This window comes from Pongo abelii, chromosome 3, assembly GCF_028885655.2.
Source record: "Pongo abelii isolate AG06213 chromosome 3, NHGRI_mPonAbe1-v2.0_pri, whole genome shotgun sequence".
NCBI lineage: Eukaryota > Metazoa > Chordata > Mammalia > Primates > Hominidae > Pongo > Pongo abelii.
The window spans coordinates 192,227,541-192,299,629 of NC_071988.2; the positions used below are offsets into that span (position 1 = coordinate 192,227,541).

At 39.8% G+C, this 72,089-nt stretch overlaps 1 protein-coding gene across 4 annotated transcripts; it reads right to left on the reverse strand.

The window, feature by feature from the left end:
- Positions 1 to 9,870: 9,870 nt before the first annotated feature.
- AADAT (aminoadipate aminotransferase) lies at positions 9,871 to 40,055 on the reverse strand. Of its 4 annotated transcripts, XM_024246494.2 has the most exons (14): positions 39,904 to 40,055; positions 39,386 to 39,497; positions 38,159 to 38,327; positions 36,865 to 36,997; positions 28,165 to 28,239; positions 22,786 to 22,995; positions 20,211 to 20,276; positions 18,775 to 18,857; positions 18,222 to 18,318; positions 16,972 to 17,033; positions 16,056 to 16,120; positions 14,351 to 14,457; positions 11,522 to 11,623; positions 9,871 to 10,599 (listed from the first exon to the last, which is right to left on the reverse strand). In XM_024246494.2, exons 2-14 carry the CDS (start codon positions 39,450 to 39,452, stop codon positions 10,558 to 10,560), a joined length of 1,278 nt encoding a protein of 425 aa, XP_024102262.1. In that variant the 5' UTR covers positions 39,453 to 39,497; positions 39,904 to 40,055; the 3' UTR covers positions 9,871 to 10,557. The 4 variants fall into 4 exon arrangements, with proteins under 4 accessions (XP_024102262.1, XP_002815336.1, XP_054410694.1 ...); XM_002815290.6 differs by lacking the exon at positions 39,904 to 40,055 and having other exon boundaries at positions 39,386 to 39,784; XM_054554719.2 differs by lacking the exon at positions 39,904 to 40,055 and having other exon boundaries at positions 14,390 to 14,457; positions 39,386 to 39,757.
- Positions 40,056 to 72,089: the final 32,034 nt, after the last annotated feature.

The window sequence follows — 72,089 nt, forward strand, 5'->3', positions numbered from 1 at the left end:
GGCCCGGCTAATTTTTTGTATTTTTAGTAGAGACAAGAGTTCACCATGTTGGTTAGGCTGGTCTTGAACTCCTGACCTCAAGTGATCCACCTGCCTTGGCCTCTTAAACTGCTAGGTTTACAAGTGTGAGCCACTGTGCCCAGCCTATTATGCTTATTACTTATGGGCTTTCCCCATACTCGAATGTAAGCTCCACGATAACAAGGACCTATTCACTGATAGTTCACAAACACTCAGAATGATTCCTGGCAATGTGGGCATCCATACATACAGTTTGAATAAACATATCCTTTTGTTAGCAAATAAAAATGGGATTGTATTGTAGAAACTGCTTTATAAAGACTCTTTGGCCTCATATTTTTTGAATGTGTTCTCATGTCAATAGACATATGATTCAAATATTTTTTCTATCCGCATCATGGGCTACTACTGTATATCAGTTTTCATCAGTTAATGTTTAATCAATCAAGCAATTAATTTGCTTTCATGGTAACCTTTTTTAAAAACAGCTTTATTGAGATGTAATTCACATACCATAAAATCCACCCATTTAAAATGTACAATTCACCTGTAATCCCAGCACTTTGGGAGGCCGAGGCTGGTGGATCACCTGGGGTGAGGAGTTCAAGACCAGCCTGGCCAACATGGTGAAACCCCTTCTCTACTAAAAATACAAAAAAAATTATCTGGGTGTGCTGGTGAGTGCCTCTAATCCCAGCCATTCGGGAGCCTGAGGAAGGAGAATTGCTTGAACCTGGGAGGTGGAGGTTGCGGTTAGCTGAGATCGTGCCGTTGCACTCCAGCCTGGGCAACAAGAACGAAACTCCATCTCAAAGAAATTAAAAAAAAAAAAACAAATAATAAAGTGTACAATTCCATGGCAACACATATCTATTGAGAGCAAGACATCTGCACTGCAATCAGCTCTGAGGTTACAGCTGTGAAGATACACAGTTCTTGCCCTCACAGAGATTATGGTCTGTGGGGAGAAGGGGACAGGCAGAAATTAACAAATACTTGCACAAATAATTACTTCTTATTGTGGTAAGTGCTACATAGGAAAAGAGACAGCATGTCCTATGTGTAATTAACAGAAGACCCTAACTAGTCTTAGGGCCCAGGGCAGGGTCCTGCCAGGAAGTGGAATTTACGCTGAGCCCTGTAGGATGAGTAGGAGTCAGGCAGGCAAAGGTAGAACGGCTGGTGGGGAGACTGGAAGGTTGTTGTGGATGGGTATGTAGGTTGTTTAATTATTTCACTAATAAATGCAGTAATAAAGGGCCTTAAATTATTTCCTTAAGGCAAATCCCTAGAACTGATATTGCTAGGTTGAGATGTATGCAGATCCATCCTCCCTTCCTCTCTTTTTTTTTTCTTTTTTCTTAAACCTTTCCTATGTATTACATTGCTGGAAGGGTGGTGGTTTAGGTGTCTAGGGAATTCCAAGTCTCCTACTATTTTGCTGCTTCCTTCTCAAGATGATTCAGACAGGATTCCAGGAGCCTTGGAAAATGAGACCCTATGGGAAATCTTTGCAAACTGAGGCTGGCAGGTAGCTGCAATGCCTCAAGTATAAACAGCATCGAAAATGCTGAACATTCAAATCAGGTTCCATTAGATCTGAAGTGTAGCGAGAAATCTTCTCCTCCTCCTCCCTCTCCCCCCACTTCCAGTCTCGCTTTGGAGTGCAGTGCTGCGATCTTGGCTCACTGCAACTTCTGCTTCCTGTGTTCAAGCAATCCTCCCACCTCAGCCTCCTGTGTGTGCACCGCCACACCCAGCTAAATTTTTTTTTTTTTTTTTTTGGTACAAAAGGGTTTTCCCATGCTGGCCAGAGAGCTCAAGCGATCGCCTGCTTTGGCCTCCCAAAGTGCTGGGATTACAGGCATGAGACACCATGCCTTGACTATTTTCTCTTTACCTAGTTTCTTTCTTAAATGGAAAGTCATTGAAGAACTCTATTAGGTTCTAATTTTGATTGCTTTTTCAGTGACTCTGATGAACACATTATTGTAGTATTGAGAGGTGACAGCGTGCTGGCAGTCGTGACAGCGTGCTGGCAGTCCTCACAGCCCTCGCTCCCTCTCCGCGCCTCCTCTGCCTGGGCTCCCACTTTGGCGGCACTTGAGGAGCCTTCAGCCCACCGCTGCACTGTGGGAGCCCCTTTCTGGGCTGGCCAAGGCCGGAGCCGGCTCCCTCAGCTTGCAGGGAGGTGTGGAGGGAGAGGTGCCAGCGGGAACCGGGGCTGCGCGCGGCGCTTGCGGGCCAGCTGGAGTTCCGGGTGGGCGTGGGCTTGGCGGGCCCTGCACTCGGAGCAGCCGGCCGGCCCTGCCGGCCCCGGGCAATGAGGGGCTTAGCACCCGGGCCAGCGGCTGCGGAGGGTGTACTGGGTCCCCCAGCAGTGCCAGCCCACCGGCGCTGCGCTGGATTTCTCGCCGGGCCTTAGCTGCCTTCCCGCGGGGCAGGGCTCGGGGACCTGCAGCCCGCCAAGCCTGAGCCTCCCACCCACTCCGTGGGCTCCTGTGCGGCCCAAGCCTCCCCGATGAGCGCCGCCCCCTGCTCCAGGGCGCCCAGTCCCATCGACCACCCAAAGGCTGAGGAGTGCGGGCGCACGGCAGGGGACTGGCAGGCAGCTCCACCTGCAGCCCCTGTGCGGGATCCACTAGGTGAAGCCAGCTGGGCTCCTGAGTCTGGTGGGGACGTGGAGAACCTTTATGTCTAGCTGAGGGATTGTAAATACACCAAGCGGCACTCTGTATCTAGCTCAAGGTTTGTAAACACACCAATCAGCACCCTGTGTCTAGCTCAGGGTTTGTGAATGCACCAATGGACACTCTGTATCTAGCTACTCTGGTGGGGACTTGGAGAACCTTTGTGTCCACACTCTGTATCTAGCTAATCTAGTGGGGAGGTGGAGAACCTTTGTGTCTAGCTCAGGGTATGTGAATGCACCAATGGACACTCTGTATCTAGCTACTCTGGTGGGGACTTGGAGAACCTTTGTGTCCACACTCTGTATCTAGCTAATCTAGTGGGGAGGTGGAGAACCTTTGTGTCTAGCTCAGGGATTGTAAACGCACCAATCAGCGCCCTGTCAAAACAGACCACTCGGCTCTACCAGTCAGCAAGACTTGGGTGGGGCCAGATAAGAGAATAAAAGCAGGCTGTCCAAGCCAGCAGTGGCAACCTGCACAGATCGCCTTCCACACTGTGGAAGCTTTGTTCTTTCACTCTTTGCAATAAATCTTGCTATTGCTCACTTTTTGGGTCCACACTGCTTTTATGAGCTGCAACACTCACCGCGAAGGTCTGCAGCTTGACTCCTGAAGCCAGCGAGACCAGAAGCCCACCGGGAGGAATGAACAACTCCAGACACCCCGCCTTAAGAGCTGTAACACTCACCGCGATGGTCTGCAGCTTCACTCCTGAGCCAGTGAGACCACGAACCCACCAGAAGGAAGAAACTCCGAACACATCCGAACATCAGAAGGAACAAACTCCAGACGCGCCACCTTAGGAGCTGTAACACTCACCGCGAGGGTCCATGGCTTCATTCTTGAAGTCAGTGAGACCAAGAACCCACCAATTCCGGACACGGTATCTGGGCAGTCTAGGTATTTAAGTACTAAGTGGTACTGAAATTATGACCATTTTGCAGGTTAGTACTGAAAATTTCAATTTCAGTTTTAAATTCCAAATAAAAAAAGACACGAAGTCGTTTACAAGAAGCACATGAAATACAATGGAAATTGAAAAATCTGAAAGCAGGAATAAGAAAAGGAAAAGCAAATTGGCCAAATCATATTAAAAAGAGAAATAAGATGAGTTACATATTCAAATTATATGAGAGGAGGAGGCATGTAATACTTATTTTACCTTAAATTCATTGAGTGGCCTTTTTATGTTCAGTTTTTCTTGAAAAAATAGTTTTGCTTCTCTCCTCAGACATCTTTGTGAATTGCCCTTCACTTTAGTTAGGTCTTGCCTTAAATGCCAAGACATCAGAGTTCTCTCCTATCACACTAGTTAAAATAGAGAGTCTGTCTCCAGAATCCTACATGGTCTTCCAGCTTCTACCTTTGTTCTTTCTGATCCGTTCTCTATGCTGGAGTTAGAGTGCTCTTTTGAAACCCAAGTCAGCCCATGCTGTTCTGCTGTTTATTTATTTATTTAGAGATATCATTCAGGCTGGAGAGCAGTGGCTTGATCTCTGCTCACTGCAACCTCAGCCTCCTGGGTTCAAGCGATTCTCCTGCCTCAGCCTCCCAAGTAGCTGGGACTACAGGCGTGCACCACCATGCCTGGCTAATTTTTTTTTGTACTTTTAGTAGAGATGGCATTTCACTATGTTGGCCAGGCTGGTCTTGAACTCCTGACCTTGTGATCTGCCCACCTCGCCCTCTCAAAGTGCTGGGATTACAGGTGTAAACCACTGTGTCTGACCTGTTCTGCTGTTTAAAACCCTCCAATGGCTTCCAGTTTCCATTAGAATAATTCGGACACTCACGTGGCCTGTAAGGTTTTACCTAGTCTGGCCACCATCTTGCTCCTATCTCTGACTTTTCTTCTTTTACCACTTTCCTGTTGTTGTGAGCTGAATTATGTCTCCCTACCTCCCAAATTCATGTTTTGAGGTCCTCACCCCCAATACCTCAGAATGTGACCTTATTTGGAAATGATTGTTGCAGATGTAATTAGTTAAGATGAGGTCATACTGGAGTAGAATGGGTCCCCTAATCCATTATGATTGGTATCCTTGTAAAAAGGGGAAATTTGGACACAGACACGCACTCAGGGAGAATGCCTCATGAAGACTGGAGTGATGCTGCCACAAGCCAAGGAAATACCAAGCCTAGGAGATGGCCTGGAACGGATCCTTCCCTACACCTTCAGAGGGAGCATGGCCCTGCAGGCACCTTGATCCTGGACTTCAAGATTCCAGAACAGTGAGACAAGAAATTCCTGTTGAGCCACTCAGTTTGTGGTACTTTGTTACAGCAACCCTAGTGGACTATCACACCTCTATTTGCTCTTTAGCATTCTGGACTGTTATGGTTCCTCAAACAGGTCAGATGTAGTTCCTCCTCAGGGGTTCTGCATTGCAAGTTCAGGCTGCCTGGTATCTTTGCACAAGTATTTGCACGGCCCACTCCCTTGCTGCTCTCTGCTCAAATGCCACTTGTTCTAGGGGTCTTCTCTGGGCCCTCTATTAAAAACAGCACCCAGGCTGGGCGCGGTGGCTCACACCTGTAATCCCAGTACTTTGGGAGGCCGAGGAGGGTGGATCATGAGGTCAAGAGATTGACACCATCCTGGCCAACATGGTGAAACCCTGTCTCTACTAAAAATATAAAAATTAGCTGGACATGGTGGTGGGCGCCTGTAATCCCAGCTACTCGGGAGGCTGAGGCACAAGGATCACTTGAACCTGGGAGGCGGAGGTTGCAGTGAGCCGAGATCACACCACTGCATTCCAGCCTGGCGACAGAGCGAGACTCCATCTCAAAACAAACAAAAAACTAAAACAGCACCCCTGCCCTTTCATGCTCTATCCCTTTACTCTGTATTATTTTTTCTGTGGCACTTCACATATGATGTACTTTAATACATTTTACTGTCATCCCTCACCAATCCCACACCGCAAATATAAGCTCCATGAAGGTAAAGAATTTCTTTAATTTGTTCACTGGTATATGCTGAGTCTAGAGTAATAGGCACTTAATAAATATTTGCTGAATGAATGAGTAAAATATGTAAATAAAGGCTAGGCATGGTGGCTCACACCTGTATCCCAGCACTTTGGGAAGCAGAGGCGGGTGGATCACTTGAGGTCAGGAGTTCAAGACCAGCCTGACCAACATGGTGAAACCCCATCTCTCCTAAAAATACAAAAATTAGCTGGGCATGGTGGTGGGCACCTGTAATCCCAGCTACTTGGGAGGCTGAGGCAGGAGAATCACTTCAACCTGAGAGGTGGAGGTTGCAGTGAGTTGAGATCATGCCATTGCACTCCAGCCTGGGTAACAGAGTGAGTCTGTCTCAAAAAAAAACAAAAACATACACACACACACACACACACACACACACACACACACACACACACATACACACATATATGTGAAAATTTAAATCCTGAAGCTTGGAACTAGGGTTAACTGTGAAGGCATGCTAACCAATACATTCCTTTTTAAAATGAGATATTCCTAGTTACCACAGGGTCCTAGAGAAAGAGTATGGTTCTGGACTTCAGAGAACTTAAAATGTTAATAAACACACATCACTAGTGAAAATTATATGACCGGTTGATATTTCACTTTCATTAAGACTTTAGATTCTGTAAAATAATTAAACCTACTTTTGATAAAGTTAATACTTCCTACCCACTGAGTATTTAATTAGTTGTGTTAGAAAAGAAATTGGAAGATATACTATGCTCTACACGAATTATAAGGGAAAGCATCTCACGTGCAGGGAAGGAAATTCTTAAAGTGGACAAATAGTCAAATTTAAATTAAAAGAAAACTATGCCAAGTGACAACTGCTCCATTATTGGCCACCTTGAAATTGCCATGTTGAATGCCGCCAGGACCAGCTACTCCAGCTGCTTGAAGTCAATGTAGACCACGACCAGGGAGACCATGGCTTCCACACACAAGCTAAGCAGACTAACAGTAGGAAACCCATGTAATTTTTGTGCAGGCCCACACTGATGGTGACTGCACGGATGTGACTTTCAATGTGATTCCTATTGCTTGGTAGTAGCCCCTTTGCCACTGATATTTATATATTTTTACCATTGCCTTTAGGAATCTCTGTCCAACTGAAAAAGGGATCATGTCACCAGTTCACTTAAGGTGTTAAATGTATTTGTAAATGATAAAACAGTCATGTTATAGAATATTTTGAAAATAAGGAAAAAAATTACCCAACTGTTACCATTTTGGTAATGTTTTCTGTGTTCGCATAGTTGTAATTAAACTATGGCTATGCTTCTTCTTTTTTTCTTTCTTTCTTTCTTTTTTTTTTTTTTTTTTTTAAGGTGAGACGGAGATTTACTCTTGTTGCCCAGGCTGGAATGCAATGGCGCGATCTCGGCTCACTGCATCCTCCGCCTCCCAGGTTCAAGCGATTCTCCTGCCTCAGCCTCCCGAGTAGCTGGGATTAAAGGCATGTGTCACCACGCCCGGCTAATTTTGTATTTTTAGTAGAGACGGGGTTTCACCGTGTTGCCCAGGCTGATCTCGAACTCCTGACCTCAGGTAATCCGCCTGCCTCGGCCGCCCAAAGTGCTGGGATTACAGGCGTGAGCCACTGCACCTGGCCAACTATGGCTATGCTTCTTATACCCTGGGTTTTCTTTCCTATTATACTCATTTTTACCTTACCGCCTCATCATAGAATGAATAATACTGCTTCATAATGGTGTTTTAGTGGTTGCCTCAAATTCAGTTAAGTGGATGAACCATAATTGACAACATTTTCCTATTGTGAGACCTTTAGTCACAACACCTCTGCCCCTGTCCCCAGCTTTCTGCTATTTTAAACTGCAATTGCTATCTTCACATTTTTAAAGCATCTTCCATAGTTTGCATAATTCTTTACTACAAATGTCTAAAAGTGGGATCCTTGGCAGGGAGGAAAGGGTTAACCGAGCGAATCTAGGCCACTTAAACCCACACATTACCAAGGAATGGGGATTTTCATGACTGGCCCTTGGCTGGCTCCTTGGAACTGAGCCCTTGCAATATTCTGGCTGATAAGAGCATTTGGCCTGCTGGGAGGTCTTCAGCCATACTGTACTCCATTTAGTTTTTCCATTTAGTTTATCCTAACAATGAGATTTACAGTGAACACCTGCGTTCCCTCTGTGGGTTGCAGCTTCGGTAACTGAGGTCAGCCATGCAGGCACTGTATGCATATGTGATGGCCATTAAGAAAAACTCGGGGCCACCAGTCTCAGGTGAGGTGAGGTGTGGTTGCATGTCTTATCACACATCCTTGCCGGAGGAATTAAGTACATCCTTTGGGACCTCACGGAGACTCTACTGAGACAGGAGACTTGGAAACTTGTGCCTAGAAGTTTCCTCCAGACTTTGCTCCATGCACAATCACAGATGAGTCCATTTAGTAAATCGTCAAGCTTGGAGACCCTTGACACCCCTGGCTATACTGATGGGCATCAGTTGCAGATAATGAAAACTACTCTAGCTGATTAAAGCAAAAAGTGTTTATCATCATGTATTCTATGATTTCCAAAATTGTTGAAAATTGTTTACTAGCATGTATTCTGTGGTTTCCAAAGATGCTGGAATTGCTAAAAATGTAGAGATTCCAGGAACCATTTCTAGCACCAGCATTTCACCGCTTCTGCCAGAATTAGAAAGCCACCAAACTAATAAGCTATTTGCTATAAAAATCATACTGCCTTAGCTAGGATCCATGTCAGCAAAACACGTGCCTTACATCTTACCTTGCTGCCCTCTTAACTCAGCTCTGAATCCAGGCATCTGAATGACAGCCATATCTGACACTGTAGCTGCAGGGGCATCTGCAAATGGAGCATTTTGCATTTACAGTGCTCAAAGATACAAGCAGGAAATTAGAATTTATGCTGAGTGAACTAATCCACAGTATCTAACACATTGCATTCAAGTGTATGAACATTTTAACGTTTCTTGGTAGACACTGCCAAACTGCTTTTCCAGAAGGTTGGAGAAATTCACAATGGCAACAGCAATGAATAACGCTGCATTTTTCCAACACTTTATAGTTTCCTAATGAGGGAAAGATAATCTCAGCAGACAAAAACAAACACTAAGGCATAAGGCACTGTGTGTGCCCACTCTTTTTCTTGCTGTTTCCTTTGAAGAAACAGATTTCTTAAGATTGTGGTGAGGAATAATCCCTTGCTTGAAAGCTGCAACTATAAGTCAATTTACAAATCAACTATTCCATGATGCTGACTTAAAAACAAACAAAACCAAAGCAAGGCACTCATCTATGCAATGCTGGGCGAAGCAATTTTGGTTATTGTTGAAAAGTACTGAATAAAGTATGGGGAAGGCTTATTTTACTTTTATAAGTCTCTCTAATTTATAATTTTCTGTTCCCACAGTGAAGAGAATTGTCAGGTTCCTCATCTTGGTCCTCCTCCAGGCCCTGCGTCTCTTCAATCGGTCCTACATAATTACCACTGGTTGCCTTAGAAATAGGGATTTGGGCTTGGGGTCAGCTGCTTTGATCTTTGAGGTTGAGATTTCTGCTTGAGAATTTTAGCTGTTTAAAGATGTAACATCTCATCCAGACGTGCAGGAAAATAATAACTGTGATGGAGATGTTTATATACACAAGGGATGGCATAAATAATAATGACATAAACTTCCTAATTCCTCAAAGATACTTACAACTTTACAACTATTGGGTCATAGAACACTTCGTCAATTTGTTAAACAGAAAATGAATAGAAAACGAATACAGGGTATTTATGATATACTGTCACAATGAGATCCTATTCTAGATATTACATGTGTGTGCAGAGAACATTGCAAAGGAAGCATGCTAAATGCTTATAGCAGTTATCAGCAGGGGTGAGACAGTGAGTGGCTTTTACTTTATTCCTTGTACATTATGGATTGTTTAAAAATTCTAAAATGAGCATATCTTACTTTAATAAAGATTTTAAAAGGTGAGAAAAAATCACTAAAAGGTATTTCCTAATACCTTAAAGGGTTGCAGTAGATTTAAATTACATAATTGATAAGAACGTATTTTTGTCAATTATGTAGTATTATGAAAATACAATGTAGTAAATTTTCCTAAGTCCACGATCTCCCCTCCTTACTTAGAATTAATGGGTCTGATGCCTTTAGGTATGTTTAGTTTAAGAATTTTATTTTAAAGGAATTTCTGTGGCATAACATAATGTTTATGGTACTTTTACTAAAAGTCATTTATAATGACCAAATTATAACAATTTTTGCAATAAGCTCTCATTAAATTTTCCTAAAAGTAGAAAAAGTACACATTATATACCATTTTGAACTTAATTACTTCTTTAAAATCTCAAAATAATTCAGTGTAAAATGTTAGTTTCAAAGACAATTTATGGGAAATTATAAAGCAACTACAAAGTTCTTTATAATAAATCCAAGATAAAAGTCATTTTTTACAGGTCGAAAATTTTTCAAAATGCCTAAGTGGATTATAAATACAGTTTGGCCATCTGATGAATTTAGAGGCACTTTAAAAGGTGTCTAGTTGAACTACTACAGATAGGACATGTTTGAGGAAATTTAATCTGTAAGTCTAATACCAGTGTTCCTGCCAAAACAAGAAATTTATTGGAAAAATCCATGAGCAGCATGATTAGTTTGATTTCTTTCTTTCTCTTTTTTTTAGAGACAGGGTCTTGTTCTGCCACGCAGGCCAGAGTGCAGTGGTGTGATCGTAGCTTACTGCAGCCTTGAATTCCTGGGCTCAAGTGATCCTCCCTCCTCTGCCTCCCAAAGTGCTGGGATTATAGGTGTGAGCCACCATGCCCAACCTAGTTTAATTTCTTCATAAAGATTCTTTTATAAGTTGTGCTAATACCTGGAAGGCCTAAAACAAAAAAAATTAGAATTAATTAATTTAGGATACTATATTGGAAAACTCTGTAATAACTTTAAAAATCCAAACAAAGAGTATCTGTCTAAGGTTGAGAGACGGCATTGAAAAGTCAAGTTTAATGTCAACTTTGTCTGTGCAGGATGCCATCAATGTCTATTAAAATATGAAGACTGAAGTACATCAGATTTTCAGGATTTTTTTTTTGTTGTTGTTCTTGTAGCCTTCAAGATCATTTTCCATTTTATCCATAACATGGAGTATTTTAGATTTTACATAATCTCTCACCTGCGTTTTATATAGATTCAATTGCCCAACTCCACTAATACATTAAAACAGAAAGAACTTATGAAAAACACATTTAATGACATGAGAAAGCAAGTAAATAAAGAACATGTCAAAAATGTCCCTTTCCAAGGATAAATATAAACTCTTCTCAAGGTTAATGGCACTGTTCAATTTATAGCTCTTCTGTTTGATTTCCACACACACAGCTTATTTTGGTTAAAGCTAGATTGTGATTAAGAATATAATTCTATTTAACCCTTGATGATACTTTTTTCTTCAGAGAAAGAGACTGACAGCCATCATGAATTTGTACTTCTGGCTCATGTTAATTCAATAAAGGAAGGAAAGAAGTTTTCCTCATAACATGACAATTTACCCAGCTCAGTAGGTTGTGATACATTATTCATGCAGACAATAAATTTGAACTCCAATTTAGTCTCATTTCTATAGAAGTCTAGCAACAAAGTAAAATGGGTCTTTTAATGATAGTTCATGACTGGTCAACAAATATCTGAATTTTAGAAACCCAAACAGATATTAAGTAATATTCTAATTCACAAAATATACACATGCATTAAAAAAATAAAACTGCTAGCTAGTATTACTCTGAGGAGAATACTACACTCACCACATCCATCTGTTCCGGAGAAGCTGAAGAGAAGGATGCTCTCAAGTAAGGGCTAGGAGCTGAGCTATCGACGTAGAAAGCATTTCCAGGGAGCATTAATACCTAAGAGAGTTTGTGGAAGATAAGTAATGTACCACTAAAGAAAAACTCAAAGATAATATAGTTAAGCCTAATCTCGGAGTAGGGAAGGATGTTTTAAGTTTAAAAGCAGTTAAAGAAATCACAAGAAAAAATACTAATTTATATAAAAATTGTGTATGTCATACAATGAACAAAACTAAACATATAGAAACTGAAAAAATGTTCAGAATCAATATGGCAAATGCTATCTTTTCTCAAAATATCAGGAATACACGAAAACTGAGAACACTCAAATTTCAGCCTTAATGTAGAAAGGACAGCTTACTAAAGAAAGATAAACGGTAATAAATACAAACAAATGTTTAATCTAACGAGAAAAGTAATTTTTAAGTGAATAAGTCTGAAAGTTACTTTTAAGCTGGGGCCTGAAAGATAAATTACGTCAGGCAAAAAGCAGGGAGCAGTATTTGAGGGCAAAGATACACAGAGTAAAGGCCCTGAGATGGGAAGAAAATTGGTGCATTCAAAGAACTGAAAGGAGGTAAAAAAATGTAATGTATAAAATGAAGGAACAAAAGTATTATGTAAGCGTGTCAAGATGGGGTGGTCGGAACAGCTGCTGTTCTTGATGGCCACACAGGCAGACAGCTCACTGATTGTAAGCTCCATTTCCTCTTCTTCCTGGGCATCACATATACCCTATTCCCCAGCCTCTTTCTAGCTGTGTGTGACCATGAGAGCGAATCCTAACCAATGGATGTGAGTAGAAGCCAGGTAAGAGGTGTCTAAGGCTGGCCCATACAAATCATCCCGTGTGTGATCTGCCACGCTCTTTCCATTTTGTAGCCATCTTGGAATCCGTGTGTTGAAGAATGAAAAGCAACGAGATGTAAGAAACCCGGGTCTCTGAATCACTGTTGGAACACAGAGGACTGCAGGTCACATCTTAGAATTATATGTGAGTCAGAGATAAACTTCTATTGCTTATTAAGTCTTTGAGATTTTCAAGTTTATCTTCTATGGTGGTTAGGGTTGACTAGTATAATCATGATCTTCAAGAGCATTGAGTAACTGCTTGTTATACTGTCTGCTAAAACAAGAGGAGTTGGGAGTGACACGATTTGGAGTACTCTGGGCAAAAGATTTCAAGGCAGAAGATGGGTTTCTCTGTCCTGGTTAAAAATAAAATGAAAGCCATCATTTCTCCCAGTAGCAAGGAAAAGTTCTGGGATGTACTAGAAGCAAGGAGCTGAAAGAGAAGGGAGTGGTAATAATCTCTTCACAAGATAACCAACATCTGGGCTAACAAAGTGGGGATAAAGCTGGAGATTATTTAGAAAAGGTAAAAAAAGAACATGTAGCAGGATATATGGGATAAATGAAGAGGACTGAAGAAGAGTAGAGTAAAAACAAAGTCTATATCCTTAGCGCCTCGCTTAGACATACCTACAGATAACCACTTACCACATATTTTGAGGATAATGGCATTGACAGTAAAGATTTATTGTATCAAATTGATTTATTATACTACAATGCATTTATTTGAAGTAAGTCAATTGTTTATCAAGTACCTACTATGTGCTGTGATTAGGGTTAGAACAATTAATGAAGTCTGAGTCCTGCCCTCAAGTAAGATGGTTAAGAGAGGATAATAGCTTTCCCAAGGTGGTGGAGGTAGGACTGAAGTCCAGGCAGTCTGTCTCTAGATCTAACTTCTAGAGCACCTTGTCTCTTAGGCACTAGCATGGCACTTTGCCATCACCAATCCAATCTGTCCTTTAGTTCTTATGATTCAAGACAAAAGCGAATCTAGCAGTAGGTTTCAGTGTGTATAAAAGACTGACAAACATGCAAATGGCTTTAATTAATGGAGAAGGAATAATTTATCTGGTAAACTGGAAAGCTACACAGAAAAATATTTAGAATTTTCAGCTTACTTGATGCCCCCAATGAAATCTAAGTAGACTTATAATTTAAATATAAAAAGAGGAAAAAAAAGAAACCTAGAATACATTCTATGAGCTAATTTTAAGTGAAAAAAAAATCAGGATACAAACTTTTCTGTATAATTTTAACTATGTAACATAAGTGCACAGCCAAAATACTTTAAGAACAAGCTTTTCAAGAAACTATACTATAAATGGTCACAAAATCTGGGTGGTAAAATCATGGGCTATTTAAAAATTTTTCATTATGCTTTTATACATTTTCCAAGTATCCTACCATGAGTATACTTTATCTTCATCATCAGAAAAAAACCCTTCATTTTAAATACCAGTGGCTAATACTTACTGAGCACTGAGTATGTGCCACATACTAGTCTAAGGGCTTTACATATATTAACTCACTTAATCATCAGAGCAACCCTATGAGAGAGGGATTCTTATTACCTCTGTTTTACAGACAAAGCACAGAAAGGGTAACCTATTCAAGGCCACACATCCCCTAAGGGGTGGTGCTGGGATTCAAACCCAACAGGTGTGGCTCCAGAGACTACCCTCAGCCATTATGCTAATCAGTAGCTGAGATGAACAACTATATTTCCACTAATTTAGACCAGCTGGATAATTATGTAACCCAAAAACCTCTTATGATTTTGATAATGCAATAAAATATCTAATATTAGAACATTATGAGTTGGCTGGTGGGCAACAAGAAACATTTCTTTCCATTTCTATTCAAGTAAAATATTAAAGAAAAAGTATGACTTTTCCTTAGGTTTCCCAGCCCTTCACCTCCCAGTTTTACCCCCATCTTAACGGCCTTTTCTTCAATCAGTTCTTTTACATCATTAATGCCTTTAACTTTAATCCATAAAAACATTCCAGCAGCAGGAACATGCCATTCTGCCAAACCTACAAATGAAAGAAGAGAATAAATGTCTTCCAAAGTAAGGCATTTTGGATGATATCAAAGTGTGTTGTTAAATGGCATAAGTGTAGTAAGTAGAAACTAGTATTCCTAAAACAGTTCCTTCAATTATAGCATTTTTAAAAACATCATTTTGTGAGCCTTCAAAATTGATGTTCTGGGTTTCATTTCGAAGAGTTACTGTGGGTGAGGGAAGAAGGGAGAGGTAGGGTGGGCAAATGAATAGCTCGCGTGTGCATATTTACAATGTAGTCAGTCTTAGGGAAGTGCAAGAAATCCCACTCCTCTCTCCTTCACTTAGAACCACACCTAGACAAACATGGCTATTTCAATTTAGAAGAGGATTCTTCCATTATTTGTGGATTCTTCCAGCATTACAACAAATCCTAGTATTCTTGTAATAGTTTAGATGTCCAGTGGATTAGCATTTTTATCAGAATGTAATTAATTATGAAAAGAAATACTTAAAATTCAAGGATTCCAGAAGCGGTTGTGGGCTTTATGTTTCATTGAGTATTAGGATAGAGAAATCAAAAGCAAAGCATAATTATCTTTGATTTAAATTACTATCTTTTTTAAAAAAGAACTTGCTGTTGATTAAAAGTTTTTCTTCAGTACTATTATGCAAAGTGGTAAAATAGTGCTACTGTCAAAAAGATACTAATTCTTTTTTTTTTTTTTTTTTTGGATAGAGTTTTGCTTCACCCAGGCTGGAGAGCAATGGCATGATCTTGGCTCACTGCCACCTCTGCCTCCCAGGTTCAAGTGATTCTCCTGCCTTAGCCTCCCAAGTACTGAGATTACAGGTGTCCACCATCACGCCCAGCTAATTTTTATATTTTTAGTAGAGACGGGGTTTCACCATGTTGGCCAGGCTGGTCTGGAACTCCTGACCTCAGGTGATCCACCCACCTTGGCCTCCCAAAGTGCTGGGATTACAGGCATGAGCCACTGCACTCAGCCACTAATTCTGTTTTTACCAAGACTTTATAGAAAATAAGATAGGAGAGAAATAAGGAATTGCTATTTTTGGTTTTCCTATTATTTATATCAAAGGCATTTTAATAATATAATTAAAGCCATGTGATTAATTTGACCTTCATAATAAAAAAATGAATCTAAAACATTTTGCAATCAAGTTAGCAATAGATAATACTACAGAGATAAATGAGGTTAACGATTAGAAGGCAAATAATTTGTCAATAAGACATCTGTCTTTGTACAGCTTAGTTAGAGAAGAATGGTTTGACAATTTTACCCTTTGGGATAAAATTCTGAAATAACTAAAATTTTTGAAAATAGATATTATTAAGCTTTAAGTAAGTTAGTGGTTGATTTTTAGATGAATTTTTTTTTTTTAAATCACAAATTCTTTGCAGCAGACAGGTAAAGTGGATAGGAAGGCCTGTGCCCAGGTTTATCAAATGTTGCTTCTGAGATGATTTATGGTGTAATGTTTCCTTGGCAAGAATACTCCCGGACTGTTTCTTTTCCACCAGGATTGTTAGCAATATTCAGTGTTTATCCCCTGCTTTTACAGATGCTACTGTTTATCATGAGGACGAATGTACGTTCCACTCACCAGTTAACCACTTGTCTGCAGCTGCCAATATTGCATCCTTCTGGTTACTATAGAAATCAATAACCCTAGAAGAAGAAAACAATGAAATGGATGTGCTCAGTACATTGATTGCAGAAGCAAAAAAGTCTCCAGAGTCCAGGCTATAAGAATTTGTTTTCTATCTTGATTAAAATGTTGAATGCTTGATAGAAGAATGGAGCATATTTGTTTCACTTGTCTGGTGAAAAACTTTTAACCGCTGTGTTTTTTCTTTCATTGTAGAATAATTACAAAATAAAAATTCATAAAGAGAAGTCCATTTCTATGTAAAATATGGAACCTAGAAGTAGCAGGATCAATCTTTGTGTTTAGTTGTCTAAATACTGGTTCTCATCACTCAGGATAAAAGACAATACTATTGAAATAATGAATCACTGGTCTGGGAATGCGAATACCCCATTCCTCCTTATTTCTAAATGTCCTAGGAGGTACCACATTTACACAGCTAAAGTAATCCATAACTTCTACCAATATACAGACTATTTACGGAAATTATGTTCACCTTCATCTTTACTTGAGCCAAATCCTGTGTCATGTATCCTTCACAATTAATCATTATTAAATAAAATATTTATGTGTATGAATAGTTTACCCATTACATCATTTAAGTGAGTAAATCTTAACCTGGTGGGAATTTTGGACTACCATAGGAGTGGGTGGACACTGCTTTCAAACCACACCTTGGATGCTGAGAAGACTTGCTAGGTGAAGAGCTAATAAAATGAATAGACTTTTGACTTATTAACAGACCGTTCCTATTGTCTCTCCTTTCCCAGGATACTTAGGAAGGAAGAATAAATCAGTACTGTAGGTGATCTGTACTATGTTCACTGGGCTCCTATTTTGTTCATAAATATTTAAAGAAATGATACAATACCTGTCTACATGAGCCATGAAACCCTCTTCTCCCCATTCGTGTAGAAGCTGTGATATCATGAGCTAAAAGAAATAAAATCATAAATATCATGTTTCATCCCCTGAAAATGTAATTTTTGCCATATATAAAAGCAACTCACTTTTGATTACATGTAAACCACAATAAGATATAACAAGCTGAGCCTAGCTTATATAGTCAGTGATTTAAAACAAATGTCAATTAATAACAATGATAATACTAGTAAAAATAACAAATATTGATATAGTACTTGTTATGTAGCAGGCACTATTGTAAGATACTAATATATTTTACCAAATGTAATCTCTATAAATTTCTGTTTTACTAATGAGGCACAAGGGTTAACTTCTGAGTCCCACAGCCTGAATTCAGTCAGGCTATCCAGCTCCTGACCCGCGCTGTTAATTGCCATGCTATACTGCTTCTCTAAATATAAAAATGTACAGTAGATGTGTAAAGTTACATGACATATTGGAGATTTTCTATTTAAAATAGAAGTTCTAGGCTGGGTGCGGTGGCTCACGCCTGTAATCCCAGCACTTTGGGAGGCCCAACAGGAGCGGATCACCAGAGGCCAGGAGTTAGAGACCAGCCTGGCCAACATGGTGAAACTCTGTCTCTACTAAAGATACAAAAATTAGCTGGGCATAGTGATGCACGCCTGTAATCCCAGCTACTCAGGAGGCTGAGGCAGGAGAATCGCTTGAACCTGGGAGGCAGAGGTTGCAGTGAGCCAAGGTCATGCCACTGCACTCCAGCCTGGGTGACAGAGCAAGACTCTGTCTAAAAAAAAAAGGTTTAAAATGTTATAAATTGATAGTGAACTTCTATTGATAACAGATACAAAAAATATGAAAAAAAGTCTCCAACTCGGTAAAACATGGGGCCATCTGTACTTTATGGAACATACAATATCAAGCAAGTGTCCTATACTACACAAACTTTTCTATTCTAGTCATATTTTTGCAACCTGCGAGGTTGTGTTACAGAGGGATCCAATAATTTCTCAAAGTTTGTAAGGAAATTTACACATTCTCTTAAATTAATTTTACTTTATTTTAATTAAAATGCATTCCAACCCATTTCTTTAGGAAAGATTAGCATGTCTGCAAAGAAGGCAAACTATGAGTCACTAAACAGGTTTGGAGTTTCTGTTCTCTACCATCTATTTTTTTAAAAAATTCTAATCTGATTACAAAAAAAAAAAAATCGATGTCCTAAATTGTCCTTACCTGGTTAAAAGTGCTGGGGTGCAATGTTGAAACTTGTATGTGTAAAATAACTCTCTCTATTAAGGGTTTTGGACCAGTTAAAAATCCTATTCTCAACCTATGTCGAAAGAGAAAAGGCACGATACCAATTCCGTATTAACAATTAATACATATCACTTTCCTGATTTCATTAGACAGACAATTGTGACCTGGGGACAAAAGGATCTAGATAATTAAAACATTCTAATAAAACTACCTCTGATTTCAAAAACAAATTTAAGTGTACATTTAAAACAAGATTGACCATGTATTTCCAAATGTGCCCTTTCATAACTGATATCAAAAACCTGACTGATCCCACTACAACTTTAGATAAACAGCCAAAAATCTTTGACTACTGGAGGTCAATAAAGGGAAAAAAAGGCCTATGCTAATACTAATCATGAAACTGGTATTTTAAGACAAGTAGACTACAAGCATTTTAAGTGAAAAAAATTGTCTAGACTAAAAGATACTGAGGTACTATTTCTGGCTCTATTAGATCTGGCGTCAAGTTAGAGACACAGGGCCTTACCCAGAGGAAATGATTTTTGAAAAAGAGTCAGCTCTGATGACACGTCCATCAACATCCATGGAAAGAAATGTTGGTACCCTGAACTTAAAATGAAAAATAAAAAATACTGTTGGTCTGAAAGCTCTGTTAGTCACTGTATGATTATTTTGAATAGAGAGTAGACAGGAGATGGATTTGGATAACAACAGTACAAATATTCTCTTACCTTTATTTCAACCCTTTAACATGGAATACCAAACAAAAATGTATATTCTTTTATTAGCATCTGCTTGTCTTCATGGCTTTTCTGCCAAAAACACACACAAGGGCTTATTATTTGCTCCAGATGCCATTATTATGAACTTAGGGAAACTTCAAACAGGCCCTCTTTGCCCCAGAGGTTGAAATCCAGGATTAACAGACTTACAGGAGGGACTCAAGAAACACTAGTTTGAACAAGATCATAATGAGGATGGCCAGCAGCACTGAAGGGTGTTCAGAGAGAGAACGCTGATCCTTAGGACCGACAGAAAGAAAAATGATGAGAATGAAGATGAGAAATTAGTCAACATGAAAGACTGACTTCAACATTTACTTTAAAAGTAGCTACAAATGAGAAAGGAAATTTGCCGGCATGCTGATGGTGGGAGGCAGGAGGCAAAAGTGATGTTTTAGGAAACCCTGTAGAGAAATCAAGAGTTCTTATCTCTTCCCAGTATATTTAAGGGGCAAGCTGAATCCAAGTATATGTTCTTTGCAGCCCTGAGAGCAACGAAAGTGTTGGCTTTTGAAGAATCAGGCTTTGGTCTTAACATTATCATCATCTATCAGAAAAAAGTCATCATGAAAGGTAGCTCACATACATAATAGTGTGAGAATCAATCTAAATGCCCATTACTCTGCAATAAGATCCAGGACACAAATGACAGGGTGGCAAATGTGTGGTGCACTGCCTGTGATGCCTCCTCTTGTGTCCATCGGGGACACTGCTAACAGAGCACAGCCTCTTTCTCCTTCAGCTTGAGCAAGGCTTCCTAATCCTTCTCATACATCTTTCTAATCGGCCACCACCAAGACACAGAAGTCAACTGCCAAAGATGAAACTCAGTTCACATCCCTGGGTGATGTTTGAGGAGCTGTTAACTTGGATGTGGAGTTTAAGACGTCCATCAGCCCTGATTTACTCTGTTTGTCCCAGGGCCTGGTACAGAAAGCCAGCTACTATTTTGAAGGTAAGTAATTTCTGGAAAGAGCAGTAATACCAAAAAAGAAAGGTACTAATTCCATAATAAAACTGGAAGACTGAAAAGTAAAGTAGTAGCAAATTAATCATAATTGATTTACTTTCCATGTAAAAGTAGATTAGTTCTGACTCAGCAGTCAGCCTAATACCCAACACAGTGCAGTAACTTACAACTTATCTTCTAATAGTGAAGTAAGTTCACATCATCACTTACCTTGTTAAACTGGAGAAAATAGTAAGGATCATCTTCTATTATGAGGAAATCATATTTTCTTGCAAGCTAAAAAAGGTTGAAGTAATTGTTTATTTCTTAAAGTAATCTATTTCTTAAAAGTTATCTAAAATTAAATTCACTTGGAATTATAATTCTTTGTACTCATTCAAGGAACTACTGTGTGTCTATTGTCTTAGATAACGAGGATAAAAAGAGGAATAAGGCATTAAAGGCTCTTATTCTCATGGAAGTTAGATTCCAGGGGGAAAGACAGAATATACATAAGCCTGTGGAGCCTGTGGATCATGAGCAGAATAAACATTAGATGAATGGTTTTATTTATTTTGTTTTTTTGAGACAGAGTCGCGCTCTGTCGCCCAGGCTGGAGTGCAGTGGCGTGATCCTGGCTCACTGCAACCTCCACCTCCTGGGCTCAAGTGATTCTCCTGCCTCAGCCTCCCGAGTAGCTGGGATTACAGGCATGCACCACCATACCTAGCTAATTTTTGTATTTTTGGTAGAGATGGGGTTTCACCATGTTGGCCAGGCTGGTCTCAAACTCCTGACCTCAAGTGATCCACCCGCCTCAGCCTCCCAAAGTGCTGGGATTACAGGCATGGGCCACTGAGCCCAGCTAGATGGGTGGCTTTTAAGTGCTGGGCAGAGCATTATAACAGGTGAGGGAGAGAGTGACGGGGTAGCTATTTCAGGTTCAATCACTGAGAAGGCCTTCCAGACCAGGTAATATCAGAGCTTAAAATAACAGGAAGGAGTCAGTTGTGCAAATATCAAAGAAGAATCTAGACTGAGGGATGAATGAGGGCAAAGGTCCCATTCATTCAAAGGTCCCATTCAAGGTCAAGCAAAACGCTTGACATGTTTAAGGGCTAAAAAGGACAGTGCGGCTGCCCCAAGTGCAGCAAGAAGAATGATAGGAGAGAAGACTTGAGAACAGACCGACCATGTTACCTAGCTCTGCAAGGCAGATAAAAGAATTTGGGCTTTATTTTAACTGCAAAGAGAAACCACCGGAGGGCTGTAAACAGGAGAACCCAGAGCCGGGCTTTATACTGACATTTCTGCAGGGACAGATGTGGCTGGCTGCTGTGTGAAGAGTGTGACTGGTTAGAGCGCAGGGCGAAATGCAGATGGTGTAGTGAAGAAGGCATTGGAGGAGTCCAGTGAGGGCAGGCAGGGGCTCAGAAGATGGGGACAGTGATGACAACAGAGAAAAATGGATGGACTTGGATAAGCTCAGTGGTAGAGTCCACAGGAGAAGCTAGATGTGGGGGATGGGGGGCAAAGGAGGGAATGACAGGAATAAAGGGTAACCATTCATAGTTGCACTCTTTATGGAGATGGAGAATGTGAGAGGCTGTAGATCAGAGGTTTGGGGTGGGGCTGTGGAAAATCAGGAGTTCTATTTTGGGCATGTTAAGTGTGAAATGATTTTTAGACCTCTCTGTGGAGGTATCAGCAGAAAGTTGGATACAGAAGCCTGGGGCTGAGGGAAGAGGTAGGGGCCAGGCAATGTGCCAGTCACTGTGTACGTAACGGAATAGACAGCCACAAAACTGGACGAGGCTGTCTGGGGAATATGTAAACAGAGAAGAGAACTCAGGACAGAGCCTGGAAAGTACAAACATAAGAACATGACTGTGTATGTGTATGTGTGTGTGTGTATACATGTGTATATATAGATACACGTATATATATGTGTGTGTGTATATATATGTGTGTGTGTGTGTATACATATATATTTAGAGTTGGGGTCTTGCTATGTTGCATAGGCTGGTCTTGAACTCCTGGGCTCAAGCATCCTCCCACCTCAGCCTTCCAAAGTGCTGGGATTACAGGTGTGAGCCACTGCACCCAACCTGAGTCAATATTTTGAACCTAAAAATTTTCTAAGTAAAAGGAACTGGCTGAAATCTTTCCTATGATTCCACTGGATGTGACTAAATTCTATAGAGTTTAACATGGGTTTTGTATTTATTTTAAAAAGCTATTTGTAGTGAAAGGTTGGGGGCACAGTCAGGTACATAAAAGAGACTTTCTAAAAGGCACATTTCTCTTATTTTTCAAAAGATTTCTGGGGAGTTTAATATATGTTTGATACTTAAAAAAATGTTTATAGTGAAAAGCTAGGCATCACAGGTATCTCAAAGATTTTATGAAAGGGGAGCATGCCTCTTATTTTTAAAGAATTCTTAGTAACCTAAGATGACAAGGAGTAGGAAGCAGAACAGACAAGTTAACAACACAAAATAATGGAAATCAAACTTGGGGTAAAATATTAAATAATCTCATAAAATTTAATATCAGGCCAAGGATGCTATTTCTTTTATATTAAAACATCAATTATGGGGAAAGAAAAATCTCATAACTTATGAAAGATGCAGAAATTTATTGTGTCTAAATTTATTAGGACCCTAAGCATATATGATTTCCTTTTATTAAAAACTATATTCCTTGAAAGCAAAAGGCTAATAAGAAAGGGAGCTTGCATAGTGCTCTTCTAAAAAGTCACAAAGAAACAGGAACACAACTACTTTAATCCATTCTTCTACAATACCTCATAGATTTCCTTTTTGCGTTCACTTGTTAATGAGTTTCCAGTAGGGTTGTTGCCATTTGGAACAGTATAAAGAAATTTGGGGGTGTTTTTCTGGGGATTCTTTGAATCTTCTGGTTTCCATCTGGAAAGTATGTCTCTTAGGGAATCTGGAACAATCCCACTTTCATCACTGGCAACATTAATAATGTTGCAGCCCAGTGGGTGCAGCTGTTGAGCACAAAAGAAAGCCTGAGTCAGTCATGATTACAAATGTAAGTGCTATTGGTTTTTTTTTTCTTTCTAACTAAGAACTTGCTCATTCATACCCTTAAAAATATATAAACCTGCACCCAGCTTTGAGCTCCTGAGGGTTGAGGTTATACATTTGTTTTTTTTTTTTTTTGAGATGGAGTCTCACCCTGTCACCCAGGCTGGAGTGCAATGGCGCGATCTTGGCTCACTGCAACCTCCGACTCCCCGGTTCAAGTGATTCTCCTGCCTCAGCCTCCCGAGTAGCTGGGACTACAGGTGCACGCCACCACGCCCAGGTAATTTTTTGTATTTTTAGTAGAGACGGGGTTTCACCATGTTAGCCAGGATGGTCTGGATCTCCTGACCTCGTGATCCGCCCGCCTCGGCCTCCCAAAGTGCTGGGATTACAGCCGTGAGCTGCCATGCCCCTGGGGCAGATTCCATTATTGTCCAAAAATACCTCCTGTCCCTTCCCAGAGAATTATATAATTATTTCTTGCCCCATTTATGTCAGGTATGGCCATGTGTCTTGCAGTGGGCAACAAATCAGGGGCAGAAGTGATGCATGTTCCTTCCAGCCAGAAGCTTTAAAATCCAGCTTGTGGTTGTCTATGTCTCTTTTCCCTCTGCTCTAAGATTGACCATGTTTCAGATAGAGATTGCTTCTGTCAATCTGGGGCTTAGAAGAAAGGTGGCATGGAACTGAGCTCCAGCAGTCTTGTAGTGGATATGGAATGTAAGAGAAATAAAACTGTACTGGGGTCATTGGTTACAGCATAATCTAGCTTCTTCTGACGGAATTATCTTTTTTTCTGATTTTTCCTTTATTATTATTACTATTTCAACTTTCATTTTAGATTCAAGGGGTACGTGTGCAGGTTTGTTACATGGGTATATTGCATGATGCTGAGGTTTGGGGTATAATTGCTCCTGTCACCCAGGTACTGAGCACAGTACCCAATAGGTAGTTTTTCAAGCCCTTGCCCCCTTCCTGACTCCCCCCAGCAGTCAGCCTCAGTATCTTTTGTTGCCATCTTTACGTCCATGATGAGTACCCATGAATTATCTTCATAATTATAATTATTACTGGTTTATAAAGTAGGGGTTTTACAAATGAATGTTTTTTGATAGAGTAAATAAATCACATGATTCATTTACTGTTGTGTTCATATATAAAATAGTCACAAGCAGAGGTGATATTAAAAATATTTAACAAGTGGTATAGCATGGGTATATCAGATACAGTGCAGCCTGGAATGGGGACCTGTAGGCCCCCTGTTATGCCGACATTAACTCTGGATCATGGGAGGTTCAGGGTGGTCCTAGGAGAGGGGTCAGGGAAGCCAGGGTGGTGGCGGGACACTGAATGGGATGAGCAGATCACCAAGCAGTACAGTAGAATTTCCATACTTCACCAATTGCTAAGGTTGAACTGGCATGTACTGGCATTGCTTACAAACTTAGCTTTATACAAATTTGTGGAATCTCATTCATGGTTGAGCATTAAAGAAAAAAAAAGGAACTTAAATAATAATTGAATGAGGTTCTAAAAAAATTGCAAACGAAAAGCAAACATTCTTTTAGCAGTCAAATGTAGAAGTATGCATAAAAAAAGAACAATTCAGATCCTCCTTATGACAAATTTAAAAGGCCTTAACTTTATAAAGCACATCTACCATGAATAAAGCAAATCAATACTGGGCCATAAACTAAACACATACTGCTTATTAGCATATTTCCTCAAAGCTTGGCATACAGTTTCTGTTTTTCTGTTTGGGTATGTGAAAACATTTGTGCGTGTGTATATGCATGCTTTATATGTAGACACAGGTTTTACATTCATAGACATTATGTAATCTTAAATCTTAGGAGTTTAGGAAAATAAATTATGAGTATCCAATCATTAAGAAAAAGTAATTATTTTATTTTAGTTTTATTGTGGTAAAATTGTTGCCATTTTAAGCCTTTTTTTGTTTGTTTGTTTTTTTAAGCGACAAGGTCTCACTTTGTTGCCTGGGCTGAAGTGCAGTGGTGCAATTATGGCTCCCTGTAACACCATGCTCCTGGGCTCAAGCAATCCTTACACCTCAGCCTTCTGCCTGGCTAATTAAACAAACAAAAAAAAGTTGTAGACACGTGCTTTGCTATGTTGCCCGGTATGGTCTCGAACTCCTGACCTCAAGTAATCCTTCAGCCTCAGCTTTCCAAAGTGCTGGGATTACAGGCGTGAGCTACCTAGTCTAGTCCATTTTAACTATTTTTAGGAGTACAATTCAGTGGCATTAATTACATTCACACTGTGTGCATCCATCACCTCTGTCTATTTCCAAAACTTTTTCCTCACCCCAAATAGAGACTCTGTACCTATTAATAACTCTCCATTCTCTACTCTCCCCAGCCCCTGGTAACCACTTATCTACTTTCTATCTCTATTAATTTGTCTATTCTAGATGTTTCATATAATTGGAATAATACAATATTTGTCCTTTTGTGTCTGGCTTCTTAAAGTTAAAATGCTTTCAAGGTTCATCCATACTGTAATATGTATCAGATCTGTGTTCCTTCTTATGGCTGAATAATATTCCATTGTATGTATATACCACATTTTATTTATCCATTCATCCACTGATGGACACTTGAGTTGCTTCTACCTTTTGGCTATTGTAAACAATATTGCAATGAACATTTGTATACAAGTATCTGTCTGAGTCCCAGTTTTCGATTCTTTCTGGGTATATACCCATGAGTGGAATTGTGGGTCACATGGTAATTCTATTTTAATTTTCTGAGGAACTGACAAACTTTCCCACAGTGGCCATACTATTTTACATTTCCTTCCACCAGCAATGAATGAACCCAGTTTCTTCACATATTCACTTTTTTTTAAAATAATAGCCATCCTGGTATGTGTGAGGGAGTATCTCACAGTAGTTTTGATTTGCTTTTCTCTATTAAAAAATTTTTTTTTCCCCAAGCCTGAGTCTTGCCAAATAATCAGACTGCAGGTACAGCTGTCACACACTGTAGAGTACTAACCACTACACGATCATGGAACTTGCAACTTTCATATGTTGATTTATGTTGCTTTGCATTTCTCTAATCACTAATGATGTTGAGCATCTTTTATGTGCTTATTGGCCTTTTGCACATGTTCTTCAGACTAATGTCTATTTAAGTCCTTTGTCCATTTTTAAATTGGGTTGTTTATCTTTCTGTTGTTGAGTTGTAGGAGTTCTTTATATGTTCTGGTTATTAAAGGTTTATCTGATATATTATGATAAATATTTTCTCCCACTGTATAGACTCTTTTTTCACTGTTTTCATAATGTCCTTTGATACACAACCACGTTTAAATCTTCAAGTCCAATTTATCTATTTTTGTGGTTGTTGTTGCTCATATTTTTGGTCATATCTAAAAAATCCACCAAATCTAAGGTCATAAAAATTTGCCCTTATGTCCTAAGTGTTTGTAGTTTTAGCCCTTATATTTAGGTCTTTGATCCATTTTGAGTTAAATTTTCATATGGTGTGAAGTAAGGGTCCAAGTTCTTTTATATGCATGTGGAAATCCAGTTGTCCCAGCACCACAGTTGAAGAGACTATCCTTTCCCCCACTGAATGATCTTGGCACCCTTACTGAAATCAGTTGGATTTGTGGGTTTATTTCTGGATGCTCAGTTCTATTCTATTGGTCTATATGATTGTCTTTATGCCAGTACCACATTGTTTGATTACTGTAGCTTTGCAGTTTTGAAATTGGGAAGTGGGGGTCTTCCAAATTTGTTCTTTTTCAAGGTTATTTTGGCTATTTAGGTCCTTTAAACTCACATCAGTTTGAGGATTGGCTTTTCCATTTATGCAAAAAAGGCTGTTGGCATATCGATAGGGATTGTATTGAATCTGTAAATTGCTTAGGGTAGTATTAATATCTTAACAATATTAAGTCTTCCAATCTATGAACTGTGGAAGTCTTTCCATTTATTTGAGTTTTGCTTAACTTCTTTCAGCAAAATTTTTCAGTTTTTAATGTACAAGTCTTCCACTTTCTTTGTTAGATTTATTCCTAGGTATTTTATTCTTTTGGATGCTATTACAAATGGAATTGTTTTATATATTGCTTTATACGTTGATTTTCATAAAAATAATATAAAATTTGAAAAAAATAAGAGGATCCATGAAGTTGGAATCAATAGAGCATAAAAGTCATCGCATTCAATTCCCCTACTCTAAGCTAGAATTACTTTTGCCATATTTGTGTTAGGTGGCAGTCAAGAGTGACTGAGCACCTACAGTGATGGGCAATGTTGTAACCCGTTATGAAGTCCGGTAAGGCCAATGGTTAGCAAGTTCTTAAACAGAGCTGAAATTGTTTCCCTGTGGTTCCAGTTCTATTAACCTAAGGTCATGTACAAATAAATCTAATTCTTTTGTCACATGGTTAACTTCTATGTATTTGAGGACAGTTTTCATGCCTCTGTTGAGTCTTTTCTTTCTGGGGAAAATAGCTCCAGTTCCTACAACCATTCATCATATGGTGTGGCTTCCAATTCCCTATTTACTCTGACTATCTTTCTCTGAGTATGCTCCAGTTGTGGACATTTCTGTCTTAAAGTAGACTGCCCCAAACAAACCTAATTCTCAGCAATGTGCTCTGACCAGTGCAGAGCAGAGTCGGATCATCAGCTTCCTCATTCTGTAAATCACAGTTCCACAGATCTAACTTTGGAATGGAAAGTCCTCATTATACCATATTAGTATACTAAACTGACATATAACATGGTTGTACTTATGCATATGGTAATAAGATAGTAATAAAAAATAAATTTTTGTAATTTAAGTTACATTTCAAGTGAAATATTAAGAGAACTAGACATGATTTTGCATAATCTAATTTTAATGCCTATACACTTGGATTTTAAAAAAGAAATGTATAAAGAAGAGGATACATTTAACATACTTTGTATATATCATTTAAGATTATCCTGCTTATGGATAAAAGATGCTATTTCATTTTTCTGTGGACAGATTATTCTAAAGTTAATAAGATATTAACTTTATTATAATAAAGCTATTATAAAACCTTTATTATAAGTTTTCTTCTTATTTACTACAAGAGAACTGCCTTTAGTAAAAATGTATACTCACACTTTGAAGAGTTCCTGAATAAGCAGGTTCATCTAGGAGGACATTATCTCCAGGGTTAATGATCATTTCAAACACCTAACAAAAGAAGCATAGGTTAGCTTGTTAGTCAGCATAGGTTAGTACTGTTTCCATGCTCAGAAGCCCATTTTTTAGTTTGAGCTCACATGATTCTAGAGTAAGAATTAGCAAATTGTTTATAAAAGGCCAAACAGTAAACATTTTGCGGGTCATAGTATCTCTGTTCCAACTACTCTGCAACTACTCTGCCTCTATAGTGAAAACGCAGCCACAGACAATATATAAATGAATGGGTGTGACTGAGTTCCAATAAAACTTTATTTACAAAATTTGATGAAGGGCTGGATTTGGCTCTCAAACCATAGTTTGCCAACTCCTGTTCCAGAGTAAGGTGAACAGAGGTTTGGCGGCTAACATTCATTTATTCCTTTTATTGCTTCTTTGAAAATCTATTAAATGTTTACTATAAGCCAGGCCTGTGTAAAGTGTCAGAGATAAAATAGCAAAATGGCATGGTTCTTACTCTCATGGAGCTACTGGTCCACTGGGAAAGCTAGACACCAATTAAATAACTACCCAATAAATGTGCAATTAAAAATGGTGGTGAGTGATATTAAGTACAGATGCACAATGACATAAGAGCTCATTGTAGGAAGACCTAGGCATTGAGTGAATTCAGGGAAGGCATTCTGGAGGAAACGATGAGTTGGTGTATGGGGTAACAACAGTTACATTTGAAAAACCAAAATAATTATGTGTCTTGAGGCACAATGTAGAGAAAAGAGTGGTGTGACATCAGACAGAAGTGGGCAGAGACCAACCATGTAGGCATTTGAGCCAAGGGAGGCAAGTAAGGATTTTAGGAAGAGAGTGGGGGAGGAGTCACATGATCAGATACTCGTCTTGAAAAGATCAATCTGGCTGCAGTATGAAAGAATGAAAGAAGGGTGAGAATACATGTGGAAAGTTTTTAGGATTGTTTGGGAAGTTACTGCCACAGGCCTGGAACAGGTAAGGGTCATCTTAAAGTAGAGTGGTGACAGGGGAATTGTAGAGAAGAACTGAGAGGTATTAGGAAATGAAAAGTAATGGAACACGATTATGGACAATAGGGAAATGAGGAAGAGGAGGTGTCAAGAATGATGCCCAGATATTTGGTTATGGAACATGATTATGGACAATAGGGAAATGAGGAAGAGGAGGTGTTAAGAATGATGCCTAGATATTTGGTTATGCAACTAGATAGATGGTGGGGGTGGTGCCATTCACTGCAACACATAACCAAAAAGCCATCCATATCTGAGTGAGAGGATGATTTGTTTTAGTGTGAGATGCCTTTGAAACATCCTGTGATGATGTCAGATGGATAGATGGACAAACGGATTTGGAAGGAGCTTGGAAATTACTGGCATATGGTTGATCATGTGACTGTAAATGGAAATACCCAGGAAAAGTATATAGGCTAAGGAGAGATGTTCAAGGACTGAGCTACAGGGAACTCTAATAAATAATGGCTGGGTAGAGGAGGACACTGCAAGGAAGGCAGGGAAAGTGGGCTGGAGGAGAACCACACAACATGCTACCGAGAGAGCTGGAGGAGGACAGTGTTTTCAAAAGGGTGGGGGAGACTTCCAGTTCCAAAATGGTGGTGGAGAAGCAAGTTGACTTCATTCCCTCCCACAAAACCACTAACAAATATACTGTGCTAAAATTTACACCAGAAACAACCCAGAACTCAAATATGAGGATGAGTCAGTTCCTAGGACTACAGAGAAGTGAAAAAACTCTGAGCAGATGGTAAGAAAGGCATACTTCTGCATCTATGATACCCCTCCTCCCAATTCTGCTTGGCACCAAGCACGTGGAAAAACTCCCCCTAATTCACGGCTTCTACACTGGAAAAAGTGAGATTGAGGTGGCCAAGAGTTTTCCGCACCATCTTTGATTCTCTGGCTGGAGACCTGTCCTTGCCTTAACCCTTGGGAAGCATCATGACTGCCTGGAGGGAAAAACATCCCTGAGGACAGGCAGAGACAAAATGAGGAGGCAGGACTACCATCCCAAGCCCTGGAAACTCTGCACTGTAACTCAGCGAAAGGCATGCCAAAGCAGAGTGACTGTTCAGCAGCACCACACTGCAGGAGGAATGTTCCAAAGGTTCCTGGGTATAATTCTTTTGCTAGCCATCTCATGCCAATGGAATAAATCCTTTGGGACCTCCCTGATTTGGGACAGGCTGTTCTCGAATTATTTACTAAATCTGGGCTTAAGGTGCAACCTAGGAAGATGCCAACAAGGAAGCAGTAACCCAGCAATACAGACTTACTAAGCAAATATATCCAATAGAAAGCAAAGCAAGCCAGACAAAACAAACAAACAAAAATTAACTAGAATAAATAACTAATCCTTTAATGCAAAAAACTGATGTATACCTACAAGAAACAATAGCAAACAGGAAACCATGACTTCCCCAAAATGACAAAGCAAAAATCCAGTGACTGATCCTAACAAGATGGCAATTTGTCAGCTTTTTGACCAAAAATTCAAAATAGCAGTTTTAAGAAAACTCAGCGATCTTCAAGATAACTCAGAACAGCAATTCAGAAATTTATCAGAGACATTTAACAAAGAGATTGAAATAATAAAAATAATAAAAAGTCCCAGAAATTTTGGAACTGAGAAATACTGAACTCAGAATTGTTGAAATGAGGAACTCACTAGAGGCTCTCATCATCAAAATGGACCCAGCAGAAGGAAAAACAGGTAAGCTTGAAGATTGACTATGTGAAAATACAGTCGGGGAAAAAAGAAAAAAGAACAAAGAGTGCCTACGAAATACAGAAAATTACCCCAAAAGACTAAATCTAAGAATCATTGGTATGCAAGAGGAAGGTGAGCAAAAGCAAGGAGTACAAAGCTTATTTAAAGAAATAATAACAGAAAAGTTTCTAAACTTGAGACAGATAAATATGCAGGCCACAGAAGAAGGTCTGAGAACATCAAACAGATTCAATCCAAATAAAACTACCTCAAGGCATATAAGAATTAAACTCTCAAAGGCTAAGGACAAAGAGAAGATATGAAAAGCCACAAGACAAAAGAAGCAAATAATATATACACAAGCTCTAATTTGTCTGGCAACAGACATCTCAATGGAATCGTACAGGCCAGGAAGAAGAGAAATGACATTTTCAAAGCACCCAAAGAAAAAAGCTGCTATCTAAGAATATATATATATTTTTATTGATTGATTGACTGAGATGGGGCCTCGCTATGTTAACCAGGCTGGTCTGGAACTCCTGGTCTCATGCAATCTTCCCATCTCAGCCTCCCAAAGTGCTGGGATTACAGGTGTGAGCTACCATTTCCAGCCCATCCAAGAATATTGTACACTTGATCTTAGCCAAAAGGCCGAGAAGTGATCATCCAAGAATATTGTATCCAGCAAAATTATCCTTCAAATATGATGGAGAGATAAAGTCTTTCCCAGACAAACTAAAGCTGAGAGAATTTACCACCACCAGATCCATCTTACGAGAAATGCTAAAGGGAGTTCTCCAACCTGAAAGAAAAAAATACTAATGTGCAAAAGAAAACTTTACAAGGTAAAAAACCCACTGGTAAAATTAAGTACGTGGGCAAACCCAGAATACTCTATGATTGTAATTATGGTGTGCAATCCACTCATAATTCTCATATGAAGCCTAAACAACAAATTGATCAAAAACAATAATAGCTACAGCAATCTGTTAAGATAGGTAATATGTAAATTGAGACATCTCAAAGCCAAAATGTGGGGGGAATGGAGTTAAAGAATAGAGGATTTTTTTTTGTGTTTTTTGCATTTGTTTGCTTCTCCAAGATAAGATAAGTTGATCCAAGATAAGTTGTTACCTCTTTAAAATAACTTGTTATAAGTTTTTTTTGTTGTAAGCCTCATGGTAACCACAGTACAAAAACTTATAATTGATTCACTAAAAATAAAGAGCAACAAATTACAAAATACTACCAGAGAAAATCACTTAACCACAAAGGAAGACAGTAAGAAAGGAAGGAGAGGAGTCTCAAAACAACCAGAACACAAGCAACAAAATGCCAATAGTAAGTCCTAACTTATCAATAATAACACTGAATGTAAATGGTCTCCATTCTCCAATTAAAAGGCACGGAGTGGCTAAGTGGATAAAGAAACAAGACCCAATCATATGCAGCCTACAAGAAACCCACCTCACCTATAAAGACACACAGTCTGAAAATGAGGAGGTGGAAAAACATATTCCATGGAATTGGAAACCTAAAAAGAGCAGGTGTAGCTACACTTAGATAAAATAGACTACAAACCTAAGATTGTAAAAAGAAACAAAGAAGGTCACTATATAATGATAAAGGGGTCAAGTCAGCAAGATAATATAACAATTATAAATATATATGCACCCAACACCATACCTCCCAAGTATACAAATATTAATAAATTTAAAGGGAGAGATAGAATGCAATACAATAATAGTAGGAGACTTTAACATTTCACTCTCAGTAATGAACAGATTATCCAGACAGAAAATCAACATGAAGAAACAGTGAGGTAAAACTACATACTAGATCTAATAGACCTAGTAGACATTTACAAAAATATTCAACCAACTGCTGCAGCATATACTTTCTTTTCATCAGCACAATGAAGAGTCTGCAGAACAGACCATACCTTAGGCTATAAAACAAGTCTGAACAAATAAAAAAAAACAAATCCTATCAAATATCTTTTCTGACCACAATAATAAAACTAGAAATCAATAACAAGAGGAACTTTATAAAATATGCAAACACATGAAAATTAAACAACATGCTCCTGAATGGGTCAATGAAAAATTCAGAAGGAAATTAAAAGTTTTACTGAGATAAATGAAAATGGAAACGCAATATACTAAAATTTGTGGAAGACAGCAAAAACAATACTAAGAGGAAAGTTTACAGCAATAAATGCCTGTTTCAAGAAAGTAGAAGGACTTCAAATTAACAACCTAATAATGCACTTCAAGGAACTAGAACAACCTACAGGAGAGGAGAAAATATTTGCGAACCACCCATCTGACAAGGGATTAACAACTCAATAGCAAAACCCCCAAATAATCCCATCAAAAAATGGGCAAAAGATCTTAACAGACATTTCTAAAAGAAGACATAAAAATGGCCAAAAGGCATAAAAAAGTTCAATATTAATAATGCAATCAGAAATGCAAATCAAAACCACAATGAGATATTACCTCACCATAGTTAAAATGGCTAGTTTCAAAAAGACAAGTGATAACAGATGCTGATGAAGGTAGAGAAAGGGGAACGCTTATACACTTTGATGGGAATGTAAATTGGTACAGCCACTATGGAAAACAGTACAGAGGTTCCTCAAAAAACTGAAAATAGAACTACCATATAATCCTGCAATTCCACTGCTGAGTATATATCCAAAACAAAAACATCAATATATCAAAGCAGTATCTGCACCTCCATGTTTATTATGGCACTTAACAATAGCCAAAATATGGAACCAACCTAAGTGTCCATCAGTGGATGAATGGATAAGGAAAATGTGGTATACACACAATGGAATATTATTCAACCATAAAAAAGGAATAAAATCCTGGCATTTGCAGCAACATGTATAGAACTGGAGGTCATTATGTTAAGTGAAATAAGACAAGTACAGAAACACAAATATTCCATGTTCTCCCTCATCTGTGGGAGCTAAAAAAGTGGATCTCATAAGGATAGAGAGTAGATTGGTGGTTACCAGAAGCTGGAAAGGACAGGAGGGAGATAGGGTGAAGGAAAAATAAAGAATATAAATGTACTTATTAACACTGAACTGTATACTTAAAAATGACTAGGATAGCAAATTTTATATGTGTATTTTATGGCAACAGAAAATATTAAAAATTAATTTTTTAAAATAAAATGGATGGGGAGATCAACATTGTTAAAGAATATTTCTAGGTCAAATAATAAAAGGTTTGACAATCTTTGTAAATTATGTGGATAATATGATTTCTACTACAATCACTAGAGCCAGGCAATAGATATTTCCAGCCTAAATCAAAGGGGTCTATTATGACTAAATCATACATAAGTCACAGAATAATCGCTTCTTAACTTGTGATGTTTCACAATCCCCAGTTTGAGTCCTTTTTCCTATCATTTTAACAACCCACATCTCACCACAAACAGTAGGGCCGTTATCAATTGAGATAGAAGATTTGACTTTTGTTCCCCAATTGGCCTATGATGTTGAATTTACCTTTTCCTTATGAGCTTTTGGCATCTTATGACAAACAGTATCCTCCTCCGAAAAGTTTCTAATTGACTTAAGCTTTACAAGACATCCTAGGACCAAAGGAATCACTTGGGTGGCAGCATGTACATATCAACAGATCAAATGAAAACCTAACTAGCGTTGATCCTTGAACAACATGGATTTGAACTGCACAGGTTCACTTATATGCACAGTTTCTTCTGCCTCTGCCTCCCCTGAGACAGCAAGACCAACCCCTCCTCTTCCTCCTTCTCCTCAGCCTAATCAACATGAAGATGAGGATGAAGACCTATATGATGATCAACTTCCACTTAATGTTAACATATTTTCTCTTGCTCATGATTTTCTAATACCATTTTATTTTCTCTAGTTTACTTTATTGTAAAAATATAGTGTACAATACGTATAAAATATAAAATATGTGTTAATTGACTATTTTGTCAGTAAGGCTTCTGGTCAAGAGTAGGCTATTAGTAGTTATGTTTTGGAGGAGTCAAAAGTTATATGCAGATTTTCAACTGCATGGAGTCATTGCCCTTAAACCCCTGCGTTGTTCAAGGGTCAACTGTAAATATATTTTTCATATCAGTTAGGGGACATACAAATTTCAAATATCCTAAATTAGAAGGGAAGGCTGTTTATCATCTGGGAGCATTGTTTAAAAGATGAGAGAGAAACACAGGAGCCTAAAATAACACGACTCCTGGAGAACAAAGTGGAAGAAATATTAAACCAGATACATATTAGTGCCCCTATAATAAGCACGTCTGTAAGTTATTGATGTATTTAGCCATCTATGCTATCTTCCTTCTTTGTGTAACTGGTGTTGTGATGGATAAAGAAGAAACTGTCTTGAGCAACTTTCTGGAAGAAAAAGTCCATAGTATCCTTTCTTGAGGAAAGAATTTATTTCATTGAAAAATACTCATATCATTCTATACAATCACAAATGTTTCTCTTCAAACAAAGACTCAAACACTAGCTAATTCTTTTACTTTTCCTAGTTAAATACAAAAAGGGTAAGTTTTTTTAATTTTTAAAAACTTTAAAAAATATTTGTACTACTGTAATCCATTATTCTGTAACAATAATTTAATAAAATTCATTAAAGCAAACCAGATTACAGTTTTCATATTTCCATGAAAAAGAAAACTACTCTGGTTTAAGATAAAGATAAATGGGAGTCATAGATTAATTTAGACTTGAGAATGAATATAGAGAATCTTATTATTCATGGAAAACAAAGGAGAAAATATACCAGCACTTTGAGAGGCCAAGGTGGGCAGATTGCTTGAGCCCATGAGCTCAAGACCAGCCTGTCCAACATGGCAAAAGAATATAAAAATTAGCTAGGCATATTGGTGTGCACCTGCAGTCCCAGCTACTTGGGAGGCTAAGGTGGAAGAACTGTTGGAGCCCAGGGAGGTCGAGACTGCAGGGAGCCGTGATTGCGCCACCGCACTCCAGTCTGGGTGACAGGGTGAGACCCTGTCTCAAAAAAAAAAAAAAAAAAAAAAAAAAGAAAGAAAGAAAATAACAGATCAAACTGATGACCACAGATGTGGTCTCTTTATTGTGGCAACTAACCAGTGGTGTTTACATCTGTGGAGTTCCTGGAACACGGAAGGGAAGAAGACGGAATAAACTAATGCCAGGGGGAGAGGGAGAGAGAACCAATCCATTTAAGAAGTCAGAGATACAGACATATAAATAGATCTAGAGAAATACACCCAAGAGGGGGACAAGATACAAGCAGTGGCAAGTAGAGATTCCACAGACAGATATGTAAAAGAATATAAATATTTGTATCTCAGGAATATGAAAGTATGCCCTCTAAAAAATTTAAAAATCGTATTGAAATTTCCTAACTATAGGCGGAAATCAAATGTAACTTGAATTTTTGAGCCAGATGAAATTAAGCAGTGTTCACTAAGCTTTCGGTAGGAGTTGAGTACTCCCTTAGTGGGAATCCTGCTTTAATGGTTAATAGGTCTGGGTAATTGACCACATGCTCTGTATTTAATATTTAAGAAAGATTAGGCTAGTGAATGATGTTAAGAGCAGATAATTTTTCAAAGTCCTTGTGTTCACAATGAGGAAAACTAGGGGGAAATATTGATAGATCAACCTACAACATTTCCACCTGGCTTTTGCTTACAGTCAATACCCCCTACCCACCCTTGCCCATCCCCAGCCATAACGGCTCCCACCCCTATCCTATGACTTGTCTGTTAGTTCCCTGTTTATAATTCTAGGTGAGGACAAGAAAGACTACCAGTAATCCATAAAATATGATTCTCTTTGGTTAAGTGCGAGAGGACTATAGAAATGAATGCTTCCAATTCTACATTTTGGCTGAGTTTTCCTTTCAGTCTTACCTTACAAAGACCTTGTTGGCTGCCAGATGTGACACATAGGTCCATTTGTCCTTGACTGGGTGGGTAATGGATGGTAGGAGGATTATGCAATTTTATTTGTAACTGTTTTAGCCAGGACAAAAGCTCCGGAATTCTAAAGCAAAAAATGTATATTTAAATTCATAGTAGTAAAAATCATAGTAACAGTAGTAGACAGGAAGTAATAAATGACAGCTTTATCAAGCACTTTGTACACTCAATTAAAAAGCCCTCAAATGCTTTTTGCCAGTATTAATATTCCTATTTAAAAGATAGGCAGTAGACTTAGAGATTAGGAAATCCCTGTAAGTCATTCAGCCAGAAATTTTCAGAAAGTCAATTATGTAATAAATGAGCTGAGATTTGAATCTACATCTTTCTTATTCCAAACCTGAAGTCTTTAGCGTATTCACTGCATAATCGATTCTTTGTTCTCTCTAGGAAGAGTTCTATGGCTACCTAGAAGTTCAGACTCAATAAGTTGTTTGTACCATGGAATGTTTGAATAAGCCTATGTATATTTAACATATTACATAACTAATACATATATACATGAATAACATATTTCAATACACTTTTCAATCACAGAACAAAGCAGGTTTTAATAATTCATAGATTCTCTATAAATTATCCTTTATCATTTGAAGACCAGCTAAGAAAGTCAAGATATATGTTTCAGCTTGCCTTTAAGAAATTAAAGACATTTGAACCCATGAGGGTAATGTATTTGAATGGCTGCTTGTTTAGACTACAGAAATGAATGACTATATTCAATGTATTTGCATGACTGCTTTAGACTATAGAATGAAGAAACAGAAGATCCAGGAAGCAGCAACTTTTAAGGTGAAGATCAAACTTCAACTTTTTAAAGTTGAAGATCCTGGATCTTCCATTTCTTCATTTCTCCTGATATGTTTTTTTCACCTGGATATCTTCTCATTTTTTTGGACTCAGCTCTAATGGTATTTCCTTCTAGAAGCCTTCTCGGTCATTTGCGATTGAGAGGCAATCACTGAGGAGTGTTAAACATTCAATATCCTTTCTGCTCTTAATTATCCTTTGAAAACCTTTCCCCAGACCTTCCTAACCATTGAATACTCACTTGGTTAGTATTCAATGACTGAGTATTTGGTCACTGAATGACTAAACGGGTCAATGGCTTTAGAATATTTATGAATGGACCTTAGAATATTTCTTTAATATTCTTTATCAATGGGCCTTAGAATATTTCTCATGAAAATGAGCCAATAAAATTATGTTAAGTATTGATACTTACCCAGCACTCGGAGAATACTGAAGTGCTCTCTTCATCATCTCTTCTCCAAATTGGATGGTCTTTCCATTTTCTACAGTGATTACGGCAGTCTTAAAAGGAAACATGTTTGGATTTGGTAAGCCACCAGCCAAGGAGATCATCGATTTTGGTCCTCTGCTCAATATGTCAGCTACAACACACATGGAAGAGAAGAAATAATTTCACTGAAGATTGTTATAAGCGGATAGTCAAGCATGCATTATAGTCAATAAAAGTATAAAGTTTAACAATTTCTAGTGATAGAGTGTGCTATGGTCTAAATGTTGGTGCTCCCCCAAATTCATACTTGGAACTTAATACTAATGTGATAGTTTTAAGAGGTGGGGTCTCCAGAGGTGATTAGGTCAGCAGGGATCCACCCTCCTGAATGGGATTGGTGCACTTATAAAAGAAGGCTGAGGGAATGCCCTTGGTCCTTCTGCCATGTGAGGACATAGGTTCTCCCTTCCACCACGTGAGGATGCAGCAAGAAGGCTCTGTCTATAAGGAAGGGCTCTCACCAGACACAGAAGCTGCTGGCACTTTGATCTTAGACTTCCTAGCTTCCAGAACTGTGAGAAATAATTCTATTGTTTATAAATTACCCAGTTTGTGGTATTTTGTTATAGCAGCCTGAATGGACTAAGACAAAAGCTAGTCTAAAATAAACATACAGAATAACTTTTTCTGGGCACCTCACTTGCGGAGGGACTAAAGAATGAAGGTGACCGAAGAGAAGGCAGAGGGATGAGAAAGACAGCAAAGGGCCACAGTATCCAAAGCCCTCCTCCACTTAGCCCCGACCTGTCTGTGAGCTTCACGGCCCACCCCTCTCTCTCCCATTTACCTGGCCCTCTCCACGGCACACCCATCTGCATGCTGTGCATGCCCCTTCTCAGCTTCCCAGAAGAGCCTTTCTTGATAGCACGCCCCCTCCCTTCCAAGGCCGTGCCCCACAGCAGTCTGCGCCTCTCTCTACTGCTGCTCCTACTCTGCTCCAGCAGAAATACCCGCCTTCCGTTTCAGCCCGAGTTCTTTGAGAACAAAGGCTGTGTCTATTTCATTTCTGCACGCAGAGGCTGGCTCACCGCGAGCGTGCACAGGGGTACGCATGGATGCAACAAAGCGGTGGCTTGCTAGGGAACCCTCCTTAGAGGCTGTGCGAGGAATGCCCCACCCCAAAGGAGAAATGGTCACCCCGTTTCTCACTCATGGTCCGGATGGGAGAAGGGTTTCTGGCTGCGCTCGCTGCCGTGATGAACCGTGCGTAATTCATGTCTCTGACAGCCAAGCATCAAGCTGCTTCTTCAGTGGCTGAGGACTAGAAAAACCAAAGAGCCTCGTCAAGTCCTGCCTGCTAACTCCTCACTCTGGCAACGCCACCGCGAGCTGTCCCCCCGCTGCGTCTGGCTTCCCGCGCGCTGTGCCCGGAGAACGCCGCCGAAACTCCCCGGCTGGACGCTGCGTTCGGTCTCCCGGTCCTAAACGGGTCTGGGGCTGGTGGCGAGCCCGGCAAAGTCCACGCCGCACGCGATCCGGCGGCCGCCAGGGCCCAGGCCGGTTTTGCCCCGCCGCGGGCCTCGCCGCGCCCCCTCCCGCCCCGCGCCGTGGCCTATGGCCGCCCGCCGCGCGCGCCTCCCCGTCCCGGATCATCGCCCTCAGAGCGCAGGGCGCGCGGGGGAGCCCGGGCGCGAGGCGCTTGCAGCCCCAGGCCAGTGACTCTTGACCTCGCCGCTGGGAGTCACCGCAACCCGGCGTCCGCGTTGGCCGGCCTAGGCGCCGGCCCAGAGGCTAGCCCAAGGGCTGCCCGAGGGGACCGGAAGTGCCCGTGATCCTAATCCTCGGGAACCATCTGGCGGCCGCTTGGGTCCACTGCAGGGGACTGCCGGGCTGCGCCCAGCCTGGAGCGGCCCCACCCTCGTTCCCGCGCGTTCCGCTGGCCTCCTCTCAGTCACTGGGACTGTGCATTTTGCCGGCTCAGACCATGGCTGTGCTAAATACCCATCTTTGGTTAGTGAAACTCTAGGCACTCTCCTGGGAAGCACCTCGGCGACCCAGACGAATTTCAACATCACTTTCTCGAAGATCTCAGCATTTTGGAGTGACGATGGAGTTCTGACGAAAATTTTTGAAGTCAGTGAGACCAAGAACCCACCAATTCTGGACACAGTATCATTAGTAAACCTGTTAGAAACCCAAGAGGCAAAATGCTTCTGGATTCAGAGATTTCAAGTAGTTGAAATCCAACTTGATGGCTTAATAGCTGGGTGTCTTTGGACAAGTTAATTAACCTTTCTGTGTATTGGTTTTCTCACAGGCCTGTTGACAGGAATAAGTTAGATAATCTGTATTAAACTAATCAGTGCAGTGGTCTGCACATTGTAAAAACACTTTGTAAACTTTGGCTGTTTTTGTTAGTAACAAATGCATTTAAGCAAATCTGAAGGCCTCAGCCTCCAAATGTTTTTGACTAGAGAAGCTATTTGGCAACTTTTAAGGCATGTTCTCAGTTAATCCATGCACACAGATCCTTATCTGTTTGAGCTTGTCCATTCTAAAAGTAGTTGTCCCTGAATTTTTATAGAAGTTAACAAGCACTAAAAACATCTAAATAACGTGTAGACCAAGGTACATTATGACTTGTAACTAGATATATTGATGTTCCTGGGGACTTCAGGCTTTTTTTGATAGGGGGAGGGCTCTAACTGAGCGTGGTTTCCTCAGATACTTAGAAGAAAATTAAAACTTTGGCCAGGCGCGGTGGCTTACGCCTGTAATCCCAGCACTTTGAGAGGCCAAGGTGGGTGGATCACCTGAGGTCAGGAGTTTGAGACCAGCCTGGCCAACATGGCAAAACCCCATCTCTACTAAAAAATACAAAAATTAGCCATGTATGGTGGCAGGCGCCTGTAATCTCAGCCACTCGGGAGGCTGAGGCATGAGAATTGCTCGAACTCGGGAGGCGGAGGTTGCAGTGAGCCGAAGACTGCACTCCAGTGGGGAATTGAGCTGGGGGATAGAGCGAGACTCTGTCTCAATTTAAATTTCTTCCCTTTGGTAGTAGGAACCTGTTTGGTCAAACGAATGTGGAGTCCTGGGCCAAGGAAAAGACTAAAGGTTTTTATAAGCACGTTGATGCACCAGTCTGTGATTTATAGTATTTATTATTCACAGGCTATTTATTTTATTTTATTTTGAGAGACAGAGTGTCTAGGGTCTTGCTTTGTTGTCCAGGCTTGAATGCAGTGGCGCCAACCATAGCTCACTGCAGCCTCGTCCTCCTGGGCTCAAGCGTTTCTCTCACCTCAGCTTCCCAGGTAACTGGGACTACAGGTGAACACCACTACACCAGGATAATTTTTAAAAATACCTCGTGGAGACAGGGTCTCCCTGTGTTGCCCAGGCTAGTCTTGAACTCCTGGCTTCAAGTAGTCCTCCCACTTTGGCCTCCGAAAGTGCTGAGATTACAGGCATGAGCCACCGCACCTGGCCTTACATAGGCATTTTTAAAAATACATAATTAATTGATTTTTTTTACCCCCTTTCCAATCAGTGGTAACATAATTTAAGGAAGCCAAACTGAAGAGATGTGAGATCATCAAATCCTAAGAAATCCTAAGGTGCAGGTTTTCAACCCTTAAACAGTTTGCTGAATTTTCTATTTGGCCTGCCCTGGAGTTGTACTGGTGAGGTGGTTGAGGGTGCTGATTGATTACAAGCTGGCTGATGATTCAGGCCAGATGGAGAGGCAGAGAAATGGCCCATCAGGGCAGGCTAATGGAATGCAGGGGCACTGGGGGTCGTGATCAGAAAATGCTAGGCAGAATATAGTCACAATGGTGGGAAAGGGACAAGCAAGGGTTAAGTTGGGAAAAGCTTACCAGACAATGGAAGCTGAAGACTGAAGGTAAATTTGATTGCCAGAGAAACCAGACTTTGGATTTGTCAGGCACCAACAGCAGAAGGCTTCTCCTGAGGGACTAAGATAAATGAGCAAGGTTCATAGCTCAGTACCGCCTTTTTAGAAGCTTGGCTTAGGACTGCCCAAGGATAGAATTAAAGACGCCAGGTTCTTTCTCCAAACATTTACTGAATTCTTACTCTGTTCTAGGAACTGTAACTGATTTAAAAAGATAACTATGACAAGTCACTACTCTTGAAAAGCAACTGTTTGTACATTAAGACGTCGACAATTTCAGATAATACAATGTTTGTGGCAGAGGCAGGTACAAGCTAATAAGGAAAGCAGAGAGAAGGAAGTCTTTTTTTTCTTCTCCTCTTCCCTCCCCTCCCATCTCCTTTCCTTTTCTTGAGTATCCCTTATCTGAAACGCTTGGGAACAGAAGTATTTGGGGGTTTTGGATTTCTTTACATTTTGGAATGTTTGCATATACATAATAAGATCTCTTGGGGATGGAACCCAATCCTAAACATGAAATTCATTTACATTTCATATACGCCTTATGCACATAGCCTGAAAGTAATTTAATACAATATTTAAAATAATTTTGTGCATGAAACAAAGTTCGTATACATTGAACCACCCATGTAGGCCGTCTGTGGTTGTTTGGCATCATCATCATTCCTGACTCTGAGTTTATATGCTACTGATAGGCAATCATTTTCTTATAATTATTCACACATAGTACTTAACAGTAAAATATTTTGTTAATCATTAGTACAGTAAAGAAATAATGTGTTTAGGTCAACTGAGCAGCACAGCAGCATCACCACAATACCTGTATCAGCTGTTAAACAACAGTAACAGCAAACAATGGCAGGATTTCAGTCTCTAGATATGATGCTGTGTTTTGATTAAGGTTATGTAGACCGTATTTTATATTTTAGATGAGAAGAAATGTCAGAAGCAGTTGAAGGAGCAGAAAGTGGGTCCCGTAGGGATGAGGAGTCAGTCTGATGGATGGATTTAAAAAATCTGTCCTCCAGAGTCATCTGCCTCACCTCATTAACAATGGTTTTTGTCTGAGAAGGCATTCTTTGATTTCATAAGCTGACATGGTTTCTTGTTCTCTTATACATGCATGCTGCTCTAGTGCTTAAAAAAGCCCATCACAGATTTTCACTATGTCAGCTATAGACACTTTTCCTGCTGAGTTAACATTATCTTTATCATCCACTTGTGGCATCATTTTGGTGCTCAAAAAGTTTCAGATTTTGGAGCATTTTGGATTTCAAATTTTTGGTTTAGAGATGTGCAACTTGTACAAATAAGATCACATTCACAGGTTGTGTGTGTGCACGACTTTTGGGAGACGCTATTCAGCCCACTATAGTCAATGACTAAAGGAGCCTATGTAATAGTCTGAGAGATTAGAGGACAACCAGAAGTTTACGGTGAGAAAGACAGCAAAGGAAGGGAATGTTTCGAGAAAGACTGAAGGGCTCCTAAGAGGATAAACTTATATCTTTTATCTCGCAACTCCAGGGTCATAGATTCAATTACCACTAACCAATACGAGTAACACTCAATTGCTTTAAGACCGTTTTGGGTTCTTATGCTAGCCCATGTCTCATCAAGGAATAATCACGAGATTGTGTCTTAGTGGCTTAGTTCATTTAGTGTTGCTAAGCAGAACACCCGAAGGTGGGTACTTTATAACGAAAATAGGTTGATTTGACTCATGATTCTGAAGGCTGGAAAGTATAAGAGCATGATACTTGCATCTGATCAGCTTCTGGGAAGGGCCGTGTGCTGTGTCAAGACATGGCAGAGAAGTGGAACGCTGAGGAGACATATGCAAAGAGACGAACACTGAAGGCTGGGCTTACTTCGTAACGCCTGTTCTTGTAGTAACTTATCCAGTCCTGTGAGAGTGAAAACTTACTCCCATAAGATGGCATGAATCAATTCATGAGGGATCTGCCTCCATGATCCAAAGACCTCCTATTAGTCTCCACCTCCCAATGCTGCTGCACTGGTAATTAAACTTCAACATGAGTTTTTGTGGTGACAAACAAAATCCAAACCACAGCACATAGTAACTTGAAAAAATTGCTATTCATACATGGCATCTACCTCAGAAATAATTCTTTGAGTTAGGGTGGACAGCCTTGCCTTATGGCCAATATATCCCTGTTGAGGTATGTATATTGGAGATCTCAGTCATTAATTTGGGTGCAGTTTGGAGTGCAGAAGAGAAACACAAAAATAACCACTGGATTGTGATAGAGACAGAAATGTACTGAGGTCCATAGTGTAAACATCATAATAGAACAGCCAGTCAAAGCTCAAGAGATGGCAGATATTACCTGTCATGAAATGGGTAGGCAACTCTAGAACTTCATAATTAAATAGAAATAGTACTATCTTAGAGAACTGTTCAGAATCAACACCCTTGTGTGTTGAGTCTATGCGTATGGTCTTTGGAAAGAGACACAATGTATCTGTAGACTGAAGACCATAGGATGACTCTGTGGAATGCTGTCCTTGTCATTTAGGATGCTGGCTGCTCAGCTGTTAAATAGCTAATGTTCATTTGATATAATGCCATTTTTCTATTACATGCATTGTATGTAGGATACTTGTTTATATTATATGTATTTTAAATCTTCTCAATCTATTCCTCATTTCTTTTAACATCTTTCATATTTTATTACTCTCACTGTGCTGTGTCCTTGTGGATTTTGTAGTTATATTTTTCAAGTATTGATTTTTTAATTCAATTATTTGTAGTTGTTTGTACATTTTTCTCAGTTGTTTTTTCCTTTTTTTGAAAATAGGGTCTCGCTGTGTCACCCAGGCTGGAGTGCAGTGATGTAAGTATGGCTCACTGCAGCCTTGACTTCCTGGGCTCCAGTAATCTTCCTATCTCAGTCTCCCGAGTAGCTAAGACAACAGGTGAACACCACCATGCCTGACTAATTTTTATAGATTTTGTAGAGCCAGGGTTTTGCCATATTGGCCAGGCTGGTCTTGAACTCCTGAGCTCAAGCAATCCACACACCTCGGCCTTCCAAATTACTGGAATTATGGGGATGAGCCACTGCACCCAGCTAAGTTTTAAATATCAATGAAAATATTTTTTATTTCTAGGATTCTGATTAATTCTTTTCCATATTTGTGATTCTTTCACATATTCATCTGCTTTATTTAGATTTTGAAAAGTGGATATCATTTTCACCACTAATTCTTTCAGGTCTTAAATATACTTGTTTTTAGGACTTTCTCATATTGCTTTCTTATTTTCATCTTCATGAGAGTGAATTCCCATCTGTTGAGCTTCTCTTGGCCCATATTTCATAGTGTCTGCTTTCCCCATGTCTTTGACATTTTGAATGGGTAGTTTTGTGTTTTCTCTCCTAGTACTCTCTCCTTTCTTCTGGCAGTATTCATTGCTTCCTCCAAAATTCCAAGAGAGGTAGAATCAGCTCTACTATAGAGGTTTGTGGCTCTTGTCCACAGGATGTCACAGATGGGCTCCCATAGCCTTGGGCAGCTCCACCTATGTGGCTTTGAAGGGTATAGCCCCCCCTCTGGCTGCTTTCACAGGCTGGTGTTGGGTGTCTGTGACTTTTCCAGGTGCTGGTGTTGAGTGTCTGCTTTCACAGGCTGGTGTTGAGGGTCTGCAGCTCTTCCAGGTGCACAGTGCAAGTTGTCAGTGGATCTACCATTCTGGGGTCTGGAGGACTGTGGCCCTCTTCTCACAGCTCCAATAGGAAGTGCCCCACTGAGGACCCTGTGCAGGGGCTCCAACCCCACATTTCCCTTCCATACTGCCCTACTTGAGGTTCTCCATGAGGTCCCCCACCCCCACAGCAAATTTCTGCCTGAACATCCAGGTGTTTCCATACATCCTCTGAAATCTAGGCAGAGGTTTCCCAACCTCAATTCTTGACTTCTTTCCACCCTCAGGCTCAACACCACATAGAAGTTTCCAAGGCTTGGGGCTTGCACCGTCTGAAGCCATGGCCTGAGCTGTACTTTGGCTCCTTTTAGCCACAGCTGGAGCTGGGACACAAGGGCACAAGTCCTTAGGCTGCATACAGCAGGGGGGGCCTGGACCTGGCCCATGGAACCATTTTTTCCAGCTAGGCCTCCAGGCCTGTGATGGGAGGGGCTTTGGTGAAGGTCTCTGACATGCCCCAGAGACATTTTCCCCATTGTTTTGGTGATTAACATTCAGCTCCTTGTTACTTATGCCAATTTATGCAGAGGCTTGAATTTCTCCCCAGCAAATGGGTTTTTCTTTTCTATCACATGGTTAGCTGCAAAATTTCCAAACTTTTATTCTCTGCTTCCACTTGAACACTTTTCTGCTTAGAAATTTCTTCCACCAGATACCCTAAATCATCTCTCTTAAGGTCAAAGTTCCACAGATCTCTAGGGAAGGAGCAAAATGCCTCCAGTCTCTGCTAAAGCATAACAAGTGTCACCTTTGCTTCAGTTCCCAACAAGCTCCTCATCCCCATCTGAAACCACCTCAGCCTGGACTTTATTGTTCATATCACTATCAGCATTTTGGTCAAAACCATTTGACAAGTCTCCAGGAAGTTCCAAACTTTCCTATATCTTCCTGTCTTCTGAGCCCTCTGAGTCTCTAGGAAGTTCCAAACTTTCCCACATTTTCCTGTCTTCTTCTGAGCTCTCCAAACTGTTCCAACCTCTGCTTGTTACCCAGTTCCAAAGTCTGCTTCCATATTTTTGGGTATCTTAATAGAAATACACCACTCTACCAGTACCAATTACTGTATTAATCCATTTTCATGCAGCTATGAAGACATACATAACACTGGGTAATTTATAAAGAAAAAAAGGTTTAATGGACTGACAGTTCCACATGGCTGAGGAGGCTTCCCAATCATGGCAGAAGGGGAAGGAGGAGCAAAGGCACGTCTTATATGGTGGCAGACAAGAGAGTGTGTGCAGGGGAACTGCCCTTTATAAAATTATCAGATCTTGTGAGACGTATTCACTATCACAAGAACAGCATGGGGAAAACACGCCCCCATGATTCAATTACCCCCCATGTTGTCCCTCCCATGACATATGGGGATTATGAGAGCTACAATTCAAGATGAGATTTGGGTGGGACACAGCGAAACCATATCAGTCCTATTCCCTTGCAGGAGTTGAAATACCAGAAGTCATCCAAAAGATTTTAAATAAAGACAAATAGTTGGGGGAAAAAAAAAAAGAAGAAGAAGACGACGACATAGTAACAGTGCTGTGCTGAGTATATTGGAGTTGGGGCAAAATAAAGCATCCTCATTCCCAATCTCTTTGTATTTAAATGGTTGATATTTATTTGTCTTGAAATTGCTGCTTCAATTTTTACATTTTAAATATTCTATAGAAATTTATTCATTCTGATAACTGAGATTTTGGTGCCTTTTCTAATTTTGTGCTGGAGGCTCCTTGCCTCCCTAGTCTCATTTGGTCCAGGTTCTTCCTCCCTCTTCACAAGTGACCAGTGTCTTTGTTTTCTTTTCTAGGCTGGGAATATTCTCAATGGCTATCAAGGCCACCATGTGGAGCAGTGCTTCCTGGACCTGGTTTCTTCTTGGCATCTGGACACGGCCCAGTGCTACAGGATCACCTGCTTCATCTCCTGGAGCTCCTGCTTCAACTGTGCCCAGGAAATGGCTGGGTTCCTGAGGGAGAATAGACACATGAGCTTGTGCATCTTCACTGCCCGTATCTATGATTACCACCCGGGATATGAGGAGAGGCTGCACATGCTGCAGGGAACTGGGGCCCAAATTTCCATCATGACCTCTATGGGTAAGAATGGAAACTTTGGGTGGGCTGGGGTGTGTCGGGGCAGGGAGAGGAAAGTTACTAGAATGGCAGGGAGGGTTAGTATCCCTGGGCAAAAAGCCTTGGTTGGCTGCCTGCAGAGGCTTATGAAATTGCTCTTCATAAATGGCATCCATTCAGAAACAATTCTTTGAGTTAGGGTGGACAGCCTATACTGAGGCTCAGAGCCCTATAGATGTGTGTTTTCATATCCCAGACACCACTATGTAGTTCCATTCTATTTCTGGTTTCATATAGATTTCTAAATTGTTTTTAACTCACTTTTGTCTTTTTATGTTTTAAAAATATTTAATGCCCTATTGTGTTTTGTGTTTGAAGTAAAGGGAGAAAAACAGATCAGCAAGTTTCTGCATAAAATTTGTTGTGGCAAATTGTTGCTCTTGGTACCTACTTCTACATGTGCATATATATACAGGCATACCTCATAGATATTGTGAGTTTGGTTCCAGACCATTGTAATAAAGTGAGTATCTCAGGATAGTGAGTCATGAAAATTTGTTGGTTTTCCAGTACATGTAAAAGCTATGTTTATACTATACTGTAGTTTACTAAGTGTGCAACAGCATTGTGTCTGAAAATCAATATACATACCTTAATTTAAAGATATTTTATTGCTGAGTGGAGAGGTGGAGCAAGATGGCCAAGTGAACCTTCCAGTGATTGTCCCCTCCTGCAGGAACACCAAAATGAACAACTATGCCCACAAGAAAGCACCTTCATAAGAACTAAAAATCAGAGAAGCAATCACAGTACCTGGTTTTAATGTCATGTCAAGGAAAGAGGCACTAAAGACAGTAGGAAAGACAGTCTTGAATTGCATACACCACCCCTCCCCTTTCCCTCAGCAGTGGCTGTGTGGCATGGAGAGAGAATCTGTGTGCTTGCAGGAGGGAGAGTGCAGTGATTGTGGGATCTTGCATTGAAACTCAATGCTGCTCTGTCACAGCAGAAAGCAACATAGGCAGAATTCAGCTGCTAAGTGCCCACGGAGGGACCATTTAGACCAGCCCTAGCCAAAGGGGAATTGTCCATGCCAGTGGTCAGAAACTCAGTTCTGTTTAGCCCCACTTACCATGGGCTAAAGCACTCTGTAGTCCCAAATAAATTTGAAAGGCAGTTTAGGCCACAACGATTGCAATTCCTGGGCAAGTCCTGGTGCAGTGTTGGGCTCAGAGCCACTCACAGGACTTGCAGTGCATGTGACCCAGTGAGACACCAGCTGGAGTGGCCAAAGGAGTGCTAGTGTCACCCCTCTCCTAACTCCAGAAAGCACAGCTTGCAGCCCTAGGAGAGACTCCTTTTGCTTGAGGAAGGAAAGGGAAGAGTAAAGAGGATTTTGTCTGGCAACTTGGATACCAGCCCAGCCATGGTAACATAAAACAACAAGCAGATCCCTGAAATCTCCATTCTAGGCCCTAGCTCCCGGATAACATTTCTAGACCCACCTTGGGCCAGAAAAGAACCTGTTACCCTGAAGGAAAAAACAAAGTCCTGGCAGAATTCACCACCTGCTGACTAAAGAGCCTTTGGTCCTTGAATAAACATTAGTAGCAGCCAGGCAGTACTCCTCACGGACCTAGAACAGTGACGGTCATGGGGAGAGACACTTTTTGAAAAAAGGAGAGGGAGGAATGAAGAGGACTTTGTCTTGCAAATTGGGTTGCAGCTCAGCTATAGTAAAATAAGACACCAAGTATGTTCCTAAAGTCCCCAGTTCTAGGCCCTAGTTCCTGGACAATATTTCTAGACCCACTCTGGGCCAGAATGGAAGCTGCTATACTGATGCGAAGGACTCAGTCCTGGCAGGATTCACCATCTGCTGAGTAAAGAGCCCTTGGGCCTGAAATAAACATCAGTGGTAGCTAGGCAGTTATTGCCAGTGGCCTGGTGATGGCCATGTGAAGAGTTTCCTTCTGCTTGAGGAAGGAAGAGGAAAGAGTAAAAAGGATTTTGTCTTGCAACTTGGGTACCAGCTCAGCCACAGTAAAATGAAACTCCAAGTAGATTTCTGAAGTTCTTCAATCCAGGCCCTAGTTCCTGGACAACATTTCTAGACCCACCCTGGGCCAGAGGGGAGCTTACTGTACTGAAGAGACAGACTCAGTCCTGGTGGGATTCACCATCTGCTGACTAAAGAGTCCTTGGGTCTTGAACAAATATCAGCGGTGGCCTGGCAGTAGTCGTGAAGGGCCTGGGACAGCGGTGGCCATGGGAGAGACTGTTCCTGCCCGAGGAAAGGAAAAGAAAGAGTGAAAAGGACTTTGTCTTGCAACCTGGGTACTACCTCAGCTACAGTAAAATGAAGCACCAAGTAGATTTCTAACGTTCCTGATTCTAGGCCCTAATTCCTGGACAACATTTCTAGACCCTCTCCTGTGGCCATCACCATCCCAGGCCCCGGGCAACTACTGCCTGGCTACAACTGATGTTTGTTCAAGGCCCAAGGGCTCTTTAACCAGCAGGTGGTGAATCCAGCCAGGACTGGGTCCTTCCCTTCAGATAGCAGGTTCCCTTCTTGTTCCAGGGTAGACAGAGGTGGGAGGATTGTTTGAGCCTGGGAGGCAAAGGTTGCAGTGAGCCAAGATTGCATCACTGCATTCAAGACTGGGTGACAGAGTGAGACCCTGTTTCAAAAAAAAAAAAAAAAAGAAAGAAAGAAAAAAAGAAAATAAAAAGCAATGAAATGTTTAAAAAATGAAAATTAAATTAAGAAAAGGAAAATGAAGGAAAAGGATGTTAATGAGCAACCAGAGATCATCTGAAGCTACAAAACTCACTGGTAATAGACAAATACAGAATATTATAATACTATATTGTAGTGTGTTAACTACTCATATCTTGAGTAGAAAGGCTAAAAGACAAATCTTTCGAAAATAACTACAACAACTTTTTAAGACATAGACAAAATAATGATATATAAATAGAAAAAACAAAGTTAAAAAGCAGGGTGGAAGATGAAGTTAAAGTAGAGAGGTTTTATTAGTTTTCTCTTTGCTTGTGGTTTGTTTTTGCAATCAGTTAAGTTGTTATCAGCTTAAAATAATGGGTTATAAAATGTCATTAAGCATAATGGTTACTTCAAATAAGCAACCTACAACAGACACACAAAAAATGAAAGGCAAGAAATTAAAACATACCACCAGAGAATATCAATTTCACTAAAAAGGAAGGCAAGAAAGAGAGAAGACACGAAGAAGGGAAGGAAGGAAGGAAAGAATGAAGGAAGAAGGAAGAGAAGGCCACAGAATAACCAGAAAACAAATAACAAAATGGTAGTAGTAAGTTCTGATTTATTAATGATAACATTGATAATGTTGAAGATAAATGGACTAAACTCTCCAATCAAAAGACAAAGAGAGGCTGAATGGATGAAAAAAAGTAGGACCCAGTAATGATCTGTTGCCTACAAGAAACACACTTCACCTATAAAGACACACACTGACTGAAAATAAAGGGATGGAAAAAGATATTCCATGCTAATGGAAACCATGGAAACGAAAAAGAGAGCAAGAGTAGCAATACTTATATTAGATAAAATATATTTCAAGACAAAACTTTAGAATGAGACAAAGAAAGTCATCATATAATGATAAACGGACCAAATCAGAAAGAGGATATAATAGTTGTAAATAGATATATGTACCCAGCTGTGGAGCACCCAGATACATAAAGCAAATATTATTAGAGCTAAGAAGAGAGAGATAGACCCCAACACAATAATAGCTAAATACTTCAATACCCCACTTTCAACATTGGGTAGATAATCCAGACAGAAAATCAACAAAGGAACAACAGACTTAATCTGTATTATAGACCAAATGGACTTAATAAATATTTAGAGAACATTGTACCCAGCCACTAGAGAATATACACTGTTCTCCTCAGCACGTGGATCATTCTCAAGAATAGAGCGTATGTTAGGCCACAAAACAAGTTTTTCAAGAAATTCAAAAAAATTGCAATCATATCAAATATCTTCTCTGACCACAGTGGGATAAAACTAGAAATCAATAACAAAAGAAATGTTGGAAACTATACAAACCCATGAAATTACACAATATTCTCCTGAATGACCCCTGAATCTATGAAAAAATTAAGAAGGAAATTAAAAAATTTCTTGAAACAAGTGAAAATGGAAAAACAACATACAAAAACCTATGGGATACAATAAAAGCCATACTAAGAGGGAAATTTATAGCAAAAAGTGCCTACATCAAAAGTAGAAAAACTTCAAATAAACAATCTAACAATGCATCTTAAAGAACTAGAAAAGCAAGAGCAAACCAAACCTCAAATTAGTAGAAGAAAAGAAATAATAAGTATCAGAGTATAAATAAATAACATTTAAATAAAAAGTGCAAAAGATCAACAAAATAAAAAGTTGTTTTTTTGACAAAACAAAAAAATTAACAAACCTTTAGCCAGACTATGAAAAAAAGACACAAATAAATAAAATCAGAGATGACACATTACAATTGATACTGCAGAAATTCAAAGGACTATAAGCAACTTATATGCCAATAAATCGGAAAACCAGAAGTAATGGATAAATTCCTAGACACATAAAAGCTACAAGATTGAATCATGAAGAAATTAAAAACCTGAATAGACCAATAACAAGTAATGAGATCAAAGCTGTAATTGTCTCCCAGCAAAGAAAACCCTGAGATCCAATGACTTCACTGCTGAAATCGACAAAACATTGAAGAAGAACTAGTACAAATCCTATCCAGCTATTCTGAAAAATAGAGGATATGTGAATACTTTCAAACTCATTCTATATGGCCAGTATTGCCCTGATACCAAAAGCAGACAAAAACACATAAAAAAAAGAAAACAATGAGCCTATATTTCTGATGAATATCAATGCAAAAATCCTCAAAAATACTTGTAAACCAAATTCGTCAGTGAATTAGAAAGATCATTTGTCATGACCTAGCAGAGTTTACCTCAGGGATACAAGGTTGGTTCAACATACACAAATCAATCAATGTGATACATCCTATCAACAGAATGAAGGATGAAAACCTTATGATCATTTCAATTGATGCTGAAAAAGCATTTGATAAAATTCAACATCCCATTCATGATTAAAAAAAACCCTCAAAAACTGGGGATAGAAAGAACATACCTCAACACAATAAAAGCCAAATATGACAGACCTGCCTTTAGCATTATACTGAAGAGCAAAAAACTAAAAGTCTTTCCTTTAAGATCTGGAACATGATAAGTATGCCCATTTTTACCACTGTTATTCAACATCGTACTGGAAATCCTAGCTAGAGCAATTGGTCAAGAGAAATAAATAAAGGGCATCCAAATTAGAAAGAAAAAAGTCAAATTATTCTTGTCTTCAGATGGTATGATCTTACATTTGGAGAATCCTAAAGATGCCACCAAAGAACTATTAGAACTAACAGACAAATTCAGTAAAGTTGCAGGGTACAAAATCAACATAAAAAATCAGTAGCATTTCTACATACCACCAGTGAACAATCTGAAAAAGAAATCAAGAAAGTAATCCTACTTATAGTAGTTACAAATAAAATAAAATGCTTAGGAATAAACTTATCCAAAGAAGTGAAAGATCTCTACATAGAAAACTATAAAACATTGATGCAAGAAATTTAAAAGAACAAATGAAAAAAGGAAAAGAGGAGCTGTATTAGTCTGTTCTCGCACTGCTATAAGGACATACCTGAACCTGGGTAATTTATAAAGAAAAGAGGTTTAATCGGCTCATGGTTCTGCCAGCTGTCCAGGCTTCTGCTTCTGGGGAGGCCTCAGGAAACTTACAATCATGGCAGAAGATGAAGAGGTAGCTGGCACATCCACCACGGCTGGAGTAGGAGAAAGAGAGAGAGGCGGGCAGGTGCTACACACTTTTAAATGAGCAGATCTGTGGAGACGTCTATCACCAGACAGCACTAGGGGGATGGTTCTAAACCATTAGAAACTGCCCACATGACCCAGTCACCTCCAACCAGGCCCCTCCTCCAACACTGGGGATTAAAATTTGACATGAGATGTGGGTGGGGACAGAAATCAAAACTGTATCAGAAGGCTAAATGGCAAATAATTATTCTTGTTATGCTTTGTGCAAATAACCAGGCCACGTATATTAAGACTGAAGCTTATTTCACAACAAATCAGTCCTATCATGATTTGTTTTTAATAAAAATGAGGATTGGAGAGAGAAAAATTATGTTTCAAGAATTACTGTACACCTGTATTTAGATTCTAGTCTCATCAGTTATTTTTGAGTTTTTGTCAGCAATTTAGACTAACCCTTCTTATTCCTGTGAAACAATCAGTGATCTCTGGCTGCAGCTCAGAAGAAAAGATGGATGGGTAGTGTAAAAATCTGGATCAATATTCTAATTCTGGGCATGTATTAGAATCAGCTAGCAACTCCATGCACCCAAGTCTTAGCAGGTGTGACTATACCCACCAGCTACCTAGGTGTGTTGGTAGCCCTAGGATTTTTTGGAGCTGTCATCTTCCTCTTTTTTTTTTTTTTTAACCATTCTGCTAAATCTGATAACTTGATTTGTCCCCTTTCACCTTCAGGCCATCAAGCTCCAGATGATCCTCAGTGAAGGATACTGACCACTCAAATATTTAAGAGTCACCCTTCTACATTGGGCCTCTAGACTGCCCATCAATGGGATACAACAGAGGCAAAATCTTGCCCCTGTCTCCCTTAAGCCTGGCTGGATGCTTTTTACAACCCACAGAGCCAACCCCGCCCTGACAGCTAGTAAGATGCCAAGACCCACAGAACCACCACTACTGCCCCTCTGTCAGCAGGAAGCAGTTACAGAAGACTGACTTTCATCCATTTTCCCCAAAGAATTGGAGTCTTGGACTCCAGAGGGGGAAATGTTACAGTAGGTAGCTAGTTAAACATGAGCAGGGCAGGACAGGGCTCCCAACCCCCACCAGGAATGTCAGGCGACATCAAGTGATCTCTCAAGTCACCCACTCTGCCCTCTCCCAAGTGTACTTTACTTCCTTTCATTCCTGCTGTAAAGCTTTTAAGTAAACTTTCACTCCTGCTCTAAAACTTGCCTCGGTCTCTCCTTCTGCCTTATGCCTCCCTGGTCCAATTATTTCTTCTGAGGAGGCAAGAACTGAGGTTGCTGCAGGCCATATGGATTCACTGCTGGTAACATGTTGACTAGAGTAGCACTTTTAATTTTCCTCAAGAACTTTTCTTTTGTATTTACAATTGGGCTAATTGTCTGGTGCAAGAGACTTAGCTTTCAGCCTCTGCCAGCCTTTGACATACCCTCCTCACTAAGCTGAATCATTTCTAGCTTTTGATTTCAAGTGAGAGACATGACTCTTCTTTTCACTTGAACATTTAGAGGCTATTGTAGGGTTCATAATTGGCCCAATTTCAATATTGTTGCATCTCAGGGAATAGGGAGGCCTAAGGAGAGGAAGAGAGATGTGGGAAATGGCTGGAGGGTGGAGCAGTCAGAACACACATATTGTCTATGTATTAAATTTGGTGTCTTATATGGGTGTAAATCTTGGTGCCCCCAAACAATTACAGTAGTAAAATCAAATATCACTTATCACAGAGCACCATAAAAGAAATAACAGTAATGTAAACATTTGAAATATTGTAGGATTACCTAAAATGTGACACAGAGACACAAAGTGAGAACATGCTCTTGGAAAAATGGCTGATAGACTTGCTTGATACAGGATTGCCACAAACTTTTAATTTGTGAAAATCATAGTATCTGTGAAATTTAATAAGCTAAACACAATAAAATAAGATGAACCTTTATCGTGCATAAATAGATAATTGTTTGGGGGTAATTCTTCACATATGTAATGAATATTTTTATAGAAAATGTACACATGAGCCAATCATTTCTAAGGAAGATAAAGAGTTTTAGGTAAAGCTGATATGGAAAGCAAACTAACCTGAATCTACCAGATAGAAGAACTGCTGCTAATAAATTAAATAAAATAATTATTATAAATTCAAGAGCCTTGAAAACACTAATCAGTCCACTAAAATGTTATAGATTTTAAAATAAATCTTGGGCAATATGTCAACAAACAGGTGACTATATGACAATTCATTTATCAAATCTAGTATCAAATAAAGGAAAGGAAAATTGAAATTGAGAATATTTTATGTTAGAACATGTTAAGAAAGGATCTAGTAAAGCAAGGATTAGATTGGAGTTATGATTTTGAAAATCTCTTTGTCTCTGAAACAGCCCAAGCAGGCTCGCTGATGTCATCTTTTTTGGACTAATAATTATTATATAGTTAGAAAGCTCAGGGTCTGATGGTTAACCCACTGCATATCTCTACCCAAAGAATGGGGGCTTGCCCATAGGGTTTGCGCTCCTGAAGCATGGGGCAGGAAAGCAAAGATCTTTTTCAAGGATATCTGGGGGTAGTGTGGGAACCACAAGGGCTTCCTCTGTAGGTGTGGCCATCAGTGACAAGGAAAATACAAAATCAATGATATAACTAATGAGAACAAGCCAAAAAGAGGTTTGTATCCATAATAATAAAATTTAAATAATCTATGCAAAATATTTTAAATTTTATTTATTTTTGAGACAGGGTCTCGCTCTGTCACCCTGGCTGAAGTGCAGTGGTGTGATCACTGCTCATTGCAGCCTTGATTTCCCAGGCACCAGGGATCCTCCCACTCAGTGCTCCTGACCCCTCACATAGCTGGGACCACAGGTGCATGCCACCTGCCTGGCTAATTTTTATATTTTTGGTAGAGACAGAGTTTCATTATGTTTCACAGGCTAGTCTCGAATTCCTGAGCTCAAGCAATCCACCTGCCTCAGCCTCTCAAAGTGCTAGAATTATAGGCGTGAGTCACTGCATCCAGCCAATTTTTATAAGGCATGAAGTTTAATTATTATTATTAGTAGTAGTTGAAGAGAATGCTGTATGTTGATTAGGAGCGTTTTGGCTAAAATCTGAATTAACAATTTAAGGTACCTTTGTTTTACAAGATATTAGACTTAGTCATATGGGTTCACAGCATTCCACTGAAGTTTCAGATTCTGCTCTGAGAAACAGCCTGCTTAGCAAACATGGGGAAAAAGTTGCTAAAATCTGGAATAAGATATTAAAATAACAGAATATTTTAATACTATCTGGGAGAAGGGAAACAGACATGAATGTTGTGAATTTTATTATTATAACATTTAAAAAACACAGGATGATCTATTTGTATTTTTTTCAAGTCTCCTCAGTGAGTATGTATACTCATAGAGGTAATAGTAGAAATTGTAACTGACGATGCAACCGTGGCATTAATCCATGCGAACATCTTGCATCCAGACAATGGGATTTGTTGAACAACAGGGAAATATTCTCACTTGACAGGTTTTAGGATTTTGTTGTGGCTGTTGTTGTTTTTGGATATGTGGGTGTTGGCAGGAATAGCTTCGTTAACATATTACATTGATTTCCAGAGTTGACTTGGTGGACCTGGCTGGCAGGGTATTTGGGTGTTTCTTTCCTTTCTATTGCTCCATACTGGTTGCTATGGCAGCTGTACTCCTGTGAAGAGAGAATGCCTGCCTAGTGTCTGTCTGTTCTTGTTTCAATCAGAAAAGCATGTGGAGCCTTTCCAAGGCAGGCTGGATCTTACCTATGATGTATTGGTAGTGCATGAACATGCCATGGTCAGCACTGTCCACCTTGCAGTGTGCCTCTGGGACATGTCCTGAGATGGATGAGGTTTTCAGTTTGCATTTTATGAGATTCTGTGGTCTGCTTTTTAGAAACCCATACAGTATTACAGCCATTGCTTACAGAAGCTGTCCACTTTAAATAGTGTGGGTTTGAAAATTGAGACCAGAGCTGCTTAAAAGACTCCAGAGTATAACTGAGATAATCTGTTGCACATGGATGGGTAAAATAGGAAAGAGTAGGAGGAAGGGAGGGAGATGATTGCATAAGGAGACAGAAAAGAAGTCTGTGTAGGGCAGTGACTCAGAAAACTGACTTACCAGAGCAAAGGACACATGTATAATAATTGATGTCCAATTCATCTTCTTCTGTGAGGTTTACTACAGATGTCCGTTCTGGTTTTAATTCACCACTTCCTACCATTACCCTGTGAAAGAAAAATAAAATTCTTGAGACTTTAGATTCACTATGCCAAAAGGGAAAAATTAAGCTTGAAAACTGAGTCATGCCAAAACAACAACAACAACAACAACAACAAAACTGCCTTTCCTTTTGTTCCTAAACCAATAGCTACAGGATAGAAGGTCACATGTCTCTGCAGGTGACCTCTCTCATGCTGACAATGTAAATCAACAGCTTATCTTCACAGGTATGGGACAAAAGGAGACTAGAAATCATCCCCTCACCGAACCTGAGACAAATCCCTATTTGACTTTTCCCTGTACTCTCTCTGTTTATCTTTTGTAAAGTGCAGGTTTACTAAGCGTGCAACACTAAGCATGAGACAAATACATAATTTATTTTTCCCTCTACCACCTCCTTTTCATTTACAACATGTGGATTCATTGAGCTCTAATCAAAGCCTCACAAGAATGTGACCATACCTTCCTCCCTCTTTTTTTCTTTTCCCTTCTGCCTGTTTTTTCCCCTTTAAGTGTTGAAACTCTCAAAATCCTCTTTGGAAAAAGTATGGAGCACAGATCCTACTGTGGTTTGTGTGTCTTTTTCCTGGGTACATCCTCAATCTTGGCAAAATAAACCTCTAAATTAATTGAGACTCATCTCAGCCATTCTCTTTGGTTTTACAACGTTGTGCAGGTTTATCACAGTATCTACAACATTGCTTATAAGCATCTCTCTTTCCAATAGTTGGTAAACTACTTGAGGGTAGAAACTCTTTGAAGGAAATTAAAGTATTTTACCCCAAAATATATTCCTTTGACATGTTTAAAAATGGCTGCCACTTGGCCATCCTGTCAGAAGTAGCACTGCACAGCTGTCTTAAGTGGGGAGAATTTGCATCTGTAGAGAATACCCATGAAAGTAAACTTGCCTTCCTCCCTTTCCTATGCCTTTCCCTGGATCCAGGAGAGACTGACAGTCTGATGCCTTTTAAAGCCTGAAAAGAAACATTTACCATCTGTTCCCTCTGAGGGAGGCTTCGTCCACATAACAAGGCCATCTTTGCTAGCCAAGCTTCTTTCTTTCTTTCTGTCTTAACCTGTCTTGCCACTAACCCTGATTTACCTGTTTCTGGCTGTGCTCTGAGTCTGTGTTCCTTACTGTGGCCTCAGGATGGTATATAAGTTTCTGTAACTCTTTGGGAATTTGGGTCTTCACACCAAAGGCTCCCTTATATATACATTAAATACATTTGTATGCCTTTTCTCTTATTAATCAATCTGCCTCCTGTCAGTGACTTTTAGTGATCATTTAGAGGGCCAAGAGCCTATTGCCCCCAACAGAACAGGATGATCATCAGAGTTGCTCTTCTCTTCTAGAGGCTACAGTGAAGAGAAACCAAGAGACTGATCTGCTGGCAAAGGGATAAAAATTTCCTACCAACTAGGCTACTGGCCTGTCTTTCTCTGTGTACCCCAGTGAGCAGATGGTAAAAATCACAGTCTCATCTGCAAGGTTTTGATTAACAGGAAAAAGGAATTTGACTAGTCTTGCATTGTAGTGTCCCTGGTGTACTTTCAGTACTTTGTGGCATGAATACTCATATTGTGTGACCCCTTTTCTCTCAGAAATAGCCTTTTCTGTTGCCATTTTCCTTTGTCTTTCTGTGTTGTTCTGTCATAAAGAGGGGTAGCATTGGATAGAACATGGGCCTAGAACCCCTTTATGCCTGCTGTTCAAGCTGATCCTGCATGCTGGTCAGTTTTTACAGTTCTGGATAGACCAGCATGTGTTCAGACAAACTTTTCTGTGAGTCCTTAATACAAAAATCAGATGAGGTTTCCCTCTTATCTTGTTTTATGTCCTTAAGAACTTGACTTTGTGGCTACATGGAGGTACTCTCTCTTAGTCTCTACCATCTGGGAATGTCTTTTTAAAAATTTAAACTTTTCATCAATTGTTTAGAATAGAGGGCATGAATTTTTTGGTTCACATTAGATGGACAGTCTGAAAAGACTGGGAATCTGAGACACATAATATTTTAAGCAAGACACTTTTTATACTGAACGTGTCAGACTCAGGGAAATTTTGTCTTACAAGACCCATCCCTATGGAGCTTTTGTGATCTTTTGTCTATCTTAACTCCATTTCTCAGAGTGGATTTTTGGGAGTCATGAGGATTTCTTCTTCATGCCCTCTCCAGGAATGTAAAACCTGAAAAATTACCACCTGGGCTTTAAAGCGGCTTTTGAATTTAGTTGCTATTGCAATAAAGTACACCATTAAAAATTCTAATTGCCAATGGCCAGAAGATAAATTAAAAGAAAGATTTTTGAGACCTGTTATTCTAAACCATTGATGAAAAGGTTAAATTTTTAAAAAGACATGTAATAATGTTATGGCTAGCCTTAAGAAATTTTTTTGAGAAAAATTTGCCATTGTTAAGTCATAGCCTTAGTTTAGGCTTCTTGATTTCACCTAGGAAGTTATCTTTGGTAAAGAAGTCCAAAAAACAGAAATATCAGCTGTTTGTCCTGACTAAAATCTGATAATAAGAGATTTGAAAGAATTTTTAAAGAGTTCTGTAGTCAAAAGTCAACTTAATTAAAACAGGTATTTAGGCTACATATGTGTATCTATATTGTTTTAAAGCCTCTGTTCTCTCTCTCTATAAACTTCTCAGTGAATTCTGTCTGTTCCACTATTTACTTCTTCCTATCTTCCTTCCACTTTCTATCCTGTATGCCACACGAGGGACCTAAAAATACAAAAGGAATTTCTAATTGCCCACGATCCCCTGGGAAAAATGGAAAATGTACCAGACTCCTGTGTCTGGAAGGAACCTCTGATTTTCTTCATGGAATCCCAAGAGTTGTAAATGGACAGATTCCACTCAGATCTAAAAGCTTTTCTCTCTTTTGTATTGCATTACCTAATCTTTTTGGCTTTTGGGGAATTGAAAATTACTTTGCATTATGAAAAAATTTTTGACATTGGTGTTTGTAATAGATATACTTTCTGAGATGGCTAATGGTAGTTGCTTAGAGCAAACGGTTATTACTACAGGGGATACTCTGTGTGTTTAAGATAAGAAAGGGCATGATTTAAACACTTAGATAAATGTCTTCATGACAAAATGTGCTCTAAAAATATTATGTGACCTGGCCCCATGGTATTTCTCTCTTTTTGGGGATTCAGAATTCAGTGTGGGCTCTGCTCTGGGCTCAGTGGTCCAGTTAAAAGATAGTAAATTAAAAAACACCTATCTAAATAAAATTGGTCTAACAAAATACTATGATAGACTTCTATGATTTTGTGCTGTCTTGACATCCATTTTATTATTTATTTTATTTTATTTTTTGAGACAGGGTCTTGCTCTGTTGCCCAGGCTGGAGTGCAGTGGCATGATCTTGGCTTCCTCCAACCTCTGCCTCCTGTGCTCAAGTGATTCTTGTGCCTCAGGCACCGAGTAGCTGGGATTACAGGTGCTATTTTTGTATTTATAGTAGAGACAGGATTTCTCCATGTTGGCTAGGCTGGTCTTGAACTCCTGACCTCAAGTGATCCACCCACCTTGGCCTCCCAAAGTGCTGTGATTACAGGTATGAGCCACTGTGCCCGACTGACATCCATTTTAAAACTTCCTCTAACACACTCAAACTCTTTCTCTCTGACCTGAGATGTAAATTTGCTATCTTGTTTTCTCCAAAACTCAGTGAGGGCTTTAGTCATGGCCATGAGAAATAAACTTTAACATTTTCACAATTTAATCCAACTGTCTTTTTAGACTAGTGAGTGTATCTATCTTATGGCTAAAATTTTAAAATCAAACTATAAAGTCCTGGATAAAGAAAATGTGGTACATATACACCATGGAATGCTATATAGCCATAAAAAGGATCATGTCCCGGATGGAGCTGGAAGACATTATCCTCAGCAAACTAATGCAGGAACAGAAAACCAAATACTGCATGTTCTCACTTATAAATGGGAGCTGAACAATGAGAACACATGGACACAGGGAGGGGAATGATGCACACTGGGGCCTATGGGGAAGTGGCTGTGGGAGGGAGAGCATCAGGAAAAATAGCTAATGCATTTTGGGCTTAATACTTAGGTGATGAATCTATTACTGCAGCAAACCACTATGGTACGCGTTTACCTATGTAACAAATCTGCACTTCCTACACATGTACCCTGGAACTTAAAATAAAGTAAAATAAAAACTATAAAGTCTTTATGTTAGTATAATCTTTATGTGTACATGGGTATATGTCTGTCTGTATACTGTCTGCATGGGTTTTAAATTGACTTACTCATAAATAAAGTAAATAATCCTAAATGCTTTTCAAGTTCATATGATTTTAGTAATTTTTGGTAAATATAGTTTTAAAATTACTGGTAAAATAAAATGGAAGCATGTTCAGAATTTAGACATTTGACCTGAATTAGTCACTGTCTCTGATGTTTTAAGATGCAAAACTTTGCTCCTGATACTTACTTAACTTTGCTCCTGATACTTGCTTAACTTACTATGCTTAGATTTGTGCCTTTAGGATATGAAGCCTAGCTCCAGGCATCGTTCATTGCTCTGGGTTATGTACCTGGTACATAATTAAAATTGCTTACTTACTAGGTTTTTTCACTAAAATAAGAGTTACTGAGAATTAACATTACGATTAATACATGTAATGAACATTACTAGATATATACAAAGTGTGTAAGAAAAGTAAGATGTATTTTTGGCAAAAAAAGTTAAAAGAAGGCATGAGAATTTTTTTTTTTTAATAAGGGGAAGGAATTTTGTCTAGTTTAAGGGTTTTTAAGGATTCTTTTAAGTTATAAATAGAACAAAATGGAAGGTGTTTAAGCAAGTTGAGGAAAGTTTGAGAAAAGATTGATCTTGTAAAAGGAATTCTGTATGTGAACTAGTTTGCTAAAATTTGAAGGGGATTATTTAGTTTTTCTATAAATTAAGCATTAAAATAAAAAGCACAGTGATGGAGAGCCAGTATCTGGGCTGCCGTGTCTGAATAACAGAGTTTTCTTGAAGTCTTAATCTATCTGCTTTTTGACAAGAAATTATAATAGGTTATAAAAGGCTTATGACAACTTTATATTATGGCCAAATTCATTAAAGTTAGATTTGTTCATTTGGTTTTATTAAAATTAGATTTAGTGCTAATAATACACTACACAAAGGTAAAAATTGGTTTTCTCTTGAACAAAATTTTTGTGTAATATTAAGAGATAGTAAAAGATTTCTGTTTACCTTTTGAGTAAATTGCAAAAGAGAGAGACAGATTTATTTGGCCTCATGCTGTGTTTATTAGGTCTTATTGTTTGGGAAGTAAGTCTCCATTCTCAAAGAGTAAAGGTTTTTGCTTTTTGAGAATTTTAAGTTATTATCTTGGCTAAATGATTGATTTATTTTACAATGACTCATGATTCTATTTTGTGACATAGTGTTCTAAACCTTCAATATTTGACAACTATTCCAAAATCAAATTCTAGATTCAAACTTTTGACCTCAAACTAACTTTATAGAAGTCTAAGAGAGAGAGATTTAGCTTAATTAATATGTTAAAATCATACAGGAAACATTGTCAAAAATAAAACTGTGTTCAACTTTTTTTGGTTTATATTTATGTAAATGTGTTATTAGTATGTGTTCCAAAATTGTGAGATTTCCGTAATTCTGATACATATTAGTATACGTTATCAGTAGAAATTATAATTATTATGTTAAATTGTTATATACCACAGAAATAACCAAATTTTTTTGTCAGTTGTGTCTTTGACCATGACTGCTCTAAGACTTTTGTTATCTAAAATTATTTTACTTTGATCTTTTTAAAAAGACAGCTTAATTATAAACTAATTATAGTTAAAGGATTCTCACAGATGCTCTTGAATGCAGGTTTCTGATAACTTTAGAAATTTGCCATTGGAATAGAGAAAAAAGCATCTAGGACTCATGATGTGTTCATGAGGCTTGCTGGCCCAATACGGAGCAGAACAGGGGCAAACCATGAAACTGCCTTTTCAAAAATTATAACTGAAGAAATTGTGACAGTGAAAGAGATCAGACCTAACAGACTCTATCTTGCTTCTAACCTCTAAGCTGTTCTTGTTCATTCCTGAGTGTCAGGCCTTTGAGCCCAAGCTAAGCCATCATATCTCCTGTGACCTGCATGTACACATCCAGATGGCTGGTTCCTGCCTTAACTGATGGCATTCCACCACAAAAGAAGTGAAAATGGCCTGTTCCTGCCTTAACTGATGACATTGTCTTGTGAAATTCCTTCTCCTGGCTTATCCTGGCTCAAAAGCTCCCCTACTGAGCACCTTGTGACCCCTACTCTTCCCGCCAGAGAACAACCCCCCTTTGACTGTAATTTTCCTTTATCTACCCAAATCTTATAAAATGGCCCCACCCCTATCTCCCTTCACTGACTCTGTTTTCAGACTCAGCCTGCCTGCATTGAGGTGATTAAAAGCTTTATTGCACACACAAAGCCTGTTTGGCGGTCTCTTCACATGGACGCACATGAAATTTGGTGCCGTGACTAGGATGGGGGAACTCCCTTGGGAGATCAATCCCCCGTCCTCCTACTCTTTGTTCTGTGAGAAAGATCCACCTATGACCTCAGGTCCTCAGACCAACCAGCCCAAGAAACATCTCACCAATTTCAAATCTGGTAAGCGGCCTCTTTTTACTCTCTTCTCCAACCTCCCTTACTATCCCTCAACCTCTTTCTCCTTTCAATCTTGGTGCCACACTTTAATCTCTCCCTTCTCTTAATTTCAATTCCTTTCATTTTCTGGTAGAGACAAAGGAGACACGTTTTATCCGTGGACCCAAAACTCCAGCACCGGTCACGGACTAGGGAAGGCAGCCTTCCCTTGGTGATTAATCATTGCAGGGATGCCTCTGTGATTATTCACCCAGGCTTCAGAGGTGTCAGACCATGCAGGGATGCCTGCCTTGTTCCTTCACCCTTAGCGGCAAGCCCTGCTTTTCTGGGGGAGGGGCAAGTACCCCAACCTCGTATCTCTGCACCCCAATCCCTTATTTCCACACTCTGACCTCTTATATCTCTGTGCCCCGATCCCTTATTTCCACGCCCCAACCTCTTATATCTCTGTGCCCTGATCACTTATTTCTGTGCCCCAACCTTTTATATCTCTGTACCCCAATCCCTTATTTCCACACCCTGACCTCGTATTTCTGTGCCCTGACCCCCTCTCTGCTTTTCTGGAGGGTAAGAATCCCCAAACCCCTTCCCTCCATGTCTCTACTCTCTCTTTTCTCTGGGTTTGCCTCCTTCACTATGGGCAACTTTCCACCCTCCATTCCTCCTTCTTCTCCCTTAGCCTGTGTTCTTAAGAATTTAAAACCTCTTCAACTCTCACCTGACCTAAAATCTAAGCACCTTATTTTCTTCTGCAATGCTGCTTGACCCCAATACAAACTCAACAGTAGTTCCAAATAGCCAGAAAACGGCACTTTCAATTTTTCCATCCTGCAAGATCTAAATAATTCTTGTCATAAAATAGGCAAATGGTCTGAGGTGCCTGACATCCAGGCATTCTTTTACACATCGGTCCTTCCCTAGTCTCTGTGCCCAGTGCAACTCGTCCCAAATCTTCCTTCTTTCACTCCCGCCTGTCCCCTCAGTCCCAACCCCAAGCGTCACTGAGTCTTTCTAATCTTCCTTTTCTACAGACCCATCTGACCTCTCCCTTCCTCCCCAGGCTGCTCCTCGCCAGGCCGAGCTAGGTCTCAATTCTTCCTCAGCCTCCGCTCCCCCACCCTATAATCTTTTTATCACCTCCCCTCCTCACACCCGGTCCAGCTTACAGTTTTGTTCTGTGACTAGCCCTCCCCCACCTGCCCAGCAATTTACTCTTAAAAAGGTGGCTGGAGCCAAATGCATAGTCAAGGTTAATGCTCCTTTTTCTTTATCCCAAATCAGATAGCATTTAGGCTCTTTTTCATCAAATATAAAAATCCAGCCCAGTTCATGACTCATTTGGCAGCAAACCTGAGACACTTTACAACCCTAGATTCTAAAAGGTCAAAAGGCTGTCTTATTCTCAAAATACATTTTATTATCCAATCTGCTCCCAACATTACATAAAACTCCAAAAATTAAATTCCAGCCCTCAAACCCCACAACAGGATTTAATTAACCTCACCTTCAAGGTGTACAATAATAGAAAAAAGTTGCAATTCCTTGCCTCCACTGTGAGACAAACCCCAGCCACATCTCTAGCACACAAGAACTTCCAAACGCCTGAACCGCAGTGGCCAGGTGTTCCTCCAGAACCTCCTCCCACAGGAGCTTGCTACAGGTGCCGGAAATCTGGCCACCAGGCCAAGGAATGCCTGCAGCCCAGGATTCCTCCTAAGCTGTGTCCCATCTGTGTGGGACCCCACTGGAAATCAGACTGTCCAACTTACCTGGCAGCCACTCCCAGAGCCCCTGGAACTCTGGCCCAAGGCTCTCTGACTCCTTCCCAGATCTTCTTGGCTTAGTGGCTGAAGACTGACACTGCTCAATCACCTTGGAAGCCCCCTAGACCATCACAGTCACCGAGCTTCGGGTAACTCTTACAGTGGAAGGTAAGTCCGTCCCCTTCTTAATCGATACGGAGGCTACCCACTCCACATTACCTTCTTTTCAAGGGCCTGTTTCCCTTGCCTCCATAACTGTTGTGGGTATTGACAGCCAGGCTTCTAAACCTCTTAAAACTCCCCAACTCTGGTGCCAACTTAGACCATACTCTTTTAAGCACTCCTTTTAATTATCCCCACCTGCCCAGTTCCCTTATTAGGCTGAGACACTTTAACTAAATTATCTGCTTCCCTGACTATTCCTGGATTACAGCTACATCTTATTACTGCCCTTCTTCCCAATCCAAAACCTCCTTTGTGTCCTCTTGTATCCCCCCACCTTAACCCACAACTGTAAGATACCTCTACTCCCTCCTTGGTGACTGATCATGCACCCCTTACCATCTCATTAAAACCTAATCACCCTTACCCTGCTCAATGCCAATATCCCATCCCACGTCATGCTTTGAAAGGATTAAAGCTTGTTATCACTCACCTGCTGCACCATGGCCTTTTAAAGTGTGTAAACTCTTCTTACAATTCCCCCATTTTACCTGTCCTAAAACCAGACAAGCCTTACAAGTTAGTTCAGGATCTGCGCCTTATCAACCAAATTGTTTTGCCTATCCACCTCATGGTGCCAAACCCATATACTCTCCTACCCTCAATACCTCCCTCCACAATCCATTATTCTGTTCTGGATCTCAAACATGCTTTCTGTACTATTCCTTTGCACCTGTCATCCCAGCCTCTCTTTGCTTTCACTTGGACTGACCCTGACACCTATGAGGCTCAGCAAATTACCTAGGCTGTACTGCCACAAAGCTTCACAGACAGCCCCCATTACTTCAGTCAAGCCTAAATTTCTTCCTTATCTGTTACCTATCTCAGCATAATTCTCATAAAAACACACGTGCTCTCCCTGCTGATCATGTCCGATTAATCTCCCAAACCTCAATCCCTTACAAAACAACAACTCCTTTCCTTCCTAGGCATGGTTAGTGTGGTCAGAATTCTTACACAAGAGCCAGGACTGCACCCTGTAGACTTTCTGTCCAAATAACTTGACCTTACAGTTTTAGCCTAGCCATCATGTCTCCATGCATGGGCTGCTGCCACCCTAATATTTTAGAGGCCCTCAAAATCACAAACTATGCTCAACTTACTCTCTACATTTCTCATAACTTCCAAAATCTATTTTCTTCCTCATACCTGACACATATACTTTCTGCTCCCTAGCTCCTTCAGCTGTACTCACTCTTTGTTAAGTCCCACAATTACCATTGTTCCTGGCCTGGACTTCAATCCGGCCTCCCACATTATTCCTGATACCACACCTGACCCCCATGACTGTATCTCTCTGATCCACCTGACATTCACCCCATTTCCCCATATTTCCTTCTTTTCTGTTCATCACCCTGATCACGCTTGATTTATTGATGGCAGTTCCAACAGGCCTAATTGCCACACACCAGCAAAGGCAGACTATGCTATAGAACAAGCCACTAGCCCGCCTCTTAGAACCTCTCATTTCCTTTCCATCATGGAAATCTATCCTCAAAGAAATAACTTCTCAGTGTTCCATCTGCTATTCTACTGCTCCTCAGGGGTTATTCAGGCCCCCTCCCTTCCCTACACAGCAAGCTTGAGGATTTGCCCCCACTCAGGACTGGCAAATTAGCTTTACTTAACAAGCCTGAGTCAGATAACTAAAATACCTCTTAGTCTAGGTAGACACTTTCACTGGATAGGTAGAGGCCTTTCCTACAGGGTCTGAGAAGGCCACCACAGTCATTTCTTCCCTTCTGTCAGACATAATTCCTCAGTTTAGCCTTCCCACCTCTATACAGTCTGATAATAGACCAGCCTTTATTAGTCAAATCAGCCAAGCCATTTTTCAGGCTCTTAGTATTCAGTGAAACCTTTATATCCTTTATGGTCCTCCATCTTCAGGAAAAGTAGTACAGACTAATGGTCTTTTAAAAACACACCTCACCAAGCTCAGCCACCAACTTAAAAAGGACTGGACAATACTTTTACCACTTTCCCTTCCCAGAAGTCAGACCTGTCCTCAGAATGCTACAGGGCACAGCCCATTTGAGCTCCTGTATAGATGCTCCTTTTCATTAGGCCCCAGTCTCATTCCAGACACCAGACCAACTTAGACTATCCCCCCAAAAAAACTTGTCATCCCTACTGTCTTCTGTCTAGTCATACTCCTATTCACCGTTCTCAACTACTCATACATGCACTGCTCTTGTTTACACTGCCGGTTTACACTGTTTCTCCAAGCCATCACAGCTGATATCTCCTGGTGCTATCCCCAAACTGCCACTCTTAACTCTTGAAGTAAATAAATAATCTTTGCTGGCAAGACTATGTTGAATCTCCTTAGGCACTCTCTAATCAGATGTCCTGGGTCCTCCCAGTTCTTAGACCTTTTATACCTGTTTTTCTCCTTCTCTTATTCCATTTAGTTTTTTAATTCATACAAAACCATATCCAGGCCATCACCAATAATTCTACATGACAAATATTTCTTCTAACAACCCCACAATATCACCCCTTACCACAAAATCTTCCTTCAGCTTAATCTCTCCCACTCTAGGTTCCCACACCGCCCCTAATCCCGCTTGAAGCAGCCATGAGAAACATTGCCCATTATCTCTCCACACCACCCCCAGAAAGTTTTCACTGTCCCAACACTTTACCACTATTTCATTTTATTTTTCTTATTAATATAAGAAGACAGGAATGTCAGACCTCTGAACCCAAGCTAAGCCATCATATCCCCTGTGACCTGCACATACACATCCAGATGGCTGGTTCCTGCCTTAACTGATGACATTCCACCACAAAAGAAGTGAAAATGGCCTGTTCCTGCCTTAACTGATGACACTGTCTTATGAAATTCCTTCTCCTGGCTCATTCTGCCTCAAAAGCTCCCCTACTGAACACCTTGTGACCCCTACTCTGCCCGCCAGAGAACAACCCCCCTTTGACTGTAATTTTCCTTTATCTACCCAAATCTTATAAAATGGCCCCACTACTATCTCCCTTCACTGACTCTCTTTTCAGATTCAGCCCGCCTGCACCAAGGTGATTAAAAGCTTTATTGCTCACACAAAACCTGTTTGGTGGTCTCCTCACACGGACACGCATGAAACTGAGTGTAGGCCAAGTTAGCCTTGGGAAAGGATTTAGTTTATAGTTTAACCCTGAAACAAAACTGATAATAGCCCTTTCTTGAAAAAACTCCCTTTTTGCCTGTGAATCAGTCTGCCTTTGTAGGACTAACAAATCAGCTACAAGATTAGAAATTACCATTTAGGAGCCATGCAGCCTCTGGCTGCAAGAATCTGAACCTCCTCAAATTGCTCCTGGGATTAACATCACTATTGTAAAACCTAAGATCAGTGCTTAAGATATTTTGCAAACTCTGCGTTCTGATGCACCAGCTGACATGGCCCAGACCAGTATCTGGCTCAACAAGTTCTGCAATCCCACACAGGAACAGATGTCAGCAAGAACTCACTTCAGCCCCTTATGATTTCATCTCCAGCCTGACCTATCAGTACTCCTCACTTCCCAATCATCTACTCACCAAATTATCCTTAAAAACTCCAATCCCAAGTTTTCATTTTTGGGGAGACTGATTCAAGTAATAATAAAATTCTGGTCTCCCCACACAGCTTGGTCTGAGTGAATTACTCCATCTCCACCGCAATTCTCCTGTCTCAGTAAATTGGCTCTGTCTAGGCAGCAAGCAAGGTGAACCCATGGGGCAGTTACAATTGCATGGACTGAGCAATAGAAGACTGAAATAATTTTTTTATGACTTCTTGTGTTTGAAACATTGCTAATTCTTTTTGTTTTGTTTTACAGTCGAGAAAATCTTTTTTGAGTTACTTACAGCTTTTAACAATTGATTAGAGCAAAATTTGAAGCACATTTCTTTCTTTCTACTTGATTTTTCCAGAATTTGAAAGCTATTTGTGAGTATTCTTAACTTATGGTAATATAGCTATTTGCATAAATCAGTAAGATCTGTTTTCTTTTGTAACAGGACACAGTTGGAGGCACTGGCTCTTTTACCAAGGCTTTAATTGGAAGGGTATATTTTCAGATATGAGCAGATTTCTGTGAGGAATTGAGATTGACTTATAGATCTGATAAAAGTTCTTTGGAAAAACTGACCTCAAACATTTTCTATGTAGTTCCTTTACAGATTTCCTTACATGTTCCTGACCTGTGGTAAGTAAAGAATGTCACTTTCTGACAGGCCCAGGAAACCCAAGTTATTTTGGGATTTCAAGAAGAGAGAAGTTTCCCAATTCATACAGGTATCTTCAGGGATAAATACTTGGCTGTGTTCATGACTTTTAAAAGGTCTAATTTGTGATTCTTTATGAAAAAAGATTCCAGAAAAGCCAACTTAAAAGAGTCTGTATGACAAATAATTATTCTTCCTGCACTTTATGCAAATAATCAGGCCAAGTATAATAAGACTAAACTAATTTTGCTAAGAAATTGATCCTACTATGATTTTGTCTTTAGTAATATTGGAAGATTGTAGACAGAAAAATTATGTTTCAAAGGAAACTATGGTATAACTGTTATTGGATTTTAACCTTATCCATTGCATTCAGTTTTGATTATTTTCTACCATTTGGACTGGATCCTAAATTTTTTTTCTGGCTACAAGTTGCCAAGCTAAAATGTTCTATTTCTGCCCTCCAATTTTTTTTAACTTGAAATCACTAGAAATTAAAACTCTGCTTTTCTTAAAGCTCTGCAAACTGAAGCTATACAACCTAAACTCCAGGAGAAAATAACAGCAACTTATATATAAACAAGCTTCGAGCTGGCTTGCTAATGTAAAGACTTCTCAGAAAGTTAGCCTGAATGCCTGGTTTGAATTACAATCCAGAAGATTTTGTCAGGTTGTCATTACAATCTGAAGATGCCTCAGAGACCTTAGGAAAGCAGTCTACAGACTGCTCCAACCATTAACCTTTGTTTTTTCTTCTGTTTTTATAGAAATACCTTTATTAGAGATCTGATTGCCTATATCATATATAGAGGTCTAGCCCATCTGCAATGCCACCTCTCAGAATGGGACACAGTTGTTTAACTGAACTTATCTATTCTCAGTATTCAGAGAGTGACTAAAGAAGATATGGGAAGATATATTTAAATTTACTCCTTTCTATTCATCTCAATTTGTCTTTCTACTCCTTTCTCTATCTCTGTCTAACAATCTCTAGATCAAATCTCTCCAAAGCTATCAGCTTGGTTTTTGATATGAAACTTATTTTAAATTGCAAAGTGGAGACTGAAGGAAATTAAAATATTTTACCCCCAAATATATTTATTTGATGTATTTTGAAATGGCTGCCTCTTGGCCATCCTATTAGAGGTGG

Bases quoted from the DNA above. Each gene is read 5' to 3' on its own strand.
- AADAT (XM_024246494.2), bottom strand. From the start codon at position 39,452: ATGAATTACGCACGGTTCATCACGGCAGCGAGCGCAGCCAGAAACCCT. The intron at 18,319-18,774 runs GTAAGGCCCTGT...CTTTCGACATAG, and splicing joins TCAAAAATCATTTCCTCTGG to GTTGAGAATAGGATTTTTAA. The intron at 16,121-16,971 runs GTATTGTATCAT...TTCTTCTTCTAG, and splicing joins TTCATGGCTCATGTAGACAG to GGTTATTGATTTCTATAGTA.